Source organism: Oncorhynchus gorbuscha, unplaced genomic scaffold, assembly GCF_021184085.1.
Source record: "Oncorhynchus gorbuscha isolate QuinsamMale2020 ecotype Even-year unplaced genomic scaffold, OgorEven_v1.0 Un_scaffold_662, whole genome shotgun sequence".
Lineage (NCBI taxonomy): Eukaryota > Metazoa > Chordata > Actinopteri > Salmoniformes > Salmonidae > Oncorhynchus > Oncorhynchus gorbuscha.
The window spans coordinates 1-57,776 of record NW_025745758.1 but is presented as its reverse complement, the minus strand read 5'-3'; the positions used below and the strand labels follow the sequence as shown (position 1 = coordinate 57,776).

The 57,776-nt window shown below is 47.8% G+C and overlaps 1 pseudogene; it reads right to left on the bottom strand.

The window, feature by feature from the left end:
* Positions 1 to 661: 661 nt before the first annotated feature.
* On the bottom strand, positions 662 to 29,484 carry LOC124019744 (annotated as a pseudogene).
* Positions 29,485 to 57,776: the final 28,292 nt, after the last annotated feature.

The following is a 57,776-nucleotide window of genomic DNA, read 5'->3' as shown; positions in this document are numbered from 1 at the left end:
TTTCAAAAAGCTACTACAACCCGGTCAGTTTCATCACTCGTTCAACAGCTTCCAAACCCTCACAAAGAATACATGTTCTTTTAAAGCAGGAGCGAACTTGTCTTCTACACAGCAACTATATTGAATATTTGAAAAAAAAGAATAAATATTTTTCAAAAGAAAAGACAAATGAAAGAAAACGTCCACACTTGCTGTTCCATGCATATGCGTTATTTACAAACTGAAAAACATGTTTCCTTTTTCCTGCACTCCCTATGGTCTCCCCCCCCCCCCTGCCAACCCACATGGTTCAGCACCTTTACAATCAGCAAATCAACATTCAAAAAACCCTACATGTGATCTAACCACATTTAATGAACATGGCTTGAACAGTTGGACTGTGTTGAGCACAAACCCATGTCCCACACAAGGGTACTTTAAAAAGTAAACAGATAAAATACATTGCTGGGAAACTGAACAGTGGGGGGGGGTGATGATGATGTTACTATAGTGACCAATTGAGAGAAGCGGGGGAGTTCTTTTTTTTTGTCCTCACAATCCAATCTGCTACAAACAATACTGTTGTACGATTAATGTTTGAAATATTCTACTTTTTTTTATTTTTTATTATTTTGATATAATTTATTTTAAACTTTTTCCATTAAACAAAACCCAAGAGGAGGAAAAAAAATGCAATATTGGGAAGATCAGCAACAACCTGCCCCCGTGGCATTGCATCAACGCTCTAGTCTGTAGAGGTTTCTCTTTCAGTAAAGAGTCTTAATCTTCTATGTATTCCCAGAGGTCCTTCTCATAGCCCTCATGCACATGTTGCAGCAGCACCCGACGTCGACTCTCACAGTATCTGGAGGACAGGAAACAGGAAACAGTGAGGAGGAGAGGAAGGCTCATTTTAAAAATCAGTCTGGTCTCATTCTGATATTTTTTTATTTTACCTTTATTTAACTAGGCAAATCAGTTAAGAACAAATTCTTATTATCAATGACGGCCAAGGAACAGTGGGTTAACTGCCTGTTCAGGGGCAGAACGACAGATTTGTACCTTGTCAGCTCAGGGGTTTGAACTTGCAACCTTCCGGTTACTAGTCCAACGCTCTAACCACTAGGCTACCCTGCTGTAGCTACCTATAATGCTGTAGCGTTGCCAACTAATCCACACTTGGCTTTGACAACAGAGACGAATAAAAATAATCGCTGATCAATGACATCAGCCTCATAGTAGACATGTTTACAATCCTCCTCCCAACATTGCCATTGAAATGGCATAGTACAAAAAGACAAATCTGGTATCATTTCATAGATATACTGATCTATTAAATCATCTATCCTGTTGCAGACCAACCTGTCGTAATAAAGACATCTATACCAGGTATATAAAGACATCTATACCAGGTATAGAACTCAGCTGTACTTCCTGTCATAAAGACATCTATATCAGGAATAGAACTCAGCTGTACTTCCTGTCATAAAGACATCTATACCAGGTATAGAACTCAGCTGTACTTCCTGTCATAAAGACATCTATACCAGGTATAGAACTCAGCTGTACTTCCTGTCGTAATAAAGACATCTATACCAGGTATAGAACTCAGCTGTACTTCCTGTCGTAATAAAGACATCTATACCAGGTATAGAACTCAGCTGTACTTCCTGTCATAATAAAGACATCTATATCAGGTATAGAACTCAGCTGTACTTCCTGTCGTAATAAAGACATCTATACCAGGTATAGAACTCAGCTGTACTTCCTGTCATAAAGACATCTATACCAGGTATATAAAGACATCTATACCAGGTATAGAACTCAGCTGTACTTCCTGTCGTAATAAAGACATCTATACCAGGTATAGAACTCAGCTGTACTTCCTGTCATAATAAAGACATCTATACCAGGTATAGAACTCAGCTGTACTTCCTGTCATAATAAAGACATCTATACCAGGTATAGAACTCAGCTGTACTTCCTGTCATAATAAAGACATCTATACCAGGTATAGAACTCAGCTGTACTTCCTGTATATATAAAGACATCTATACCAGGTATAGAACTCAGCTGTACTTCCTGTCATAAAGACATCTATACCAGGTATAGAACTCAGCTGTACTTCCTGTCATAAAGACATCTATACCAGGTATAGAACTCAGCTGTACTTCCTGTCATAATAAAGACATCTATACCAGGTATAGAACTCAGCTGTACTTCCTAATAGTACTTCCATAATAAAGACATCTATAGCAGGTATAGAACTCAGCTGTACTTCCTGTCATAATAAAGACATCTATACCAGGTATAGAACTCAGCTGTACTTCCTGTCATAAAGACATCTATACCAGGTATAGAACTCAGCTGTACTTCCTGTCATAATAAAGACATCTATACCAGGTATAGAACTCAGCTGTACTTCCTGTCATAATAAAGACATCTATACCAGGTATAGAACTCAGCTGTACTTCCTGTCATAATAAAGACATCTATACCAGGTATAGAACTCAGCTGTACTTCCTGTCATAAAGACATCTATATCAGGTATAGAACTCAGCTGTACTTCCTGTCATAAAGACATCTATACCAGGTATAGAACTCAGCTGTACTTCCTGTCATAATAAAGACATCTATACCAGGTATAGAACTCAGCTGTACTTCCTGTCATAATAAAGACATCTATACCAGGTATAGAACTCAGCTGTACTTCCTGTCATAATAAAGACATCTATACCAGGTATAGAACTCAGCTGTACTTCCTGTCGTAATAAAGACATCTATGCCAGGTATAGAACTCAGCTGTACTTCCTGTCATAAAGACATCTATGCCAGGTATAGAACTCAGCTGTACTTCCTGTCATAATAAAGACATCTATACCAGGTATTGAACTCAGCTGTACTTCCTGTCATAATAAAAACATCTATATCAGGTATAGAACTCAGCTGTACTTCCTGTCATAATAAAGACATCTATACCAGGTATAGAACTCAGCTGTACTTCCTGTCATAATAAAGACATCTATACCAGGTATAGAACTCAGCTGTACTTCCTATCATAATAAAGACATCTATAGCAGGTATTGAACTCACCTGTACTTGTCCTGTACTTTCTGTTTGATGTCCTGCAGAGAGTCCTGGGAGATGTCCCGCTCTAGATATCCAGACAGAACCTCCGTAGCGTTCTCCAAGTCAGCCTGATTGTTCTAAAAGAGGACCGCTTGGGTTCAGTCATAGCATATACACTGAATGTACAAAACATTAAGAAAACCTGCTCTTTCTGTGACAGGCTGACCAGGCGAAAGATTGTCAGTATAGATGAAGGGGAGGAGTCAGGTTAAAGAAGGCGTTTTAAGACCTGAGACATGGATTGCGCGTATGTGTGCAATTGAGTGTGAATGAGAAAGACTAAATATGTACGTGCCTTTGAACGGGGTATGGTAGTAGGTGCCATGCACACCAGTTTGAGTGTGTCAAGAACTGCAATGCTGCTGGGTTTCATAAACTCCGTGTATAGTATAGGGCCACTACTTTAGAGAGGAGACCTAGACTTGTAGCCCTCACTTCTCTACCCCCTCCCCCCCTCTCCATTCTCCATTCTCCCCCTCTCCATTCTCCTCTCCATTCTCCACCCCCTCTCCATTCTCCACCCCCCCCCCCTCTCCCTTCTCCATTCCCTCCCCCCTCTCCCTTCTCTACCCTCCCTCACCTCAAAGATGGGACTGTTTGTTCTTTTTCAGGTAGTAGAAGGGTTAGGACTATAGCTGTGAAAAGTTACCTCAAAGATGATGGACTGGTTGTTCTTCTGTTTGTTCTTCTTGAGGTAGAAGGCGAAGACGTAGGTGAACATGAGAGTGGAGCGACACTGACACAGCACGTCCACGGCCTTCTTCAGGAACTGCACCTCGATCCAGGACATGTTGTGATGCTGCATCTCCTCCATCTTGGCCTTGACCCCGGCGTACAGCTTGTGCTCGAAGCGCAGCGACTGCATGTGGTTCATGTAACGGTTGCAGTAGAACAGGTACCTCTGCAGGGCTGCCCTGGACCGCTGGAGGAGGAGGAGGGACAATGCCTGGCTCTTAAAATTAGAACAATCATCAAGCTTGGGTGAATATGTTTATCATTATACATGCTTGTCATCACTAGTATAACCACTACTAGCGCCACCACCGCTACTAGCATTACCGCCGCTACTAGCATAACCGCCGCTACTAGTATAACCGCCACCACCACCGCTACTGGCATAACCACCGCTACTAGCATAACCACCACCACTAGCATAACCGCCACCACCACCGCTACTGGCATAACCACCGCTACTAGCATAACCACCACCACTAGCATAACCACCGCTACTAGCATAACCACCGCCACTAGCATAACCACCGCCACTAGCATAACCACCGCCACTAGCATAACCACCGCCACTAGCATAACCACCGCCACTAGCATAACCCACCACCACTACTAGCATAACCACCACCACTAGCATAACCACCGCCACTAGCATAACCACCGCCGCCACCACCACTACTAGCATAACCACCACCACTAGCATAACCACCGCCACCACCGCTACTAGCATAACCGCACCTACTAGCATCACCGCACCTACTAGCATCACCGCACCTACTAGCATCACCGCACCTACTAGCATAACCACCCCTACTACAGCATAACCACCACTAGCAGCACACCCACCACCACTAGCAGCACACCCACCACCACTAGCAGCACACCCACCACCACTAGCAGCACACCCACCACCACTAGCAGCACACCCACCACCACTAGCAGCACACCCACCACCACTAGCAGCACACCCACCCACCACTAGCAGCACACCCACCACCACTAGCAGCACACCCACCACTAGCAGCACACCCACCACCACTAGCAGCACACCCACCACCACTAGCAGCACACCCACCACTAGCAGCACACCCACCACCACTAGCAGCACACCCACCACCACTAGCAGCACACCCACCACCACTAGCAGCACACCCACCACCACTAGCAGCACACCCACCACCACTAGCAGCACACCCACCACCACTAGCAGCACACCCACCACCACTAGCAGCACACCCACCACCACTAGCAGCACACCCACCACCACTAGCAGCACACCCACCACCACTAGCAGCACACCCACCACCACTAGCAGAACACCCACCACTAGCAGCACACCCACCACTAGCAGCACACCCACCACTAGCAGCACACCCCCGCTAGCAGCACACCCACCACCACTAGCAGCACACCCACCACCACTAGCAGCACACCCACCACCACTAGCAGCACACCCACCACCACTAGCAGCACACCCACCACCACTAGCAGCACACCCACCACCACTAGCAGCACACCCACCACCACAGCAGCACACCCACCACCACTAGCAGCACACCCACCACCACTAGCAGCACACTAGCAGCCACCCACCACCAGCTAGCAGCACACCCACCACCACTAGCAGCACACCCACCACCACTAGCAGCACACCCACCACCACTAGCAGCACACCCACCACCACTAGCAGCACACCCACCACTAGCAGCACACCCACCACTAGCAGCACACCCACCACTAGCAGCACACCCACCACTAGCAGCACACCCACCACTAGCAGCACACCCACCACTAGCAGCACACCCACCACTAGCCTCACGACGCCAGGACAGCGGAGTCAATCACCACCTTCCGGAGACACCTGAAACCCCACCTCTTTAAGGAATACCTAGGATAGGATAAAGTAATCCTTCTCACCCCCCCCCTTAAAAGATTTAGATGCACTATTGTAAAGTGGCTGTTCCAATGGATGTCATAAGGTGAACGCACCAATTTGTAAGTCGCTCTGGATAAGAGCGTCTGCTAAATGACTTAAATGTAATGTAATGTAGCAGCACACCCACCACTAGCAGCACACCCACCCACCCATCACTAGCAGCACACCCACCCACCCATCACTAGCAGCACACCCACCACCACGAGCAGCACACCCACCCACCCACCCATCACTAGCAGCACACCCACCCACCCACCCATCACTAGCAGCACACCCACCCACCCATCCATCACTAGCAGCACACCCACCCACCCATCCATCACTAGCAGCACACCCACCCACCACTAGCAGCACACCCACCACCACTAGCAGCAGCACACCCACCCATCACTAGCAGCACACCCACCCACCACTAGCAGCACACCCACCCACCCCACTAGCAGCACACCCACCCACCCATCCACCACTAGCAGCACACCCACCCACCACTAGCAGCACACCCCCACCACTAGCAGCAGCACACCCACCCACCACTAGCAGCACACCCACCCACCACTAGCAGCACACCCACCCACCCACCACTAGCAGCACCCACCCACCACCAGCAGCACACCCACCCACCACTAGCAGCACACCCACCACCACTAGCCCACCCACCAACCCACCAACACTAGCAGCACCCACCCACCCACCCACCCACCCACCCACCCACCCACCCACCCACCCACCCACCCACCACTAGCAGCACACCCACCCACCCACCCACCACTAGCAGCACACCCACCCACCCACCCACCACTAGCAGCACACCCACCCACCCACCACTAGCAGCACACCCACCCACCCACCACTAGCAGCACACCCACCCACCCACCACTAGCAGCACACCCACCCACCAACCACTAGCAGCACACCCACCCACCCACCACTAGCAGCACACCCACCCACCCACCACTAGCAGCACACCCACCCACCCACCACTAGCAGCACACCCACCCACCACCACTAGCAGCACACCCACCCACCACTAGTAAACCATAACTAGCATCACTAGCACACCCAAAACTAGCAGCACCACCACTAGAACACCATAACTGGCATCACTAGCACCACTAGCACACAGTAACTAGCAGCACCACCACCACCACCACCACTAGAACACAGTAACTAGCAGCACCACCACCACCACCACTAGAACACAATAACTAGCAGCAGCACCACCACCACTAGAACACAATAACTAGCAGCACCACCACCACCACTAGAACACAGTAACTAGTAGCAGCACCACCACCACCACCACCACTAGCACACAGTAACTAGCAGCACCACCACCACCACTAGAACACAATAACTAGCAGCACCACCACCACCACCACTAGAACACAGTAACTAGCAGCACCACCACCACTAGAACACAGTAACTAGCAGCACCACCACTACCACTAGAACACCATAACTAGTAGCAGCAGCACCACCACCACTAGAACACAGTAACTAGCAGCACCACCACCACCACTAGAACACCATAACTAGCAGCAGCACCACCACCACTAGAACACAATAACTAGCAGCACCACCACCACTAGAACACAGTAACTAGCAGCAGCACCACCACCACTACAACACAATAACTAGCAGCACCACCACCACTAGAACACAGTAACTAGCAGCACCACCACCACTAGAACACCATAACTAGCAGCACCACCACTAGAACACCATAACTAGCAGCAGCACCACCACCACCACTAGAACACAATAACTAGCAGCAGCACCACCACCACTAGAACACAATAACTAGCAGCACCACCACCACTAGAACACCATAACTAGCAGCACCACCACCACTAGAACACAGTAACTAGCAGCACCACCACCACTAGAACACCATAACTAGTAGCAGCACCACCACCACTAGAACACCATAACTAGCAGCAGCACCACCACCACTAGAACACCATAACTAGCAGCACCACCACCACTAGAACACAATAACTAGCAGCACCACCACCACTAGAACACCATAACTAGCAGCAGCACCACCACTAGAACACCATAACTAGCAGCAGCACCACCACTAGAACACCATAACTAGCAGCACCACCACCACTAGAACACCATAACTAGCAGCAGCACCACCACTAGAACACAATAACTAGCAGCACCACCACCACTAGAACACCATAACTAGCAGCACCACCTACACTAGAACACAATAACTAGCAGCAGCACCACCACCACTAGAAAACCATAACTAGCAGCACCACCACCACTAGAACACAATAACTAGCAGCACCACCACCACTAGAACACAGTAACTAGCAGCACCACCACCACTAGAACACCATAACTAGTAGCAGCACCACCACCACTAGAACACCATAACTAGCAGCAGCACCACCACCACTAGAACACCATAACTAGCAGCACCACCACCACTAGAACACAATAACTAGCAGCACCACCACCACTAGAACACCATAACTAGCAGCAGCACCACCACTAGAACACCATAACTAGCAGCAGCACCACCACTAGAACACCATAACTAGCAGCACCACCACCACTAGAACACCATAACTAGCAGCAGCACCACCACTAGAACACAATAACTAGCAGCACCACCACCACTAGAACACCATAACTAGCAGCACCACCTACACTAGAACACAATAACTAGCAGCAGCACCACCACCACTAGAAAACCATAACTAGCAGCACCACCACCACTAGAACACAATAACTAGCAGCACCACCACCACTAGAACACCATAACTAGCAGCAGCACCACCACTAGAACACCATAACTAGCAGCACCACCACCACCACTAGAACACAGTAACTAGCACCACCACCACCACTAGAACACAATAACTAGCAGCACCACCACCACTAGAACACAATAACTAGCAGCACCACCACCACTAGAACACCATAACTAGCAGCACCACCACCACTAGAACACCATAACTAGCAGCACCACCACCACTAGAACACAGTAACTAGCAGCACCACCACCACCACTAGAACACAGTAACTAGCACCACAACCACCACTAGAACACCATAACTAGCAGCAGCACCACCACTAGAACACCATAACTAGCAGCAGCACCACCACTAGAACACAATAACTAGCAGCAGCACCACCACCACTAGAACACAGAGCAGCAGCACCACCACCACTAGAACACAGTAACTAGCACCACAACCACCACTAGAACACCATAACTAGCAGCAGCACCACCACTAGAACACAGTAACTAGGAGCAGCACCACCACTAGAACACCATAACTAGCAGCAGCACCACCACTAGAACACCATAACTAGCAGCAGCACCACCACTAGAACACCATAACTAGCAGCAGCACCACCACTAGAACACCATAACTAGCAGCACCACCACCACTAGAACACCATAACTAGCAGCACCACCACCACCACCACTAGAACACCATAACTAGCAGCACCACCACCACCACCACTAGAACACCATAACTAGCAGCACCACCACCACTAGAACACAGTAACTAGCAGCACCACCACCACCACTAGAACACAGTAACTAGCAGCACCACCACTAGAACACAGTAACTAGCAGCACCACCACTAGAACACCATAACTAGCAGCAGCACCACCACCACTAGAACACCATAACTAGCAGCAGCACAACCACCACTAGAACACCATAACTAGCAGCAGCACCACCACTAGAACACCATAACTAGCAGCAGCACCACCACCACTAGAACACCATAACTAGCAGCAGCACAACCACCACTAGAACACCATAACTAGCAGCACCACCACTAGAACACCATAACTAGCAGCAGCACCACCACTAGAACACAATAACTAGCAGCACCACCACCACTAGAACACCATAACTAGCAGCACCACCTACACTAGAACACAATAACTAGCAGCAGCACCACCACCACTAGAAAACCATAACTAGCAGCACCACCACCACTAGAACACAATAACTAGCAGCACCACCACCACTAGAACACAGTAACTAGCAGCACCACCACCACTAGAACACCATAACTAGTAGCAGCACCACCACCACTAGAACACCATAGCAGCAGCACCACCACCACTAGAACACCATAACTAGCAGCACCACCACCACCACCACTAGCAGAACACCACTAGAACACCTAACAGCAGCAGCACCACCACTAGAACACCATAACTAGCAGCAGCACCACCACTAGAACACCATAACTAGCAGCACCACCACCACTAGAACACCATAACTAGCAGCAGCACCACCACTAGAACACAATAACTAGCAGCACCACCACCACTAGAACACCATAACTAGCAGCACCACCTACACTAGAACACAATAACTAGCAGCAGCACCACCACCACTAGAAAACCATAACTAGCAGCACCACCACCACTAGAACACAATAACTAGCAGCACCACCACCACTAGAACACCATAACTAGCAGCAGCACCACCACTAGAACACCATAACTAGCAGCACCACCACCACCACTAGAACACAGTAACTAGCACCACCACCACCACTAGAACACAATAACTAGCAGCACCACCACCACTAGAACACAATAACTAGCAGCACCACCACCACTAGAACACCATAACTAGCAGCACCACCACCACTAGAACACCATAACTAGCAGCACCACCACCACTAGAACACAGTAACTAGCAGCACCACCACCACCACTAGAACACAGTAACTAGCACCACAACCACCACTAGAACACCATAACTAGCAGCAGCACCACCACTAGAACACCATAACTAGCAGCAGCACCACCACTAGAACACAATAACTAGCAGCAGCACCACCACCACTAGAACACAGTAACTAGCAGCAGCACCACCACCACTAGAACACAGTAACTAGCACCACAACCACCACTAGAACACCATAACTAGCAGCAGCACCACCACTAGAACACAGTAACTAGGAGCAGCACCACCACTAGAACACCATAACAGCAGCAGCACCACCACTAGAACACCATAACTAGGCAGCACCACCACTAGAACACCAACTAGCAGCACCACCACTAGAACACCATAACTAGCAGCACCACCACCACTAGAACACCATAACTAGCAGCACCACCACCACCACCACTAGAACACCATAATAGCAGACCACCACTAGAACACCATAACTAGCAGCACCACCACCACTAGAACACAGTAACTAGCAGCACCACCACCACCCTAGAACAAGTAACTAGCAGCACCACCACTAGAACACAGTAACTAGCAGCACCACCACTAGAACACCATAACTAGCAGCAGCACCACCACCACTAGAACACCATAACTAGCAGCAGCACAACCACCACTAGAACACCATAACTAGCAGCAGCACCACCACTAGAACACCATAACTAGCAGCAGCACCACCACCACTAGAACACCATAACTAGCAGCAGCACAACCACCACTAGAACACCATAACTAGCAGCAGCACCACCACTAGAACACCATAACAGCAGCAGCACCACCACCACTAGAACACCAGTAACTAGCAGCAGCACAACCACCACTAGAACACCATAACCAGCAGCAGCACCACCACTAGAACACCATAACTAGCAGCAGCACCACCACCACTAGAACACCATAACTAGCAGCAGCACAACCACCACTAGAACACCAGTAACTAGCAGCAGCACCACCACTAGAACACCATAACTAGCAGCAGCACCACCACCACTAGAACACCATAACTAGCAGCAGCACCACCACTAGAACACCATAACTAGCAGCACCACCACCACCACCACTAGAACACCATAACTAGCAGCACCACCACCACCACCACTAGAACACCATAACTAGCAGCACCACCACCACCACCACTAGAACACCATAACTAGCAGCACCACCACCACCACCACTAGAACACAGTAACTAGCAGCACCACCACCACCACTAGAACACAGTAACTAGCAGCACCACCACTAGAACACAGTAACTAGCAGCACCACCACTAGAACACCATAACTAGCAGCAGCACCACCACCACTAGAACACCATAACTAGCAGCAGCACAACCACCACTAGAACACCATAACCAGCAGCAGCACCACCACTAGAACACCATAACTAGCAGCAGCACCACCACCACTAGAACACCATAACTAGCAGCAGCACAACCACCACTAGAACACCATAACTAGCAGCAGCACCACCACTAGAACACCATAACTAGCAGCAGCACCACCACCACTAGAACACCATAACTAGCAGCAGCACAACCACCACTAGAACACCATAACTAGCAGCAGCACCACCACTAGAACACCATAACTAGCAGCAGCACCACCACCACTAGAACACCATAACTAGCAGCAACACAACCACCACTAGAACACCATAACTAGCAGCAGCACCACCACCACTAGAACACCATAACTAGCAGCAGCAGCACCACCACTAGAACACCATAACTAGCAGCAGCACCACCACCACTAGAACACAATAACTAGCAGCAGCACCACCACCACTAGAACACAATAACTAGCAGCAGCACCACCACCACTAGAACACCATAACTAGTAGCAGCACCACCACCACTAGAACACCATAACTAGCAGCAGCACCACCACTAGAACACAATAACAAAATTTACTGTGTGCCTGACAAGTAATTTTTCAAACAGTTGTTTACAGACACATTATTTCACTTATAATTCACTGTATCACAATTCCAGTGGGTCAGAAGTTTATAGGCTAATTGACATCATTTGAGTCAATTGGAGCTGTACTTGTGGATGTATTTCAAGGCCTACCTTCAAACTCAGTGCTTAACATCATGGGAAACTCAAAATAAATCAGCCAAGACCTCATAAAATAATATCAGCCAAGATCTCCACAAGTCTGGTTCATCCTTGGGAACAATTTCCAAACACCTTAAGGTGCCACATTCATCTGTACAAACAATAGTACGCAACTATAAACACCATGGGACCACTCAGCCGTCATAGTGCTCATGAAGGAGACACGTTCTGTCTCCTAGAGATGAACGTACTTTGGTGCGAAAAATGCAAATCAATCCCAGAACAACAGCAAAGGACCTTGTGAAGATGCTGGAAGAAACAGGTACAAAAGTATTTATATCCACAGTAAAACGAGTCCTATATCGACATAACCTGAAAGGCCGCTCAGACTGCTCCAAAATTACCACCATAAAAAAAGCCAGACTACGGTTTGCAACAGCAAACAAAAATAGAACTGTTTGGCCATAATGACCATTGTTTTGTTTGGAGGAAAAAGGGGTAGGCTTGCAAGCCGAAGAACACCATCCCAACCGTGAAGCACGGGGGTGGCAGCATCATGTTGTGGGGGTGCTTTGCTGCAGGAGGGACTGGTGCACTTCACACAATAGATGGCGTCATGAGGCAGGAAAATATTTGGATATATTGAAGCAACATCTCAAGACATCAGTCAGGAAGTTAAAGCTTGGGTCTTCCGAATGGACAATGACCTCAAGCATACTTCCAAAGCTGTGGCAAAATGGCAAAAGGACAACAAAGTCAAGGTATTGGAGTGGCCATCACAAAGCCCTGACATCAATCCTATAGAAAATTTGTGGGCAGAACTGAAAAAGCATGTGCGAGCAAGGAGGTCTACAAGCCTGACTTAAGTGTTCATTAAGTGTTCATTCAGTATTGTTGTAATTGTCATTAATACAAAAAAAATAAAAAGTAAAAGGTATCGGCTTTTTTTGGTCCTCCAATAATCGGTATTGAAAAATCATAATCGGTCGCCCTCTAATGTAAACGTCCGACTTCAACTGTAACTAGCCCACCCACCACTAGTATAACCACTAGCCCACCCACCACTACTAGTAGTATAACCACTAGCCCACCCACCACTAGTATAACCACTAGCCCACCCCCACTACTAGTAGTATAACCACTAGCCCACCCCCCACTAGTATAACCACTAGCCCACCCACCACTACTAGTAGTATAACCACTAGCCCACCCACCACTACTAGTAGTATAACCACTAGCCCACCCACCACTACTAGTAGTATAACCACTAGCCCACCCACCACTACTAGTAGTATAACCACTAGCCCACCCACCACTAGTATAACCACTAGCCCACCCACCACTAGTATAACCACTAGCCCACCCACCACTAGTATAACCACTAGCCCACCCACCACTACTAGTAGTATAACCACTAGCCCACCCACCACTAGTATAACCACTAGCCCACCCCCCACTAGTATAACCACTAGCCCACCCACCACAACTAGTAGTATAACCACTAGCCCACCCACCACTACTAGTAGTATAACCACTAGCCCACCCACCACTACTAGTAGTATAACCACTAGCCCACCCCCCCACTAGTATAACCACTAGCCCACCCACCACTACTAGGAGTATAACCACTAGCCCACCCCCCACTACTAGTAGTATAACCACTAGCCCACCCCCACTACTAGTAGTATAACCACTAGCCCAACCCCCCTAGTATAACCACTAGCCCACCAACCACTACTAGTAGTATAACCACTAGCCCAGCCTAAAACCCCCACTACTAGTAGTATAACCACTAAACCCCCCACTAGTATAACCACTAGCCCACCCACCACTACTAGTAGTAGTATAACCACTAGCCCACCCCCCACTACTAGTAGTATAACCACTAGCCCACCCACCCCCACTAGTATAACCACTAGCCCACCCCCCACTAGTATAACCACTAGCCCACCCACCACTAGTATAACCACTAGCCCACCCACCACTACTAGTAGTAGTATAACCACTAGCCCACCCCCACTACTAGTAGTAGTATAACCACTAGCCCACCCCCACTAGTATAACCACTAGCCCACCCCCCACTAGTATATCCACTAGCCCACCCCCACTACTAGTAGTATAACCACTAGCCCACCCCCACTAGTATAACCACTAGCCCACCCACCCACCACTACTAGTAGTATAACCACTAGCCCACCCACCCCCACTAGTATAACCACTAGCCCACCCACCACTACTAGTAGTATAATCACTAGCCCACCCACCCACCCACCACTACTAGTAGTATAACCACTAGCCACACCCCCCACTAGTATAACCACTAGCCCACCCACCACTACTAGTAGTATAACCACTAGCCCACCCACCACTACTAGTAGTATAACCACTAGCCCACCCACCACTACTAGTAGTATAACCACTAGCCCACCCACCACTACTAGTAGTAGTTTAACCACTAGCCCACCCACCACAACTAGTAGTATAACCACTAGCCCACCCACCACTACTAGTAGTATAACCACTAGCCCACCCACCACTACTAGTAGTATAACCACTAGCCCACCCCCCACTAGTATAACCACTAGCCCACCCACCACTACTAGTAGTATAACCACTAGCCCACCCCCCACTACTAGTAGTATAACCACTAGCCCACCCCCCACTAGTATAACCACTAGCCCACCCACCACTACTAGTAGTATAACCACTAGCCCACCCCCACTACTAGTAGTATAACCACTAGCCCACCCCCCACTAGTATAACCACTAGCCCACCCACCACTACTAGTAGTAGTAGTATAACCACTAGCCCACCCCCACTACTAGTAGTATAACCTCTAGCCCACCAACCACTACTAGTAGTATAACCTCTAGCCCACCCCCACTACTAGTAGTATAACCACTAGCCCACCCCCACTACTAGTAGTATAACCACTAGCCCACCCCCCACTAGTATAACCACTAGCCCACCCACCACTACTAGTAGTATAACCACTAGCCCACCCCCCACTACTAGTAGTATAACCACTAGCCCACCCCCACTAGTATAACCACTAGCCCACCCACCACTACTAGTAGTAGTATAACCACTAGCCCACCCACCACTACTAGTAGTATAACCACTAGCCCACCCACCCACCACTACTAGTAGTATAACCACTAGCCCACCCACCCACCACTACTAGTAGTATAACCACTAGCCCACCCACCACTACTAGTAGTAGTTTAACCACTAGCCCACCCACCACAACTAGTAGTATAACCACTAGCCCACCCACCACTACTAGTAGTATAACCACTAGCCCACCCACCACTACTAGTAGTATAACCACTAGCCCACCCCCCACTAGTATAACCACTAGCCCACCCACCACTACTAGTAGTATAACCACTAGCCCACCCCCCCCACTACTAGTAGTATAACCACTAGCCCACCCCCACTACTAGTAGTATAACCACTAGCCCACCCCCCACTAGTATAACCACTAGCCCACCCACCACTACTAGTAGTATAACCACTAGCCCACCCCCCACTACTAGTAGTATAACCACTAGCCCACCCCCCACTAGTATAACCACTAGCCCACCCACCACTACTAGTAGTAGTATAACCACTAGCCCACCCCCACTACTACTAGTATAACCACTAGCCCACCAACCACCACTAGTATAACCACTAGCCCACCCCCACTACTAGTAGTATAACCACTAGCCCACCCCCCCACTACTAGTAGTATAACCACTAGCCCACCCCCCACTAGTATAACCACTAGCCCACCCACCACTACTAGTAGTAGTATAACCACTAGCCCACCCCCACTACTAGTAGTATAACCACTAGCCCACCCACCCCCACTAGTATAACCACTAGCCCACCCCCCACTAGTATAACCACTAGCCCACCCACCACTACTAGTAGTAGTATAACCACTAGCCCACCCCCACTAGTATAACCACTAGCCCACCCCCACTAGTATAACCACTAGCCCACCCCCCACTACAGTAGTATAACCACTAGCCCACCCCCCACTAGTATAACCACTAGCCCACCCACCCACCACTACTAGTAGTATAACCACTAGCCCACCCACCCACCCACACTAGTATAACCACTAGCCCACCCACCACTACTAGTAGTATAACCACCAGCCCACCCACCCACCACTACTAGTAGTATAACCACTAGCCCACCCACCCCCCACTAGTATAACCACTAGCCCACCCACCACTACTAGTAGTATAACCACTAGCCCACCCACCACTACTAGTAGTAGTATAACCACTAGCCCACCCCCCACTAGTATAACCACTAGCCCACCCACCACTACTGGTAGTATAACCACTAGCCCACCCCCCACTAGTATAACCACTAGCCCACCCACCCACCACTACTAGTAGTATAACCACTAGCCCACCCACCCACCCCCACTAGTATAACCACTAGCCCACCCACCCACCCCCACTAGTATAACCACTAGCCCACCCACCACTACTAGTAGTATAACCACTAGCCCACCCATAACCACCAGTACTACTAGTATAACCACCAGCACACCCCACTAGTATAACCACTAGCCCACCCACCACTACTAGTAGTATAACCACTAGCCCACCCACCCACCACTACTAGTAGTATAACCACTAGCCGCCCCCCACTAGTATAACCACTAGCCCACCCACCACTACTGGTAGTATAACCACTAGCCCACCCACCCACTAGTATAACCACTAGCTCACCCACCCCCACTAGTATAACCACTAGCCCACCCACCCACCCCCACTAGTATAACCACTAGCTCACCCACCCACCACTAGTATAACCACTAGCCCACCCCCCACTAGTATAACCACTAGCCCACCCACCACTACTAGTAGTATAACCACCAGCCCACCCACCACCACTAGTATAACCACTAGCCCACCCACCACTACTAGTAGTATAACCAACAGCCCACCCACCCACCACTAGTATAACCACTAGCCCACCCACCCACCACTAGTATAACCACTAGCCCACCCACCCACCACTAGTATAACCACTAACCACCCACCCACCACTAGTATAACCACTAGCCCACCCACCCACCACTACTAGTATAACCACCAGCCCACCCACCCACCCACCCACCACTAGTATAACTACTAACACAACCCCCCGTGCACTAGTACAACCCCCCGCCCACTAGTACAACCACCACCAGTATGCCATAACAGGCATAACCACCAGTACGCCATAACAGGCATAACCACCAGTACGCCATAACAGGCATAACCACCAGTATGCCATAACAGGCATAACGACCAGAACGCAATAACAGGCATAACCACCAGTACGCCATAACCATAACCAGGCACCACGCCATAACAGGCATAACGACCAGAACACAATAACAGGCATAACCACCAGTACGCAATAACAGGCATAACCACCAGTACGCCATAACAGGCATAACCACCAGTACGCCATAACAGGCATAACCACCAGTACGCCATAACAGGCATAACCACCAGTACGCCATAACAGGCATAACCACCAGTATGCCATAACAGGCATAACCACCAGTACGCCATAACAGGCATGACCACCAGTACGCCATAACCACCAGTACGCCATAACAGGCATAACCACCAGTACGCCATAACAGGCATAACCACCAGTACACCATAACAGGCATGACCACCAGTACACCATAACCACCAGTACGCCATAACCACCAGTATGCCATATACCAGCATAGGCATAACAGGCCACCAGTATGCCATAACAGGCATAACCACCCCACGCCATAACCACCAGTATGCCATAACAGGCATAACCACCAGTACACCATAACAGGCATAACCACCAGTACGCCACCACCATAACCACCAGTACGCCATAACAGGCATAACCACCAGTACGCCACCATAACCACCAGTACGCCATAACCACCAGCATAGCCATAATAGGCATAACCACCAGTAGCCATAACAGGCATAACCACCAGTACGCCATAACAGGCATAACCACCAGTAGCCATAACAGGCATAACCACCAGTACGCCATAACAGGCATAACCACCAGTACGCCATAACAGGCATAACCACCAGTACGCCATAACCACCAGTCACGCCATAACCACCAGTACCAGCATAACCACCAGTACGCCATAACCACCAGTACGCCATAACCACCAGTACGCCATAACAGGCATGACCACCAGTACCCAATAACAAGCATAACCACCATTATAAACTAGGTGGTTCGAGCCCTGAATGATGATTGGCTGACAGCCGTGGTATACCACAGGTATGACTAAACATTTATTTTTACTGCTCTAATTACGTTGGTAACCAGTTTATAATAGCCACCATAAGGCACCACGGGGGGTGAGCATAGCCAATATACCATGCCTATGCCTATGGACACCCCTAGCCGTGGTATATTAGCCATATACCACACCCACTCTGGCCTTATTGCCACCAGTACACCATCACTAGCATAGCCACCACTAAACCGCCACTAGCATAGCCACCACTACACCGCCACTAGCATAGCCACCACTACACAGCCACCAGCATAGCCACCACTACACAGCCACCAGCATAGCCACCACTAGCCACCACTACACAGTCACCAGCATAGCCACCACTACACAGCCACCACTAGCATAGCCACCACTACACAGCCACCAGCATAGCCACCACTACACAGCCACCAGCATAGCCATCACTACACCACCAGCATAGCCATCACTACACCGCCACCAGCATAGCCATCACTACACCGCCACTACTACACCGCCACTACACAGCCACCAGCATAGCCACCACTACACCGTCACTAGCATAGCCACCACTACACCATAGCCACTCCCCAGTCACTAGCATAGCCACCACCCCACCATCACTAGCATAGCCACCACTCCCCCATCACTAGCATAGCCACCACTCCCCCATCACTAGCATAGCCACCACTACACCATCACTAGCATAGCCACCACTACACCATCACTAGCATAGCCACCACTACACCATCACTAGCATAGCCACCACCACCACATACCACCATCACTAGCATAGCCACCACTACACCATCACTAGCATAGCCACCACTACACCATCACTAGCATAGCCACCACTAGCATAGCCACCACTAGCATAGCCACCACTAGCATAGCCACACACCACAGCCACCAGCATAGCCACCGTCACCGCCACCAGCATAGCCACCACTGCAGCCACCACCACCAGCATAGCCACCACACACCGTCACTAGCATAGCCACCACTACACCGTCACCAGCATAGCCACCACTACACCGTCACCAGCATAGCCACCACTGCACCGTCACTAGCATAGCCACCACTGCACCGTCACTAGCATAGCCACCACTGCACCGTCACTAGCATAGCCACCACTGCAGCCGTCACTAGCATAGCCACCACTACACCATCAGCCACCACATAGCCACCACTACACCATCACTAGCATAGCCACCACTACACCATCACTAGCATAGCCACCACTACACCATCACTAGCATAGCCACCACTACACCATCACTAACATAGCCACCACTACACCATCACTAGCATAGCCACCATTACACCATCACTAGCATAGCCACCACAAGCATAGCCACAAATACACCATCACGCCACCACTAGCATAGCCACCACTGGCATAGCCATCACTAGCATAGCCACCATTACACCATCACTAGCATAGCCACCACAAGCATAGCCACAAATACACCATCACGCCACCACTAGCATAGCCACCACTGGCATAGCCATCACTAGCATAGCCACCACTAGCATAGCCACCACTGGCATAGCCACCACTAGCATAGCCACCACTACACCATCACTGAACTGTTGTGGGAATGAGGAAATACGTCTATCATTATACATGATGGTCAACAAAGACCCGGACTGTGTTGTGATTCTAGTCTACAGTGAGGAACACTAAAGACACCATGACTCACTGTTACCTCTTGGGCGTCCCTCGCTGCCTTGGCATCATCCTCATTGTAGCGGTTGCAGTTGTACCTACAATAAACACAGAGCTAGGAATTAGTGAGAGGACAAAGAACACAAAAAAAACATTTTAGTCCCAATATACACTGCTCAAAAAAATAAAGGGAACACTTAAACAACAAAATGTAACTCCAAGTCAATCACACTTCTGTGAAATCAAACTGGCCACTTAGGAAGCAACACTGATTGACAATAAATTTCACATGCTGTTGTGCAAATGGAATAGACAACAGGTAGGCAATTAGCAAGACACCCCCAATAAAGGAGTGGTCCTGCAGGTGGGGACCACAGACCACTTCTCAGTTCCTATGCTTCCTGGCTGATGTTTTGGTCACTTTTGAATGCTGGCGGTGCTTTCACTCTAGTGGTAGCATGAGACGGAGTCTACAACCCACACAAGTGGCTCAGGAAGTGCAGCTCATCAATGCGAGCTGTGGCAAGGTTTGCTGTGTCTGTCAGCGTAGTGTCCAGAGCATGGAGGCGCTACCAGGAGACAGGCCAGTACATCAGGAGACATGGAGGAGGCCATAGGAGGGCAACAACTCAGCAGCAGGACCGCTACCTCCGCCTTTGTGCAAGGAGGAGCAGGAGGAGCACTGCCAGAGCCCTGCAAAATGACCTCCAGCAGGCCACAAATGTGCATGTGTCTGCTCAAACGGTCAGAAACAGACTCCATGAGGGTGGTATGAGGGCCCGACGTCCACAGGTGGGGGGGTTGTGCTTACAGCCCAACACCGTGCAGGACGTTTGGCATTTGCCAGAGAACACCAAGATTGGCAAATTCGCCACTGGCGCCCTGTGCTCTTCACAAATGAAAGCAGGTTCACACTGAGCACATGTGACAGACGTGACAGAGTCTGGAGACGCCGTGGAGAAAGTTCTGCTGCCTGCAACATCCTCCAGCATGACCGGTTTGGCGGTGGGTCAGTCATGGTGTGGGGTGGCATTTCTTTGGGGGGCCTCCATGTGCTCGCCAGAGGTAGCCTGACTGCCATTAGGTACCGAGATGAGATCTTCAGACCCCTTGTGAGACCATATGCTGGTGCGGTTGGCCCTGGGTTCCTAATGCAAGACCTCATGTGGCTGGAGGCCACACACACTACTGAGCCTCATTTTGACTTGTTTTAAGGACATTACATCAAAGTTGGATCAGCCTGTAGTGTGGTTTTCCACTTTAATTTTGAGTGTGACTCCAAATCCAGACCTCCATGGGTTGATACATTTGATTTCCATTAATCATTTTTATGTGATTTTGTTGTCAGCACATTCAACTATGTAAAGAAAAGTATTCAATAAGAATATTTCATTCATTCAGATCTAGGATGTGTTATTTTAGTGTTCCCTTAATTTTTTTGAGCAGTGTATATACACACACACACATTTGAAGTCGCATAGCCCCTGGCCTCTAACCCATACCCCTGGCCTCTAACCCATACCCCCTGGCCTCTAACCCATACTCTAACCCATACCCCCTGGCCTCTAACCCATACCCCCTGGCCTCTAACCCATACCCCTGGCCTCTAACCCATACCCCCTGGCCTCTAACCCCCACCACAACACCTGCCCAAGTAAGGCAGCCCCCTCCCCCCGCTCCAACCTGTATGTGTCTTTCTGGGGTGTTGGGATAAAGCAGAAGGACAATAATGGAATCTAAAAGGGATACTTCTGAATGTTGGCAGTGAGGTCATTAATCAACTTCCCCCAGAGTCAAATGAACTCGCCGATACCCTTTTTACGTTTCTGTGGCCAGTATGAAGGAAGTTAGCATTAGCTCGTGAAACTACCTCTAACTAGCGTTAGCACAATGACTGCAAGTCTATGGGTATCTTACTAGCATGCTAGCAGATACCCATAGGCTTCCAGTAAAATAGCACTAGTCAGTAGGAGGTAGATCCCCCACCCACCCACCCACCAGGCAGAGCCGTGTGGTTCCCAGGGCCCCAGGCAGACCCAGCAGAACTCTGCCTTGCAGCTCTGGTTCCGACACACCATGTGGTTGCAACCGCCGTCCTTCTCAATGGTCACGTGGCATTTGGGGCACTCCTGAGGGACAGATGGCCAAGCAGAGATGGGGGCTCAGTAACAGTCCATCGTTCGCACAGCGGCAGCACTATAGAGCAACATGTAAGAGCCAGTTTCCCTGACACAGATTAAGCCTAGAATATCCACCGAGAATGCTTTTTAGTCCAGGAATAGGGCGTAATCTGTATCTGGGGGAAACCAGTCCTAAAATGCTTAAAGAGATACTAAAAATACAAATCTACCTGGTTTCGTGGGAAGGACACACAAGTGATGCATAAAAAAACAGACCAGGATTGTAATTTAGAGCAAAGCCTTTTTAAATACCCTTGTATTGGCTGCGATCCAGTTAGACGTCTCGCTGTCATCGTCACACTTCTTGATCCATTTCCTCAACCACTGAAAGATTACAACAACGATATTCAATACAACAAGTTCAAAGTAAACCAATCTTCGTTTGATAAATGTAACTATATTACAGTATAACTATGTTCATGTCAGGGGACCTCTGTCCCAAGAACACTTTACCACTAACCATGAATGTGTAGACTCGGGCCCAGTCTAGAACCAACCCATTGGTCACTAGTGGAGAACTGAAAGGATAAGCAATATGGTGACCATTCTACCTATCCTACCAGGGGACAAGGTGAAGCTACCACCTATCCTACCAGGGGACAAGGTGAGGCTACCACCTATCCTACCAGGGGACAAGGTGAAGCTTACCACCACCTATCCTACCAGGGGACAAGGTGAAGCTACCACCACCTATCCTACCAGGGGACAAGGTGAAGCTACCACCACCTATCCTACCAGGGGACAAGGTGAAGCTACCACCACCTATCCTACCAGGGGACAAGGTGAAGCTACCACCACCTATCCTACCAGGGGACAAGGTGAAGCTACCACCACCTATCCTACCAGGGGACAAGGTGAAGCTACCACCACCTATCCTGTCAGGGGACAAGGTGAAGCTACCACCACCTATCCTACCAGGGGACAAGGTGAAGCTACCACCACCATCCACCTATCCTACCAGGGGACAAGGTGAAGCTACCACCTATCCTACCAGGGGACAAGGTGAAGCTACCACCACCTATCCTGTCAGACCTACAGTACATTAAATGTATATGGGGTAAGGGTTAGAGTTGTTTTTGTGGACAGCGTCTGACCACTATTACATTACCACTGACAGGGAGGGTTGCATTTAGACTCTGTTGTGACATACCTTACACTTGACGGGATCATGCCAGTTCTCGCCACAATTGAAGCTGCAATGAATTGGGTTGAAATAAAGATCCACATGTAACCATTAAAATCAATGCCTTTTTTTCCTATTATATAGGATTCCATTTGTGTGACAACGGCAGGAGATATCATCATGCGTTTTGAGAACAGTGTGTGAATAAAATCAAGACGTCTCCTGTGTGAGTATTAGTGGTAGATGGGTCTTTTACATACCAGAGAACGTGTGATGTACAACAAACAAAACCATTAAGCAAGGAATGTAAGTCATGGTATGGCTTGTCTCTTACCAGAACTGCCGGCCACATGTGCATCTCACAGGCTTAGCATCTGGGTACTGGACTTTGACTACGTGATGACAGTCTGGCGCTGGGCACCATTTTAACAGTCGATTGCACTGAGGACGAGAGGACAGGAGCATGAGAAACGGGATACAAGCAGAAGGAATACATGCCAATCCTCCTCTTCTCCCAAACAAGCAAGATGATCTAACATCTGAAGAACAGATTCAATATTCTCACAGCTAGGTTTACATGGAAAACAGCTACATTGTATTTTAGAGTACAGACATCTCCATGTAAAGCACAAGATGCTGTGTGTGTGTGTGTGTGTGTGTGTGTGTGTGTGTGTGTGTGTGTGTGTGTGTGTGTGTGTGTGTGTGTGTGTGTGTGTGTGTGTGTGTGTGTGTGTGTGTGTGTGTGTGTGTGTATATATATATGAAATCAATGAAGAACATTACACATCTTACCTCTACAAAACTATTGGTAATCAAGTGTTGGTACTTCAACTTCACCTTGGACTCTGTGATCAGTCTCCTATAGGAAAATCATTAGGTTTTCAAATGATCATTAAAATGTACTGGATTTGAACACATACAACAAAACAAAAAAATGTGATTTATAAAACTCATCTGCTACTCTACATCTTCAACTTTCACGTGTAGAACTAGCAGCGTGTAGAACTAGCAGCGTGTAGAACTAGCAGCGTGTAGAACTAGTGTAGAACTAGCAGCGTGTAGAACTAGCAGCGTGTAGAACTAGCAGCGCGTAGAACTAGCAGCGTGTAGAACTAGCAGCGTGTAGAACTAGTGTAGAACTAGCAGCGTGTAGAACTAGCAGCGTGTAGAACTAGCAGCGTGTAGAACTAGTGTAGAACTAGCAGCGTGTAGAACTAGCAGCGTGTAGAACTAGCAGCGTGTAGAACTAGTGTAGAACTAGCAGCGTGTAGAACTAGCAGCGTGTAGAACTAGCAGCGTGTAGAACTAGCAGCGTGTAGAACTAGTGTAGAACTAGCAGCGTGTAGAACTAGCAGCGTGTAGAACTAGCAGCGTGTAGAACTAGTGTAGAACTAGCAGCGTGTAGAACTAGTGTAGAACTAGCAGCGTGTAGAACTAGCAGCGTGTAGACCTAGCAGCGTGTAGAACTAGCAGCGTGTAGACCTAGCAGCGTGTAGCAGCAGCGTAGAACTAGCGTGCAGAACTAGCAGCGTGCAGAACTAGCAGCGTGTAGAACTAGCAGCGTGTAGAACTAGCAGCGTGTAGAACTAGCAGCGTGTAGAACTAGCAGCGTGTAGAACTAGCAGCGTGTAGAACTAGCAGCGTGTAGAACTAGCAGCGTGCAGAACTAGCAGAGTGTAGAGTGAGCAGCGCGTAGAACTAGCAGCGCGTAGAACTAGCAGCGCGTAGAACTAGCAGCGCGCAGAACTAGCAGCGCGCAGAACTAGCAGCGCGCAGAACTAGCAGCGCGCAGAACTAGCAGCGCGCAGAACTAGCAGCGTGCAGAACTAGCAGCGTGCAGAACTAGCAGCGTGCAGAACTAGCAGCGGGTAGAACTAGCAGCGTGCAGAACTAGCAGCGGGTAGAACTAGCAGCGGGTAGAACTAGCAGCGTGCAGAACTAGCAGAGTGTAGAGTGAGCAGCGTGTAGAACTAGCAGCGTGTGGAACTAGCAGCGTGTGGAACTAGCAGCGTGTAGAACTAGCAGCGCGTAGAACTAGCAGCGTGTAGAACTAGCAGCGTGTATGTAATGTTGAAACATAATAATAATAAATATAAAAAGCTTTACTGTCACAGAGCGGATAGATGCAGTGAAATGTGTTGTTTTTTTACAGGGTCCTCCATAGTAGTAAGGAGCCCCTGGAGCAAATCGGGGTTAAGTGTCTTGCTCAAGGGCACAGACAGATTTTTCATCTTGACGGCGCGGGTATTTGGAAACCAGCAACCTTTCAGTGACCGTCCCAACGCTGTAACCGCTAGTCTACCTGCTGTGGAATGTAAAGCGACAGCGACGTAACACTTACATGACTGTGTTGTCGTCCACCAATATATCACAGCTGTGAGCAGGGCAGGAAATCGTCTTTTTTTGTTGTTGTTTAAAGAAAGAGAAAGGAAACATTGGTGAGATTTTTTTCACATCTTTTTTCACAAAAAGCCCAATGATTGCTTTTCCTGAGTCGGAATAAGAGTTTACAGTCCATGGTAACGATACATACATACATGCTGTGTGTATGATTGTATGTATGTATGAATAAGCGCTTGGTCAAAGGTCATTGTTTTAACGTTTTGTCTGTGCTATTGCATTGCTTCCTTCTTGACTACTTCCTGCTGACCTCTTGCCAGGCCCCGCCCACCAAGGGATTCTTACCGTAAGGCTCTTTTCTCTGGTTAAACAACAAAGGTGTTTGTGGTGCTTACCTGTCCCATCCCCTCCTCAATGATTTTGGTAGTCAAGTAGTCACCCCAACACTGCATGCAGAACTTGTGTCCACACTCCAGGCCAGTGAAGTACTGTGGGAGAGGAAGATGAAGTTTCAGTCATAGAGGCTAGGGGGTATGGGTTAGAGGCTAGGGGGTATGGGTTAGAGGCTAGGGGGTATGGGTTAGAGGCTAGGGGGTATGGGTTAGGGGGTAGGGGGGTTAGGGGCTCGAGGGTATGGGGGGTATGGGTTAGAGGCTAGGGGTAATGGGTTAGAGGCTAGGGGTAATGGGTTAGAGGCTAGGGGGGTATGGGTTAGAGGCTAGGGGTATGGGTTAGAGGCTATGGGGGGTATGGGTTAGAGGCTAGGGGGTATGGGTTAGAGGCTAGGGGGTATGGGTTAGAGGCTAGGGGTATGGGTTAGAGGCTCGGGGGGGTTAAGAGGCTATGGGGGGGTATGGGTTAGAGGCTGGGTTAGAGGCTAGGGGGATATGGGTTAGAGGCTAGGGGGTAAGGGTTAGTGGGTAAGAGGCTAGGGGGCTGAGGGAGTAAGGGGTAAGAGGCTAGGGGGTAAGAGGCTAAGGGGTAAGAGGCTAGGGGGTAAGGGTTAGGAATAGGGGGTTAGAGTCTAGGGGGTAAGGGTTAGAGGCTGGTTAGAGGCTAGGGGGTGTCTCCCTTCATAATACTGACTGACTGAGTTTGTGTAGTTCAGGTAGGAGATCTGACTTGGCATGGCCTGATCCTTTCAGATGTACACTACTGCCTAGTGGATAGGGTGTCGTGCATCTCTCCCTTCAGAGTAGGGTACTGACCGAGTTTGGGTAGTTCAGGTAGCAGATCTGACAGGGAAGATCCTGAGCAGAGGAGTTCAGTGTTCATCAGCCGATCCTCGACTACTCTAGTTACTGGGGTTGATGACATGGCATTCTGACAGGGAGAACAATTTGTCAAGGTTCCCATCAAAATATCTAGTGAGAGAAGACATGTCACCATCACTGGCTGGGAAACACGCTACTTTAATTGGCTGGTGTATTATTCACTAGAATAGGGTCTTTAGGGTCATGCTAGAACAAACGGTTACATAGGAAGGCAATAAGTCATAGTCAAACTAGAGCACCAAGACAAAGGTGAAACCTCTGTCAGATCTCATAGCGCAAATGGAGCATTGAAAAGGGTCTGCAGGGAAATTGGTAAACAGACAATTCATTGGATCAATTCAATTTCCTTGTGTAATGCTGTCTATTCATATTTAATACCAGACCATATGGCCATTCAACAGACCACCTAACCTAACACAATGATGGCACTAATAGAGCCAAGAAGATGTCACGACTAACCTTTCCATCAGTTTCTCTTTGTCCCAATTGAAGTGACTAAGAAGTATTCTTGTTATCGTTGCAGGGTTCTAGAGAAGAGTAACACAAAAATGAGGAGGCAAAAATACACATTTATATGGCCTCCGGGGAAATCTTCATAACTGTTATTAAAAGACAGCCTCTTAACTAGCTAGCTATTTAGCATTGGATTATAATACACTAACCGGTAACTAGCAGTACGGTCATGTCAGTTACACGGACAAAATAAAAGGCTATTAATTGTTCAAAATGTGTCTAATAATAATAATAGGATTTATAAATAAAAATCTGCAATTCATTGCAGACAAACTCAGTGGCTGACAGAAGTGGGAATCAAGGTTTTCAGCCATGTTGTTTCAGGCGCACAGGCCTCAACTAAAATCAGACAGTGGAAAGTAAAGATAGTAAAGTGATCTAGTTGATAATCCAGGTGAAACTGTGGACAGACAGGGAGGGAGGGATGATAGGTTTTTTGTTGAAATCCTAAATAGCTCAGTAACATTAGCTACTTTCTCCATTTTGATGCCATGATTAGTAGACACATACTGTTGATGACAGTGTTGTAATAGCTACGTTGGAGGCAACAGGGGATAATGACAAAGATGACTAGCCAAACGAGCTAGGTTTTCTCTCTGGCTGGGTCTCATAGTTATTATTATTGATTGCTTTATTTCATCTTATTGTAGCTAGTTGGGTCAGCATCTTGGCACAGTTGACAACTCACTCTTATATATCTCGTTGTCATTCAAGAGATATAACATGATGCTATTGGTTCGTTAGCTAACCTTTAATTGACTAAACTAAAAGAGAAAACATTTTGTCATCTTCCCTACCAGACAGATACCATTCATTTAGTTAGCTACAGTAACAGTTTGTTTGAAATGGAAGTCGGGAGTAATTTAGCTACAGTACCTAAACTAAGGTTACTAGTTTGTAACTATAGTTAGGTAAAGGTTAGCTAACAAACATACGTTGAGGTTTTACAGTCACCTACGATTGTTTGTGATGGACAAGTACACCTAAATCGGTAATTAATGAGCTGTTTACGTTTTTTTTTACAATTTGCGGCCTACCGAGACCCGACATCCTCGGCCTTTCCTTCACCCCTCACCTGGATGACATCATTGACCTCCCGGATACACTCGACCATATGCTGAAGGATCTGTTCAGCGGTCAAAACCTCGAACCGATAATCCTCTTCGTCTTGACCGGGTCCCAGGCCACTGCCTCCGGTTTCCCCACATTCATCTCGTTCTCCACCGGCCACAACCGGATCGTCCAACTCCACTTCCAGGGTGTCGTCTTCGGGATCCTCCTCGGCGCTGTCTTCGCTGCATTCCTCTTCCTCCTCGTCGAATTCATAATTGTACCCTTCGTCTGAGTCCATTACTCGGATTTAACTTGATATTGTGTCAAGGTATGATTACCAAACGCTATAGATACTAGGATGTGTACAGGACCGCGACGAAAACAAGAGACGAAATATTTCGAAAGAGAAAAAATATTTCCAGAGAGAGAGAGAGTCGCTACAACAACATGAGCGCAGCTGCCGCTGGACCAACAAAGAGATGCGGCGTCATACGGACCGACGCGTCATACGGACCGACGCGTCAAACGGACCGACGCGTTACGTCAAAAAAAATAATATAAGGAAAGGACTTGTCCAAGGCAAGAGATGTACAAACACTTCAAACTCATCAAAGAGCACTGATATTTATTTGAAGACAGCAATGGAATGTTTTAACAAATGATTATACTTTATTATAATATATATATATATATAAGGCTGACATTCACCCTTGTGTTGTTTTTTTCTCTAGTGAATTTGACCTTCTTTTAAATGAGCCTAATCCTTCATGATAAATAATTCAACAAACATTGGTTATTTATATTCCTGTGTAAGACATTATGTACTATGGACACAATAATCCTATTACCCCCCCAAAATACAGTATTGACATACCCATTACAATCAATGGATACATTGTCGTTTTAATATATTTAGTTTTGTATCATATTGTAATGCTGGAGCCAATCACATTATATCACATGTAAGCGCATGAGACATTATATAGGGCCTGTTTATAATTACACTGGTGAATCTTGCAAACAGAGTGAGTGTGTATGTAGACACCTTACCACTAGATGGCAGCACAGAGTTAAATCTAAAACTTTTGACCTGCATTGGATTTAATGTAGTGTGACTGACAGCAATCCGCTCCATAGCCTGTGGCTGAGGGCATAGTGTTGCGGTAATGTTATAGAACATAAGTAGGCTAATCTAATTTTGCAGTATTAATTTTGCAAGTATCTTGCAATAATTGTATATGTAGTCTTCAAATGTTTTTAACTCTACTGTTTAGCAAAATGTGGAATCACTAGGCATCTTTAATTCACATAAATCACCTTTGAGTATATCTGGGTTTTTAATACCGGATGATGAATAACCAGACTGTTTTCAAGAACTATTACACATCCTCAGAGACCTCTGTGAATTGAGGCATATTGTGTGTTTCAGGTTTTGTGGTCACAGTTTTTTTTAAACGATTCTATCTTAATAATTACTTTATTTTGTGTTGGCTCAAAGACTCTCAAAAGAGTCTTTGAGCCAACACATTATATGTTGAGGAATGGTAGTTGAAAGCAGAATGGAGTGGCCTGGGTCTCTGTACTCCACGTTTGTTTTTCGGGGAGACGTGTGACTGATAGCTGCTTGATTTCCTATTCATTGTTTGCAGTATTACTTTTTCCAATGCTGGCTGCAATCCCAACTACAAATAAATAAACTGAATCTTTCCACTGTTATAAATCATCTGCTGTTACTAAAATATCCTTTGCTGTGATCGGCACAATATCTGTAGCAGGTGTTCTTTTGTTTGGTGCAAATACAGTTTGTTTTCATGCTGTCGAGAAAAAGAAAACCCAAAGCAATAATCATTGCATTATCTCCCATTGTAACAGTCAACAGTAGTTAACCCTCGGGTCTTAGAGATTTACAGATTTTATATAACAGATGTCCATGGTGTGATCTTTATACATAGTGCTGCTAAATATCGGTTGCAACCTGTTGAGGCAACCAAACAGAAGCGATTGCAACATTCTGATAGATTTTTAAACTAATTGGTCCTTTGACTAATCAGATTATTTATTTTGCCCATAATTGGGCAAAATATCAGAATTGGGCTGCCTGTATAAACACAGCCCAAGTAGACCAATATTGTGTTCTCTTAAAGAGAGTGGACATTTCTCTTGCCCGCCAGCTGAGGAAAATGTTTTGATATTTTGTCATTTTGCAGATTACAATAAAATCTAGTTTGGTAAAGCAACCCGATTGGGTAACACAAAAAACTGATAGTGAATGTGTATGTAGATTTACAGTTGTGTGTAGAAGGATGAGCTCATAGCAACGGTACAGTACAGGGAAATACATTTGACCTTGTCTCTGTGCTCTTGTGATTACATGAGACAGGAGCAGGTTTAATGTGATACACCTTCAATCACAGAAATCCCCTGATCTGAGCCACACCAGACAGAGCCTGATCACATCCCGTTAAAGCATGAACTGGACTTTCCTCCTAACACAACAACACATCACTAACCGCTCAGTCTCCGTCTCAACACAAGCACTTAATATATGCCATTTAGCACTTCACCCCCCCCCCGCAAAAAAAATGGGATTGAAACAAAAATATGTATGTATCCCCTGCTAGGATGCCAGCCCCCCTAGGTGAACACATACAAAGACACACCTCCCTCTGTGCATCGGCAGGGATACTCTATCTGTGAGATCCAGGGGGGTGGCAGTGAGGGGGACATACAAGTGCCACGTTACACTGGTCCTTTGAGCCGGGAGGACTGGGGGACAATGGTGCTGTTAACACTGCTGACTGGGACCTTTGGGCCTTCTGAAACTTTAATGTGATTTGGTGAGCGACCTACCTCTCGCCGAGGTCAGAGATGAACCCGGGCCCCGGCAACATCCCGGGGTTGCCGTGTGTCGTTGCCGCTGTAACCAGACACCGGCCCGGCGACGGGGGCAGAGGGGGAATCGGGTGCCGGCTCGTCTTTGTCCCCTGTGGCATGGATAATGACCCGTCTGTCCTCACCGGGGGCATAGAGAGATGGGACTCAGTGTCTCAGGTAAAAAGAGCAGGTTCCCAATCTGATTTATACGAGGCAGGACAGTGACCTGATCTCAGAGGAGGAGACTGTTTTTGAATCATTTATACTCTGTGTTTTTCCTTCCTGTGGGTTTTTCCTCAGCTCGCACCATACAGAACTCTAGTCTATTCCTATCTAGTACTCGGGAGAGTTGTTCCTCTCTGTCTGTATCTTATCAGGGGTACATGATATAGATAGTGGGTTTCTGTGCTGATTTCCTTGTAATGAAGAATCTTTCGATCAATCGATTACATTTATTTCTAAATAAATTTAGCTCAAATCTGAAAGAGATTCGATGAGTGTGCCTTCCTTGATTATCCATGATCAGTCACCTATAAAAACTCTTCCATTATGTTTTGACACCTTGACAAAAGAGTTTATTTAAGTGCATTTCCAATCATAGCCCTTGTAGCAGGGGCCAGGGCCAACTAACTTCTTCTGCCTCTGGCAGAGGGCTGGAGGACTTGGTCCCCTGTCAGAGTGGATGAGGGCTGGAGGACTTGGTCCCCTGGCAGAGTGGATGAGGGCTGGAGGACTTGGTCCCCTGGCAGAGTGGATGAGGGCTGGAGGACTTGGTCCCCTGGCAGAGTGGATGAGGGCTGGAGGACTTGGTCCCCTGGCAGAGTGGATGAGGGCTGGAGGACTTGGTCCCCTGACAGAGTGGATGAGGGCTGGAGGACTTGGTCCCCTGACAGAGGGGATGAGGGCTGGAGGACTTGGTCCCCTGACAGAGGGGATGAGGGCTGGAGGACTTGGTCCCCTGGCAGAGTGGATGAGGGCTGGAGGACTTGGTCCCCTGGCAGAGTGGATGAGGGCTGGAGGACTTGGTCCCCTGGCAGAGTGGATGAGGGCTGGAGGACTTGGTCCCCTGGCAGAGGGGATGAGGGCTGGAGGACTTGGTCCCCTGGCAGAGTGGATGAGGGCTGGAGGACTTGGTCCCCTGGCAGAGTGGATGAGGGCTGGAGGACTTGGTCCCCTGGCAGAGTGGATGAGGGCTGGAGGACTTGGTCCCCTGGCAGAGGGGATGAGGGCTGGAGGACTTGGTCCCCTGGCAGAGTGGATGAGGGCTGGAGGACTTGGTCCCCTGGCAGAGTGGATGAGGGCTGGAGGACTTGGGTCCCTGGCAGAGTGGATGAGGGCTGGAGAACTTGGTCCCCTGGCAGAGTGGATGAGGGCTGGAGGACTTGGTCCCCTGGCAGAGTGGATGAGGGTTGGAGGACTTGGTCCCCTGGCAGAGTGGATGAGGGTTGGAGGACTTGGTCCCCTGGCAGAGTGGATGAGGGCTGGAGGACTTGGTCCCCTGGCAGAGTGGATGAGGGCTGGAGGACTTGGTCCCCTGGCAGAGTGGATGAGGGCTGGAAGACTTGGCCTTTTGGCTATACAGTAGATAGGTGATCTCTGGGTGTTTTGTCCTGCTGTAATCAGACAGGAACATCATCCATCATGAGAGAGAGGCTATAACAGCCAGGTTACAATGGGAGATAAGACAAGGAGCAAGGTTACAGGAGCCCGGCCCAGACGGCCTCGCGGGGAGAGGTACAGCTCAGGTGACAGCCCAGGTAGGTTCCTCATTACATAGCCAGGCCTGGCCTACATGGCTAACTCTCCGCTGGCCTGGGAAGGCTAGAGTAAGCCAGGACTGGAGTGTGAGGGCTCGGTGCATGGTCACAAGCCACACTGCTATGGTGAATTGGTTTATGCTGAATTGGTTTTGTGGTGAATTGGTTTATGATGGATTGGTTTTGTGGTGAATTGGTTTTGTGGTGAATTGGTGTTGTGGTGAATTGGTGTTGTGGTGAATTGGTTTTGTGGTGAATTGGTTTCGTTGTGAATTGGTTTTGTGGTGAATTGGTTTTGTGGTGAATTGGTTTTGTGGTGAATTGGTGTTGTGGTGAATTGGTTTTGTGGTGAATTGGTTTTGTGGTGAATTGGTTTTGTGGTGAATTGGTGTTGTGGTGAATTGGTTTTGTGGTGAATTGGTTTATGCTGAATTGGTTTTGTGGTGAATTGGTGTTGTAGTGAATTGGTTTTGTGGTGAATTGGTTTTGTGGTGAATTGGTTTATGCTGAATTGGTTTTGTTGTGAATTGGTTTTGTGGTGAATTGGTTTTGTGGTGAATTGGTGTTGTGGTGAATTGGTGTTGTGGTGAATTGGTTTTGTGGTGAATTGGTTTTGTGGTGAATTGATGTTGTGGTGAATTGGTTTTGTGGTGAATTGGTTGGAATCAGCAGAGTCCTGGTTCGTAACCTGATAGAGTGGAACAATAACTAGAGATTTGTCAAAACACTGTAAAACATGAAGTCCTATATACTTCTGTCAGTGATGTGAAGGACATTACTCTTGTATTTGTAACAGTATAATTTTAAACCGTCCCCTCACCCATACCCGGGCGCAAACCAGGGACCTTTTCACATCCGTTACATATTGAAATGACTTTATCAAGTTAGCATGAGTGTTAATCCTCTATTGTTTCATCTCTAATTGCAATGTCTTGGCCAGGTTGCAGTTGCAAATGAGAACTTGTTCTCAACTAGCCTACTTGGTTAAATAAAGGTGTTCTCAACTAGCCTACCTGGTTAAATAAAGGTGTTCTCAACTAGCCTACTTGGTTAAATAAAGGTGTTCTCAACTAGCCTACCTGGTTAAATAAAGGTGTTCTCAACTAGCCTACCTGGTTAAATAAAGGTGTTCTCAACTAGCCTACCTGGTTAAATAAAGGTGTTCCCAACTAGCCTACCTGGTTAAATAAAGGTGTTCTCAACTAGCCTACCTGGTTAAATAAAGGTGTTCTCAACTAGCCTACCTGGTTAAATAAAGGTGTTCTCAACTAGCCTACCTGGTTAAATAAAGGTGTTCTCAACTAGCCTACCTGGTTAAATAAAGGTGTTCTCAACTAGCCTACCTGGTTAAATAAAGGTGTTCTCAACTAGCCTACCTGGTTAAATAAAGGTGTTCTCAACTAGCCTACCTGGTTAAATAAAGGTGTTCTCAACTAGCCTACCTGGTTAAATAAAGGTGTTCTCAACTAGCCTACCTGGTTAAATAAAGATGTTCTCAACTAGCCTACCTGGTTAAATAAAGGTGTTCTCAACTAGCCTACCTGGTTAAATAAAGGTGTTCTCAACTAGCCTACCTGGTTAAATAAAGGTGTTCTCAACTAGCCTACCTGGTTAAATAAAGGTGTTCTCAACTAGCCTACCTGGTTAAATAAAGGTGTTCTCAACTAGCCTACCTGGTTAAATAAAGGTGTTCTCAACTAGCCTACCTGGTTAAATAAAGGTGTTCTCAACTAGCCTACCTGGTTAAATAAAGGTGTTCTCAACTAGCCTACCTGGTTAAATAAAGGTGTTCTCAACTAGCCTACCTGGTTAAATAAAGGTGTTCTCAACTAGCCTACCTGGTTAAATAAAGGTGTTCTCAACTAGCCTACCTGGTTAAATAAAGGTGTTCTCAACTAGCCTACCTGGTTAAATAAAGGTGTTCTCAACTAGCCTACCTGGTTAAATAAAGGTGTTCTCAACTAGCCTACCTGGTTAAATAAAGGTGTTCTCAACTAGCCTACCTGGTTAAATAAAGGTGTTCTCAACTAGCCTACCTGGTTAAATAAAGGTGTTCTCAACTAGCCTACCTGGTTAAATAAAGGTGTTCTCAACTAGCCTACCTGGTTAAATAAAGGTGTTCTCAACTAGCCTACCTGGTTAAATAAAGGTGTTCTCAACTAGCCTACCTGGTTAAATAAAGGTGTTCTCAACTAGCCTACCTGGTTAAATAAAGGTGTTCTCAACTAGCCTACCTGGTTAAATAAAGGTGTTCTCAACTAGCCTACCTGGTTAAATAAAGGTGTTCTCAACTAGCCTACCTGGTTAAATAAAGGTGTTCTCAACTAGCCTACCTGGTTAAATAAAGGTGTTCTCAACTAGCCTACCTGGTTAAATAAAGGTGTTCTCAACTAGCCTACCTGGTTAAATAAAGGTGTTCTCAACTAGCCTACCTGGTTAAATAAAGGTGTTCTCAACTAGCCTACCTGGTTAAATAAAGGTGTTCTCAACTAGCCTACCTGGTTAAATAAAGGTGTTCTCAACTAGCCTACCTGGTTAAATAAAGGTGTTCTCAACTAGCCTACCTGGTTAAATAAAGGTGTTCTCAACTAGCCTACCTGGTTAAATAAAGGTGTTCTCAACTAGCCTACCTGGTTAAATAAAGGTGTTCTCAACTAGCCTACCTGGTTAAATAAAGGTGTTCTCAACTAGCCTACCTGGTTAAATAAAGGTGTTCTCAACTAGCCTACCTGGTTAAATAAAGGTGTTCTCAACTAGCCTACCTGGTTAAATAAAGGTGAAATAAAAAAAATAAAAAAATGTCGCCAATGACTTGTGTAAACATAAAATCAAGAGTTTATTAGTTATAATACGTCTCAATCCCAACTCTTTATCTCGGACTCACCCAACAAATATCAACACACGCAACGTACCAGAGTCTGCTTATCCCCTAAATCACTGACATGACATGACCGTCATCTGAAGGCGATTAAAGTATAAGACGATGGTCTGGTAGAGTGTGTGTCTGCAGGTGCATGAGGCGTTTCACGTGTCACAGAGTTTTGGGATTGTGTGACCCGGCCAGAGGTCGGCATCATGTCCCCACAGGTGACAAAAATCCGTCCCGTTGTCTTATCATCCCCTGTAGAAGTGTGCCATGACCCGAGTGTGTGTTTGTGTGTGTGTGTGTGTGTGTTTGTCACCGATAAGACCCACAGCCATGTCTGTCTGTCCATCCAGCTCGTAGCCTTTCACTCACTGACATGGAGCCGCTGGTAGCTAATCCTGGACTGACGCCTCTCTCTCTCTTCAGAGTCACAATGGGCATAGATCTGTTTTGAATATCTTGCCAACTCCTATGGTCATTGTCACATTTTGTGTTCTAGAAAGCACAAACAGATCTGGGGCCAGGCCATAACTAACCACCACCCCGAGTCTGTGTGTCTGGGAGGGTCTGGGAACAGCAGTCAATCTGTTATGTCTAATAGATGCCAATATTATTCTCCCCAAATCCGTTTACAGACAAAAGGACAACACCAGTGGGTTTAAGTCGGTTATTTTGACAGTTACACCACAAAGTATAGATGTGATTTCACATTAAGGATATTTTTGAGGGGCAAAATTAATTAATTTGCCTTGGATTAACGATTAACAGTTAAGAGGGTTTGAGAATTTAATATTATGAAGCTAATATTCACCCAAAAGCAAGGATATTATTTTAATTAGGCCTAGCCAAAATTAAATACGATGAATTAGTAAAAACAGACATTCTGTTCCAGAAAGACATCTGCTGTAAATTACTGGTCTGCATTTTGGGCCGGATGATGTTAACTGGCTGTAAGATACTGGTGTATCAGGATGATGTGGCTATAAGATATGGACACATTGGACACATTGGGCAGGATGATGTTTACTGGCTATAAGATACTGGTGTATCAGTCATATGGACACATTGGGTGGGATGATGTTTACTGGCTGTAAGATACTGGTGTATCAGTCATATGGACACATTGGGCCGGATGATGTTTACTGGCTGTAAGATACTGGTTTATCAATCATATGGACACATTGGGCAGGATGATGTTTACTGGCTATAAGATACTGGTGTATCAATCATATGGACACATTGGGCAGGATGATGTTTACTGGCTGTAAGATACTGGTGTATCAGTCATATGGACACATTGGGTGGGATGATGTTTACTGGCTGTAAGATACTGGTGTATCAGTCATATGGACACATTGGGCAGGATGATGTTTACTGGCTGTAAGATACTGGTGTATCAGTCATATGGACACATTGGGCCGGATGATGTTTACTGGCTGTAAGATACTGGTTTATCAATCATATGGACACATTGGGCAGGATGATGTTTACTGGCTGTAAGATACTGGTGTATCAGTCATATGGACACATTGGGCCGGATGATGTTTACTGGCTGTAAGATACTGGTTTATCAATCATATGGACACATTGGGCAGGATGATGTTTACTGGCTGTAAGATACTGGTTTATCAATCATATGGACACATTGGGCCGGATGATGTTTACTGGCTGTAAGATACTGGTTTATCAATCATATGGACACATTGGGTGGGATGATGTTTACTGGCTATAAGATACTGGTTTATCAATCATATGGACACATTGGGCAGGATGATGTTTACTGGCTATAAGATACTGGTGTATCAATCATATGGACACATTGGGTGGGATGATGTTTACTGGCTGTAAGATACTGGTTTATCAATCATATGGACACATTGGGTGGGATGATGTTTACTGGCTATAAGATACTGGTTTATCAATCATATGGACACATTGGGCAGGATGATGTTTACTGGCTATAAGATACTGGTGTATCAATCATATGGACACATTGGGTGGGATGATGTTTACTGGCTATAAGATACTGGTTTATCAATCATATGGACACATTGGGCAGGATGATGTTTACTGGCTATAAGATACTGGTTTATCAATCATATGGACACATTGGGCAGGATGATGTTTACTGGCTGTAAGATACTGGTTTATCAATCATATGGACACATTGGGCCGGCTGCCTTGTTACTGGCTATAAGATACTGGTGTATCAGTCATATGGACACATTGGGTGGGATGATGTTTACTGGCTGTAAGATACTGGTGTATCAGTCATATGGACACATTGGGTGGGATGATGTTTACTGGCTATAAGATACTGGTTTATCAGTCATATGGACACATTGGGCAGGATGATGTTTACTGGCTGTAAGATACTGGTGTATCAGTCATATGGACACATTGGGTGGGATGATGTTTACTGGCTATAAGATACTGGTGTATCAGTCATATGGACACATTGGGCCGGATGATGTTTACTGGCTGTAAGATACTGGTGTATCAGTCATATGGACACATTGGGCCGGATGACGTTTACTGGCTGTAAGATACTGGTGTATCAGTCATATGGACACATTGGGCAGGATGATGTTTACTGGCTGTAAGATACTGGTTTATCAATCATATGGACACATTGGGCCGGCTGCCTTGTTACTGGCTATAAGATACTGGTGTATCAGTCATATGGACACATTGGGTGGGATGATGTTTACTGGCTGTAAGATACTGGTGTATCAGTCATATGGACACATTGGGTGGGATGATGTTTACTGGCTGTAAGATACTGGTGTATCAGTCATATGGACACATTGGGCAGGATGATGTTTACTGGCTGTAAGATACTGGTGTATCAGTCATATGGACACATTGGGCAGGATGATGTTTACTGGCTGTAAGATACTGGTGTATCAGTCATATGGATACATTGGGCAGGATGATGTTTACTGGCTATAAGATACTGGTGTATCAGTCAGATGGACACATTGGGTGGGATGATGTTTACTGGCTGTAAGATACTGGTGTATCAGTCATATGGACACATTGGGCAGGATGATGTTTACTGGCTATAAGATACTGGTGTATCAGTCATATGGACACATTGGGTGGGATGATGTTTACTGGCTGTAAGATACTGGTGTATCAGTCATATGGACACATTGGGTGGGATGATGTTTACTGGCTGTAAGATACTGGTGTATCAGTCATATGGACACATTGGGTGGGATGATGTTTACTGGCTGTAAGATACTGGTGTATCAGTCATATGGACACATTGGGCAGGATGATGTTTACTGGCTGTAAGATACTGGTTTATCAATCATATGGACACATTGGGCAGGATGATGTTTACTGGCTATAAGATACTGGTGTATCAATCATATGGACACATTGGGCAGGATGATGTTTACTGGCTGTAAGATACTGGTTTATCAATCATATGGACACATTTGCCTTGTTACTGGCTATAAGATACTGGTGTATCAGTCATATGGACACATTGGGCAGGATGATGTTTACTGGCTATAAGATACTGGTGTATCAATCATATGGACACATTGGGCAGGATGATGTTTACTGGCTGTAAGATACTGGTGTATCAGTCATATGGACACATTGGGCAGGATGATGTTTACTGGCTGTAAGATACTGGTTTATCAATCATATGGACACATTGGGCAGGATGATGTTTACTGGCTATAAGATACTGGTGTATCAATCATATGGACACATTGGGCAGGATGATGTTTACTGGCTGTAAGATACTGGTTTATCAATCATATGGACACATTGGGCCGGCTGCCTTGTTACTGGCTATAAGATACTGGTGTATCAGTCATATGGACACATTGGGCAGGATGATGTTTACTGGCTATAAGATACTGGTGTATCAATCATATGGACACATTGGGCAGGATGATGTTTACTGGCTGTAAGATACTGGTGTATCAGTCATATGGACACATTGGGCAGGATGATGTTTACTGGCTGTAAGATACTGGTGTATCAGTCATATGGACACATTGGGTGGGATGATGTTTACTGGCTGTAAGATACTGGTTTATCAATCATATGGACACATTGGGTGGGATGATGTTTACTGGCTATAAGATACTGGTTTATCAATCATATGGACACATTGGGCAGGATGATGTTTACTGGCTATAAGATACTGGTTTATCAATCATATGGACACATTGGGCCGGCTGCCTTGTTACTGGCTATAAGATACTGGTGTATCAGTCATATGGACACATTGGGCAGGATGATGTTTACTGGCTGTAAGATACTGGTTTATCAATCATATGGACACATTGGGCAGGATGATGTTTACTGGCTGTAAGATACTGGTGTATCAGTCATATGGACACATTGGGTGGGATGATGTTTACTGACTATAAGATACTGGTGTATCAGTCATATGGACACATTGGGTGGGATGATGTTTACTGGCTGTAAGATACTGGTGTATCAGTCATATGGACACATTGGGTGGGATGATGTTTACTGGCTATAAGATACTGGTGTATCAGTCATATGGACACATTGGGTGGGATGATGTTTACTGGCTATAAGATACTGGTGTATCAGTCATATGGACACATTGGGTGGGATGATGTTTACTGGCTATAAGATACTGGTGTATCAGTCATATGGACACATTGGGTGGGATGATGTTTACTGGCTGTAAGATACTGGTGTATCAGTCATATGGACACATTGGGTGGGATGATGTTTACTGGCTGTAAGATACTGGTGTATCAGTCATATGGACACATTGGGTGGGATGATGTTTACTGGCTATAAGATACTGGTGTATCAGTCATATGGACACATTGGGTGGGATGATGTTTACTGGCTATAAGATACTGGTGTATCAGTCATATGGACACATTGGGTGGGATGATGTTTACCGGCTATAAGATACTGGTGTATCAGTCATATGGACACATTGGGTGGGATGATGTTTACTGGCTATAAGATACTGGTGTATCAGTCATATGGACACATTGGGTGGGATGATGTTTACTGGCTATAAGATACTGGTGTATCAATCATATGGACACATTGGGTGGGATGATGTTTACTGGCTGTAAGATACTGGTGTATCAGTCATATGGACACATTGGGTGGGATGATGTTTACTGGCTATAAGATACTGGTGTATCAGTCATATGGACACATTGGGTGGGATGATGTTTACTGGCTGTAAGATACTGGTGTATCAGTCATATGGACACATTGGGTGGGATGATGTTTACTGGCTATAAGATACTGGTGTATCAGTCATATGGACACATTGGGTGGGATGATGTTTACTGGCTATAAGATACTGGTGTATCAGTCATATGGACACATTGGGTGGGATGATGTTTACTGGCTATAAGATACTGGTGTATCAGTCATATGGACACATTGGGTGGGATGATGTTTACTGGCTATAAGATACTGGTGTATCAGTCATATGGACACATTGGGCCGGATGATGTTTACTGGCTGTAAGATACTGGTTTATCAATCATATGGACACATTGGGTGGGATGATGTTTACTGGCTATAAGATACTGGTGTATCAGTCATATGGACACATTGGGTGGGATGATGTTTACTGGCTATAAGATACTGGTGTATCAGTCATATGGACACATTGGGTGGGATGATGTTTACTGGCTATAAGATACTGGTGTATCAGTCATATGGACACATTGGGTGGGATGATGTTTACTGGCTATAAGATACTGGTGTATCAGTCATATGGACACATTGGGCCGGATGATGTTTACTGGCTGTAAGATACTGGTTTATCAATCATATGGACACATTGGGTCGGCTGCCTTGTTATTGGCTATAAGCTGTGGTAAGGGTGGTATGACTGCCTTGTTATTGGCTATAAACTGTGGTAAGGGTGGTATGGCTGCCTTGTTATTGGCTTTAAGCTGTGGTAAGGGTGGTATGACTGCCTTGTTACTGGCTATAAGCTGTGGTAAGGGTGGTATGACTGCCTTGTTATTGGCTATAAGCTGTGGTAAGGGTGGTATGACTGCCTTGTTACTGGCTATAAACTGTGGTAAGGGTGGTATGACTGCCTTGTTACTGGCTATAAGCTGTGGTAAGGGTGGTATGACTGCCTTGTTACTGGCTATAAGCTGTGGTAAGGGTGGTATGACTGCCTTGTTACTGGCTATAAGCTGTGGTAAGGGTGGTATGACTGCCTTGTTACTGGCTATAAGCTGTGGTATGACTGCCTTGTTACTGGCTATAAGCTGTGGTAAGGGTGGTATGACTGCCTTGTTATTGGCTATAAGCTGTGGTAAGGGTGGTATGACTGCCTTGTTATTGGCTATAAGCTGTGGTAAGGGTGGTATGACTGCCTTGTTATTGGCTATAAGCGTTATTGTTGTTTAGTATTGAACTCTGAGTGACTCTTTAAGGAACATCTGTGTTCTGGACAGTCAGACGACACCATCATTGGCTGTATGTTTATGAGCGCCACAATGTGTATTGAAGACATTAAATATTGATTAAATTCAGATGACCTGAATATGAACTGGTTCATCTGCATGACAGTACATTTTAAACAACTCTTATACTGTTCGACACACCAACAGTTTATTCTGTTTCCTAATATAATAAGGCCGTTTACAGCTAGTGAGAATCTATCACGACACCCCCATCCCAGACACTAGCTAGAACCCCCCATCCCAGACACCAGAACCCCCCCCCCCCATCCCAGACCCTGTAACAACACTAGCTAGAACCCCCCATCCCAGACCCTGTAACAACACTAGCTAGAATCCCCTAACATCGCAGACCCTGTAACAACACTAGCTAGAACCCCCCCATCCCAGACCCTGTAACAACACTAGCTAGAATCCCCACATCCCAGACCCTGTAACAACACTAGCTAGAACCCCCCATCCCAGACCCTGTAACAACACTAGCTAGAACCCCCCCCCCATCCCAGACCCTGTAACAACACTAGCTAGAACCCCCACATCCCAGACCCTGTAACAACACTAGCTAGAACCCCCCACAAAGAGCGTCTGCTAAATGACTTAAATGTAATGTAAATGTAATCCCAGACCCTGTAACAACACTAGCTAGAACCCCCTACATCCCAGACCCTGTATCAACACTAGCTAGAATCCCCTACATCCCAGACCCTGTAACAACACTAGCTAGAACCCCCCCACAAAGAGCGTCTGCTAAATGACTTAAATGTAATGTAAATGTAATCCCAGACCCTGTAACAACACTAGCTAGAATCCCCCACATCCCAGACCCTGTAACAACACTAGCTAGAATCCCCTACATCCCAGACCCTGTAACAACACTAGCTAGAATCCCCTACATCCCAGACCCTGTAACAACACTAGCTAGAATCCCCTACATCCCAGACCCTGTAACAACACTAGCAGCACCCCCCCATAATAAACCTTCTCCATCTCAGTCAGCAGTAAATGGACTTTAAGCTAAGTCGTCCCAACGTTTAATGTACTTGGTGAAATGAGCTTACATGCCTGTGATATTTACTTAAGCAATTGATTTTCTCATTCTGATAATGATGGTCATCTCAGCAGATGGTGGTGGGGGGGGGGGGGTCTATGAGGGGAGAGCAAGTTTGGGAGGGGGTACAGAGGGGGAGAAGAAGTTTGGGGGGGTATGGAGGGGGAGAGGAGGTTTGGGAGTTGGTACGGAAGGGGCTCTTTGAAGGGGCAGAGGACATTTGAGAGGGGGGTACGGAGGAGGTAATCCCCGTTGGCCTGTGGCTTGACACCTGCTATCCCCCCACACCTCATCCCCATCCCTAAACGACTCCAAACCCTAAACGACTCCCTACCCTACACTACTCTATACCCTAAACGACTCCCCACCCTAAATGACTCCCTACCCTAAACGACTCCCCACCCTAAACGACTCCCTGCCCTAAACTACTCCCTGCCCTAAATGACTCCCTACCCTAAACGACTCCCTGCCCTAAACGACTCCCTGCCCTAAACTACTCCCTGCCCTAAACGACTCCCCACCCTAAACGACTCCCTACCCTAAATGACTCCCTACCCTAAACGACTCCCTACCCTAAACGACTCCCTGCCCTAAACGACTCCCCACCCTAAACGACTCCCCACCCTAAACGACTCCCTATCCTAAATGACTCCCTACCCTAAACGACTCCCCACCCTAAACGACTCCCTGCCCCATCCCTCCCTGTATCCCCCATCCCTCTTTTCTAGTCCCCTAACTAACCAACTCCAACCCCCCGGATCTCCTAAATGTGCCCCCCTTCAGCTTTTGTCTTCAGCCGTGTGTCGTGTGGTCGAGGCATGACTGATTCTTTAATCCGCAAGTGGCCTTGTCAGCAATCAGGAGATGAGAGGCCTGGGGGTGGGGGTGAGGGAGGTGAGTAGGGAGGTGGGGGTCAGGGAGGGTGGGGGTGGGTGAGGGAGGTGAGTAGTGAGGTGGGGGTCAGGGAGGGTGGGGGGGGTGAGGGAGGTGAGTAGTGGGGTGGGGGTCAGGGAGGGTGGGGGGTGGGTGAGGGAGGTGAGTAGTGAGGTGGGGGTCAGGGAGGGAGGTGAGTAGGGAGGTGGGGGTCTGGGAGGGTGGGGGTGGGTGAGGGAGGTGAGTAGTGAGGTGGGGGTCATGGAGGGAGGTGAGTAGGGAGGTGGGGGTCAGGGAGGGTGGGGTGGGGGTGAGGGAGGTGAGTAGTGAGGTGGGGGTCATGGAGGGTGGGGGGGTGAGGGAGGTGAGTAGGGAGGTGGGGTTCAGGGAAGGTGGGGGTGGGTGAGGGAGGTGAGTAGTGAGGTGGGGGTCAGGGAGGGTGGGGGGGGTGTGGGAGGTGAGTAGGGAGGTGGGGGTCAGGGAGGGTGGGGGGGGTGAGGGAGGTGAATAGTGAGGTGGGGGTCAGGGAGGGTGGGGGGGTGAGGGAGGTGAGTAGTGAGGTGGGGGTCAGGGAGGGTGGGGGGTGAGGGAGGTGAGTAGTGAGGTGGGGGTCAGGGAGGGTGGGGGCGTGAGGGAGGTAAGTAGTGAGGTGGGGGTCAGGGAGGGTGGGGGGCGTGAGGGAGGTAAGTAGTGAGGTGGGGGTCAGTGAGGGTGGTGGTGGTGAGGGAGGTGGGTAGTGAGGTGGGGTTCAGGGAGGGTGGGGTGGGGTGGGGTGAGGGAGGTGGGTAGTGAGGTGGGGGTCAGGGAGGGTGGGGGGGGTGGGGGGAGGTGATTAGGGAGGTGGGGGTCAGGGAGGGTGGGGGGTGAGTAGTGAGGTGGGGGTCAGGGAGGGTGGGGGGGGGTGAGGGAGGTGATTAGGGAGGTGGGGGTCAGGGAGGGTGGGGGGTGAATAGTGAGGTGGGGGTCAGGGAGGGTGGGGGGTGGTAGTGAGGTGGGGGTCAGGGAGGGTGGGGGGTGAGGGAGGTGATTAGGGAGGTGGGGGTCAGGGAGGGTGGGGGGTGAATAGTGAGGTGGGGGTCAGGGAGGGTGGGGGGTGGGGTAGGGAGGTGGGGGTCAGGGAGGGTGGGGGGAATGAGTGAGGTGGGGGTCAGGGAGGGTGGGGGGTGAGTAGTGAGGTGGGGGTCAGGGAGGGTGGGGGATCAGTGAGGGAGGTGGGTAGTGAGGTGGGGGTCAGGGAGGGTGGGGGGGGGGGGGCTGAAACAATAACAATACCCATTGATAATGCTCATTCATTTCCTTTCCCTCAGAGAACTGCAACATATCCCAAAACACAATTACCAGTTAGATCAGATCTATAATAATTGACAGATCAGATCTATAATAATTGACATATCAGATCTATAATAATTGACATATCAGATCTATAATAATTGACAGATCAGATCTATAATAATTGACATATCAGATCTATAATAATTGACATATCAGATCTATAATAATTGACAGATCAGATCTATAATAATTGACATATCAGATCTATAATAATTGACATATCAGATCTATAATAATTAACAGATCAGATCTATAATAATTGACATATCAGATCTATAATAATTGACAGATCAGATCTATAATAATTGACAGATCAGATCTATAATAATTGACAGATCCGATCTATAATAATTGACAGATCAGATCTATAATAATTGACATATGTCACGAGCAACTTTGTTAACATTTCTCAGATTACCATGTACAGTTATGAACAATAACACAAACATAAAGGTAATTTCCTCCAGATCTCCCGGCATTAACACTAATCTGCTTGTGTACTCCATATTTCCAGAAGGAACGAGCCTAATCTAGATTGTAATCTAATCCTGGGTGTATGGTGGGAGGTGGATAAAGAAGGGCTTTGATTCACAGCCCCGAGACCAGGTTATAGGGAGGTGTAAACGCAATCAAATGACCAAACACTGGTACTCATTTTTATTGATCATTACTATTATTTTTCAATTAAAGTGTAGCGGTTTTCTTCCGCTGAAGGAGAGGAGGACCAAAATGCAGCGTGGTTTAGTGTTCAACATCTTTAATATAGACGATAAACGAGAACACTACAAAATGCAAAACAACAAATGTGGAAAACCGAAATAGTCCTATCTGGTGCAATGACAGAAGACAATCACCCACAAAATACCCCCCCAAAAACATGGCTGCCTAAATATGGTTCCCAATCAGAGACAACGACAGACAGCTGCCTCTAATTGAGAACCAATCTAGGCAACCATAGACATGCAAAACTACCTAGAAAGAAAACAGCCCCATAAACATACAAAACCCCTAGACCAGTATTAAAACACATAAATCCTCCATGTCACACCCTGACCTAACCAAAATAATAAAGAAAACAAAGGCCAAGGTGTGAAATTAAGAAGTGTTATTTTAAAAACATTTTTACTAGGCAAGTCAGTGCAGAACAAATTCCTATTTACAATGACAGCCTAGGAACAGTGGGTTAACTGCCTTGTTCAGGGGCAGAACGGCAGATTTTTACCTCGTCAGATCAGGGATTTGATCTAACAAACTTTACGTTTACTAGTCCAACGCTCTAACCACTAGACTACCTGCTGGTTACTAGTCCAACACTCTAACCACTAGACTACCTGCTGGTTACTAGTCCAAACCCAGGGAAATGTGTCTGGCTAAAACACAGGGTAATTAATGTGTCTGGCTAAAACACAGGGAAATGTGTCTGGCTAAAACACAGGGAAATGTGTCTGCCTAAAACACAGGCAAACCTGGCACATACAGTATATAGTGTACATCCCAAGACACAAATGGACAATACTTGACTTATTGTAACTATTCTCGTCCTCCTCTTCTGAGGAGGAGTAGTAAGAAGGATCGGAGGACCAATGCGCAGCGTGGTAAGTGTCCATATTGTATTTATTATATGAACACAAAACAAAACCAACGAGAACGAAACAGTCCTGAACAGTGGAATACAAACACAGAGCAGAAAATAAACACCAACGAAACCCAGGTGGAAACAGGCTACCTAAGTATGATTCTCAATCAGAGACAACTAACGACACCTGCCTCTGATTGAGAACCAAACCAGGCCAAACTCAAAAACCAACAGTGAAACCCAGGTGGAAACAGGCTACCTAAGTATGATTCTCAATCAGAGACAACTAACGACACCTGCCTCTGATTGAGAACCAAACCAGGCCAAACTCAAAAACCAACATAGAAAAAACAAACATAGACAACCCACCCAACTCACGCCCTGACCATACTAAAACAACAGACAATCCACCCAACTCACGCCCTGACCATACTAAAACAACAGACAACCCACCCAACTCACGCCCTGACCATACTAAAACAACAGACAACCCACCCAACTCACGCCCTGACCATACTAAAACAACAGACAACCCACCCAACTCACGCCCTGACCATACTAAAACAACAGACAACCCACCCAACTCACACCCTGACCATACTAAAACAACAGACAACCCACCCAACTCACGCCCTGACCATACTAAAACAACAGACAACCCACCCAACTCACGCCCTGACCATACTAAAACAACAGACAACCCACCCAACTCACGCCCTGACCATACTAAAACAAAGACCTAAATAAAAGAACTAAGGTCAGAACGTGACACTTACAAACCACAGGACACACATGGACAACACTTGACTTACAAACCATACAAATCCCTGGTCATACTTCAGTCATACTTCACAGACATACAGTATCGTCGTAAAATGGGGAAAGAGGTGATACAGCCCCCCACCCAATTTTTCTGTATCTATCTAAAGAACCCCTAAGTCATCTCTTGTTCTCCTGTGTTGTTCTAAAGAACCCCTACGTCATCTCTTGTTCTCCTGTGTTGCTCTAAAGAACCCCTAAGTCATCTCTTGTTCTCCTGTGTTGTTCTAAAGAACCCATAAGTCATCTCTTGTTCTCCTGTGTTGCTCTAAAGAACACCTAAGTCATCTCTTGTTCTCCTGTGTTGCTCCTGTCTCTCCTGTCCTGACCTGCCCAGCATGCACTGCACCATACTGACTGCTCCTAGCTCTCCTGTCCTGACATACCCAGCATGCACTGCATCATACTGACTGCTCCTCTCTCTCCTGTCCTGATGTACCCAGCATGCACTGCACCATACTGACTGCTCCTCTCTCTCCTGTCCTAACCTGCCCAGCATGCACTGCACCATACTGACTGCTCCTCTCTCTCCTGTCCTGACGTACCCAGCATGCACTGCACCATACTGACTGCTCCTCTCTCTCCTGTCCTAACCTGCCCAGCATGCACTGCACCATACTGACTGCTCCTATCTCTCCTGTCCTGACCTAGATCTCTGATGGTAAACAGCTGCTTCTCAAAGCCACGTGGTGCTGTCCTCAGCAGAACGGACGGCCCAGGGAGGAGGGTGGGAGGACACTGTGGCGCCCGGCCTCAGCCAGCAGGGTTAGGACTGTGTCCCAAATGACACCCTATTCCCTACATAGTGCCCTATCAGAGAGGGGAGAGTCCCTAAGGGCCCTGGTCAAAGGGAGTGCACTAATGGCGAACGGGAAGCCGTTTGGGATGCACCCTAGGTCAGCCGCTCAGCGCTTGGCTGGAGGAGAGGAGATCAGTGTCAGATTGGAGCTTCGCTGAGCCCTTTGACGGAGCTCACATCGCCTGGCTAGTTTAGGAGATCCCCCCCCCACCCTAGATTCCCCCCCCCCACCACCACCACCACCCCCCACCAAGACACTTAACACAGCCAACTGCCATGCTGCTAGTACAGACGTGTGAGAAGAGTGCACGATTATGGCACACGCACCTCTTATGGATCAGAGGCAACTTTCACGCAGCAGCCTCTGAATGGTCAGCCACCTGCCTGCTTTTAGGTGCCCTTCAGCAAGCAGGCATGGGCTTACTGTTCTGTGTCCCAAATGACATCTTTTCCCCTACATAGTGCATCACTTTTTACCAGTACCCATAGGTAATAAGCTACTGGTCAAAAGTAGTGCACTATATAGGGAATATTTATTTTCATCTAACTTTTATTTAACTAGGCAAGTCAGTTAAGAACAAATTCTTATTTTACAATGACAGCCTACCACGGCCAAACCCTCCCCTAACCCGGACAACGCCGGGACAATTGTACGCCACCCTATTGGACTGCCGATCACGGTTGGTTGTGATACAGCCCGGGATCGAACCAGGGTCTGTAGTGACCCATCCATCACTACGATGCAGTGCCTTAGACCGCTGTGCCACTCGGGAGCCCAAAGGGTGCCAATTATTTCCCAAATGGCACCATATACCCTGGCTGTGGTCAAAACCAGGACAGGAGAGACAGGAGCAGTCAGTACGGCGCAGTGCATGCTGGGTATGTCAGGACAGGAGAGACAGGAGCAGTCAGTATGGTGCAGTGCATGCTGGGTACGTCAGGACAGGGAGAGAGGAGCAGTCAGTATGGTGCAGTGCATGCTGGGTATGTCAGGACAGGAGAGACAGGAGCAGTCAGTATGGTGCAGTGCATGCTGGGTACGTCAGGACAGGAGAGAGAGGAGCAGCAGTATAGTGCAGTGCATGCTGGGTATGTCAGGACAGGAGAGAGAGGAGCAGTCAGTATGGTGCAGTGCATGCTGGGTATGTCAGGACAGGAGAGACAGGAGCAGTCAGTATAATGACATCACAATACCCTATAATGACATCACAATACCCTATAATGAAAGAACAAAAACATGTTTTTGCAAATTTAACAAATGTATAAAAACATTCAAAACTGAATTATCACATTTACATAAGTATTCAAACCCTTTACTCAGTACTTTGTTAAAGCACCGTTGGCAGCGATTACAGCCTTGAGTTTTCTTGGGTATGAAGCTACAAGCTTGGCATACCTGTACTTGGGGAGTTTCTCCCATTCTTCTCTGCAGATCCTCTCAAGCTCTGTCAGGTTGGATGGGGAATGTCGCTGCACAGCTATTTTCAGGTCTCTTCAGCGATGTTTGATCAGGTTCAAGTCCAGGCTCTGGCAGGGCCACTCAAAAACATTCAGAGACTTGTCCCGATGCCACTCCTGCGTTGTCTTGGCTGTGTACTTAGGGTCATTGTCCTGTTGGAAGGTCAAGCTTCGCACCCAGTCTGAGGTCCTGAATGCTCTGGAGCAGGTTTCATCAAGGATCTCTCTGTACTTTGCCACGTTCATCTTTCCCTCGATCCTGACTAGTCTCCCAGTCAAAGCCGCTGAAAAACATCCCCACAGCATGATGCTGCCACCACCATGCTTCACCGCAGGGATGTTGCCAGGTTTCCTCCAGATGTGATGCTTGGCATTCAGGCCAAATAATTTACTAATGGTTTCATCAAACCATGTTTCACATGGTATGAGTCCTTTAGGTGCCTTTTGGCTCCAAACTCCAAGCCATTTGACACTAAATGTAAATGTAAAGCCTGATTGGTGGAGTGCTGTAGAGATGGTTGTCCTTCTGGAAGGTTCTCCCATCTCCACAGAGGAACTCTGGTGCTCTGTCAGAGTGACCATCGGGGTTCTTGGTCACCTTCCTGACCAAGGACCTTCTCCTCCGATTGCTCAGTTTGACCGGGCGGCCAGCTCTAGGGAGAGTCTTGGTGGTCCCAAACTTCTTCCATTTAAGAATGATGGAGACCACTGTGTTCTTGGTGGTTCTAAACGTCTTCCATTTAAGAATGATGGAGGCCACTGTGTTCTTGGTGGTTCTAAACGTCTTCCATTTAAGAATGATGGAGGTCACTGTGTTCTTGGTGGTTCTAAACGTCTTCCATTTAAGAATGATGGAGGTCACTGTGTTCTTGGTGGTTCTAAACGTCTTCCATTTAAGAATGATGGAGGCCACTGTGTTCTTGGTGGTTCTAAACGTCTTCCATTTAAGAATGATGGAGGTCACTGTGTTCTTGGTGGTTCTAAACGTCTTCCATTTAAGAATGATGGAGGCCACTGTGTTCTTGGTGTTTCTAAACGTCTTCCATTTAAGAATGATGGAGGCCACTGTGTTCTTGGTGGTTCTAAACGTATTCCATTTCAGAATGATGGAGACCACTGTGTTCTTGGTGGTTCTAAACGTCTTCCATTTCAGAATGATGGAGGCCACTGTGTTCTTGGTGGTTCTAAACGTCTTCCATTTAAGAATGATGGAGGCCACTGTGTTCTTGGGGATCTTCAATGCTGCAGAAATGTTTTGGTTCCCTTTCCCAGATCTGTTCCTCGACACAATCCTGTCTCGGAGCTCCACAGACAATTCCTTCAACCTCATGGCTTGGTTTTTGCTCTGACATGCACTGTCAACTGTGGGACCTTATATAGACAGGTGTGTGACTTTCCAAATCATGTCCAATCAATTGAATTTACCACAGGTGGACTCCAAGTTGTAGAAACATCTCAAAGATGATCAATGGAAACAGGATGCATTTGAGCTCAATTTCGAGTCTCATAGCAAAGGGTCTGAATACTTATATAAATAAGGTATCTGATTGATTTTATTTTACACATTTGCAAAAATGTCTAAAAAACAGTTTTTCGCGTCATTATGGGGTATTGTGTGGAGATTGATGAGGGAATTAAAATATATATATATATATTTTAGAATAAGGTTGTAATGTAACATAATGTGGAAAAAGTCAAAGGGTCTGAATGCTTTCTGAATGCGCTGTGCATCTTCCATGCTGCTGTAGATCTGTGTGGGTTGGGAGTTATTGACTGGGAGCAGAGGTTAGTTGTTGAATGTGTCCTTGCATTTTCAGAATGTAAACTTCTTCTAGGAATTCTTACTTTGGTTGATTTGGACTAGAAATTGAAATGCATTGATACAGTATATTAGGGCGGCAGGTAACCTAGTGGTTAGAGTGTTGGACTAGTAACCAGCAGGTAACCTAGTGGTTAGAGTGTTGGACTAGTAATCAGCAGGTAGCCTAGTGGTTAGAGTGTTGGACTAGTAACCAGCAGGTAGCCTAGTGGTTAGAGTGTTGGACTAGTAACCAGCAGGTAGCCTAGTGGTTAGAGTGTTGGACTAGTAACCAGCAGGTAGCCTAGTGGTTAGAGTGTTGGACTAGTAACCAGCAGGTAGCCTAGTGGTTAGAGTGTTGGACTAGTAACCAGCAGGTAGCCTAGTGGTTAGAGTGTTGGACTAGTAACCAGCAGGTAGCCTAGTGGTTAGAGTGTTGGACGAGTAACCAGCAGGTAACCTAGTGGTTAGAGTGTTGGACTAGTAACCAGCAGGTAACCTAGTGGTTAGAGTGTTGGACTAGTAACCAGCAGGTAGCCTAGTGGTTAGAGTGTTGGACTAGTAACCAGCAGGTAGTCTAGTGGTTAGAGTGTTGGACTAGTAACCAGCAGGTAGTCTAGTGGTTAGAGTGTTGGACTAGTAACCAGCAGGTAGCCTAGTGGTTAGAGTGTTGGACTAGTAACCAGCAGGTAGCCTAGTGGTCAGAGCGTTGGACTAGTAACCAGCAGGTAGCCTAGTGGTTAGAGTGTTGGACTAGTAACCAGCAGGTAGTCTAGTGGTTAGAGTGTTGGACTAGTAACCAGCAGGTAGTCTAGTGGTTAGAGTGTTGGACTAGTAACCAGCAGGTAGCCTAGTGGTTAGAGTGTAGAACTAGTAACCAGCAGGTAGCCTAGTGGTTACTAGTAACCAGCAGGTAGCCTAGTGGTTAGAGTGTAGGACTAGTAACCAGCAGGTAGCCTAGTGGTTAGAGTGTAGGACTAGTAACCAGCAGGTAGCCTAGTGGTTAGAGTGTAGGACTAGTAACCAGCAGGTAGCCTAGTGGTTAGAGTGTAGGACTAGTAACCAGCAGGTAGCCTAGTGGTTAGAGTGTAGGACTAGTAACCAGCAGGTAGCCTAGTGGTTAGAGTGTAGGACTAGTAACCAGCAGGTAGCCTAGTGGTTAGAGTGTAGGACTAGTAACCAGCAGGTAGCCTAGTGGTTAGAGTGTAGGACTAGTAACCAGCAGGTAGCCTAGTGGTTAGAGTGTAGGACTAGTAACCAGCAGGTAGCCTAGTGGTTAGAGTGTAGAACTAGTAACCAGCAGGTAGCCTAGTGGTTACTAGTAACCAGCAGGTAGCCTAGTGGTTAGAGTGTAGGACTAGTAACCAGCAGGTAGCCTAGTGGTTAGAGTGTAGGGACTAGTAACCAGCAGGTAGCCTAGTGGTTAGAGTGTAGGACTAGTAACCAGCAGGTAGCCTAGTGGTTAGAGTGTAGGACTAGTAACCAGCAGGTAGCCTAGTGGTTAGAGTGTAGGACTAGTAACCAGCAGGTAGCCTAGTGGTTAGAGTGTAGGACTAGTAACCAGCAGGTAGCCTAGTGGTTAGAGTGTTGGACTAGTAACCAGCAGGTAGCCTAGTGGTTAGAGTGTAGAACTAGTAACCAGCAGGTAGCCTAGTGGTTACTAGTAACCAGCAGGTAGCCTAGTGGTTAGAGTGTAGGACTAGTAACCAGCAGGTAGCCTAGTGGTTACTAGTAACCAGCAGGTAGCCTAGTGGTTAGAGTGTTGGACTAGTAACCAGCAGGACTAGTAACCAGCAGGTAGCCTAGTGGTTAGGACTAGTAGGTAGCCTAGTGGTTAGAGTGAGGACTAGTAACCAGCAGGTAGCCTAGTGGTTAGAGTGTTGGACTAGTAACCAGCAGGTAGCCTAGTGGTTAGAGTGTTGGACTAGTAACCAGCAGGTAGCCTAGTGGTTAGAGTGTTGGACTAGTAACCAGGAGGTAGTCTAGTGGTTAGAGTGTAGGACTAGTAACCAGCAGGTAGCCTAGTGGTTAGAGTGTAGGACTAGTAACCAGCAGGTAGCCTAGTGTTAGAGTGTTGGTTAGAGTGTAGGACTAGTAACCAGCAGGTAGCCTAGTGGTTAGAGTGTTGGACTAGTAACCAGCAGGTAGCCTAGTGGTTAGAGTGTTGGACTAGTAACCAGCAGGTAGCCTAGTGGTTGGAGAGTGTTGGACTAGTAACCAGCAGGTAGCCTAGTGGTTGGACCAGTGTAGGTAACCTAGTGTTAAGTGTTGGACTAGTAACCAGCAGGTAGCCTAGTGGTTAGAGTGTTGGACTAGTAACCAGCAGGTAGCCTAGTGGTTAGAGTGTAGGACTAGTAGTGTTGGACCAGCAGGTAGTCTAGTGGTTAGAGTGTTGGACTAGTAACCAGCAGGTAGCCTAGTGGTTAGAGTGTTGGACTAGTAACCGTGGTCAGAGCGTTGGACTAGTAACCAGCAGGTAGCCTAGTGGTTAGAGTGTTGGACTAGTAACCAGCAGGTAGTCTAGTGGTTAGAGTGTTGGATAGTAGCAGGTAGTCTAGTATATTAGATTTGGACAGCAGGTAGCCAGTGGTTAGTGTAGCCCAGAGTGTTGGACTAGTAACCAGCAGGTAGCCTAGTGGTTAAGTGTAGGACTAGTAACCAGCAGGTAGTCAGGTGGGACTAGTAACCAGCAGGTAGCCTAGTGGTAGAGTTGGGTGGGCTAGTGGTTGGTATAGGACGTTGGTGGGGGAGTTAGGACTAGTGCATGTAGTCGTTAGAGTGTAGGACTAGTAACCAGCAGGTAGCTGACTAGTGCAGGTAGCCTAGTGGTTAGGTGGGACTAGTAACCAGCGTAGTGGTGGGAACTAGTAGCCAGCAGGGTCCAGGTGGGGCGTTGGTGGGGGTGTTGGTGGGGGCGTAGTGGTGGGGCGTTAGGACTAGTGGGCCTAGTGGTTAGAGTGTAGGACTAGTAACCAGGCGTTAAGTGTGGGGCGTTGGTTGTGGGACGTAACCAGCAGGTGCCTAGTGGGCGTTGGACTGGGGCGTTGGTGGGCGTTGGTGGGGTAGCCGTTGAGTGGGCGTTGGTTACTAGTAACCAGGCGTTGGTGGTTAGGCGTTGGACTAGTAACCGGCAGGTAGCCTGGTGGTTGGTGTAGAACTAGTAACCAGCGTTGGTTACTAGGTAGCGTTGGTTAGAGCGTAGGACTAGTAACCAGCAGGTAGCCTTGGTTGGTTGGACGTTAGCCTAGTGGCGTTAGGTGTAACCCAGCAGGTGTAGTGGTTGTGTAGGCGTAACCAGCAGGTGGTGGTTGCGTTAACCAGCAGGTGGGGCGTTAGGGTAACCAGCAGGGGCGTTAGAGGTAGGACTAGTAACCAGCGTTGGTGGGCGTTAGTAACCAGCAGGTAGCGTTAGAGTGTAGGACTAGGCGTTGGTGGGGTGTTGGTGGGTAGCGTTGGTGGGGGCGTTGGTGGGGCGTTGGTGGGGTGTTGGTTAAGTGTTGGACTAGTAACCAGGGTAGTTGGTGGGGTGTTGGTGGGACGTTGGTGGGGTGTTGGTGGGGCGTTGGTGGGGCGTTAATTGGCGTTGGTGGGGCGTTGGTGGGGTGTTGGTGGGGTGTTGGTGGGGCGTTGGTGGGGTGTTGGTGGGGCGTTGGTGGGACGTTGGTGGGGCGTTGGTGGGGTGTTGGTGGGGCGTTGGTGGTGGGACGTTGGTGGGGCGTTGTTGGTGGGGCGTTGGTGGGCGTTGGTGGGGCGTTGGTGGGGCGTTGGTGGGGCGTTGGTGGGGCGTTGGTGGGCGTTGGTGGGGCGTTGGTGGGGTGTTGGTGGGGCGTTGGTGGGGGCGTTTGGTTAGGGGTATTGGTGGCGTTAATTATAAGTGTTGGTTGGGGCGTTGGTGGGGCGTTAGTGGTGTTAATTAGGCGTTGGGGCGTTGGTGGGGTGTTGGTGGGGCGTTGGTGGGGCGTTTGGGCGCGTTGGTGGGGCGTTGGTGGGCGTTGGTGGGGCGTTGGTGGGGGGTGGTGGGGCGTTGGTGGGCGTTGGTGGGCGTTGGTGGGGCGTTGGTGGGGGCGTTGGTGGGGTGTTGGTGGGGCGTTGGTGGGGCGTTGGTGGGTGTTGGTGGGGCGTTGGTGGGGCGTTGGTGGGGGCGTTGGTGGGGTGTTGGTGGGGCGTTGGTGGGGTGTTGGTGGGGGCGTTGGTGGGGCAGGGTTGGTGGGCGTTGGTGGGGTGTTGGTGGGGCGTTGGTGGGGTGTTGGTGGGGCGTTGGTGGGGCGTTGGTGGGGTGTTGGTGGGGGCGTTGGAGGCGTTGGTGGGGCGTTGGTGGGGGCGTTGGTGGGGGCGTTGGTGGGGGTGTTGGTGGGACGTTGGTGGGGTGTTGGTGGGAGGCGTTGGTGGGGTGTTGGTGGGGCGTTGGTGGGCGTTGGTGCCAGGTGTTGGTGGGGCGTTGGTGGGGTGTTGGTGGGCGGTGGTGGGGACGTTGGTGGCGTTAATTAGGCGTTGGTGGGGCGTTGGTGCCAGGGGCGTTGGTGGGGGCGTTGGTGGGGTGTTGGTGGAGCGTTGGTGGGGTGTTGGTGGGGCGTTGGTGGGGCGTTGGTGGGGGCGTTGGTGGGCGTTGGTGGGCGTTGGTGGGGCGTTGGTGGGACGTTGGTGGGGCGTTGGTGGGGTGTTGGTGGGACGTTGGTGGGGCGTTGGTGGGGCGTTGGTGGGGCGTTGGTGGGGGTGTTGGTGGGGCGTTGGTGGGGCGTTGGTGGGGGCGTTGGTGGGGTGTTGGTGGGGCGTTGGTGGCGTTGGTGGGGTGTTGGTGGGGCGTTGGTGGGGCGTTGGTGGGCGTGTTGGTGGGGACGTTGGTGGGGCGTTGGTGGGGTGTTGGTGTGGGCGTTGGTGGGGCGTTGGTGGGGGCGTTAAGTGGGTGTTGGTGGTACGTTGGTGGGGCGTTGGTAGGAGTGTTGGTGGGACGTTGGTGGGGGCGTTGGTCCAGGGCATGTGTTGGTGGGGCTTGGTGTGGCGCATGTCCTATGTGATTGTACAGAGCTTGGTGTGATTCAGGGCATGTCCTGTATGTGATTGTACTGTAACAGAGCTTGGTGTGATTCAGGGCATGTCCTGTATGTGATTGTACTGTAACAGAGCAGGCTTGGTGTGATTCA